The 60,948-nt window shown below is 36.9% G+C and overlaps 3 protein-coding genes across 4 annotated transcripts; 2 read left to right on the top strand and 1 right to left on the bottom strand.

The window, feature by feature from the left end:
- The first annotated feature begins 595 nt into the window (after positions 1–595).
- On the top strand, positions 596–5,871 carry LOC132065797 (PH, RCC1 and FYVE domains-containing protein 1-like). Of its 2 annotated transcripts, none has more exons than XM_059459334.1 (6): positions 596–893; positions 1,530–1,591; positions 3,172–3,258; positions 4,537–4,626; positions 5,426–5,506; positions 5,653–5,871. In XM_059459334.1, exons 2-6 carry the CDS (start codon positions 1,538–1,540, stop codon positions 5,854–5,856), a joined length of 516 nt encoding a protein of 171 aa, XP_059315317.1. In that variant the 5' UTR covers positions 596–893; positions 1,530–1,537; the 3' UTR covers positions 5,857–5,871. The 2 variants fall into 2 exon arrangements, with proteins under 2 accessions (XP_059315317.1, XP_059315316.1); XM_059459333.1 differs by having other exon boundaries at positions 603–893; positions 1,302–1,591.
- Positions 5,869–15,073, top strand: LOC132062403 (PH, RCC1 and FYVE domains-containing protein 1-like). The gene is made up of 5 exons (XM_059454977.1): positions 5,869–5,876; positions 5,918–8,117; positions 12,153–12,299; positions 13,287–13,672; positions 14,543–15,073. The coding sequence occupies exons 1-5, from the start codon at positions 5,869–5,871 to the stop codon at positions 14,673–14,675; spliced, it is 2,874 nt and encodes a 957-aa protein (XP_059310960.1). The 3' UTR covers positions 14,676–15,073.
- A 1,376-nt stretch (positions 15,074–16,449) lies between these two features.
- Positions 16,450–20,096, bottom strand: LOC132065796 (uncharacterized). The gene is made up of 3 exons (XM_059459332.1): positions 19,909–20,096; positions 18,140–18,177; positions 16,450–16,703 (listed from the first exon to the last, which is right to left on the bottom strand). The coding sequence occupies exons 1-3, from the start codon at positions 19,979–19,981 to the stop codon at positions 16,590–16,592; spliced, it is 225 nt and encodes a 74-aa protein (XP_059315315.1). The 5' UTR covers positions 19,982–20,096; the 3' UTR covers positions 16,450–16,589.
- Positions 20,097–60,948: the final 40,852 nt, after the last annotated feature.

The following is a 60,948-nucleotide window of genomic DNA, read 5'->3' as shown; positions in this document are numbered from 1 at the left end:
ATCATTTCACTTTTCCCCCTTCCTTCTGCCAGTGTTAAATCACACATGAGAGGTAAATAATTGTTAGTTTCATAATTGCCCTTTTATTTACCATGTATATTTTTCATTTGTGCTACCTTTTCTTCATTTTAGATATAGACGTACACCAGCCAAAGAATAAAATAATAAATGTTCCTGAAGAATACAAAATTAAGCTTATTTTCTAATAATTTTGCCTATTTATATTTTTCATTTGTGCTTCCTTTTCTTCATTTTAGATATAGGACGTACTATAAGTTTACTTACCATAAAAGAATAAAATAATAAATGTTCCTCTTCCCTTAAGACCTTGAGTTCAAATTTTGAGAATCAAGTTTTTTTGTTGAAAATGGATTGAAAGTTGCTTGTTTGGAGTTGCTCTACATTTTTTGATTTGGGGAGAAAATTAAACTAATGAATTTTTTTCGACTAAACTTTGAATAAGTCCAGCTAGGAAACTTGAGATACTACATGTCAAAAGCACAAAAAAAAAAAAACTTACTACGGCAAAGCAGCTGATTAAAGCATGGAGAGAAGGCGTTAAATGAACAACTGTGAAAGGAATTATTACTGATAAATCTTTCCAAAATCCTCCTCATGCTTTTTTCATCAAGATTTCCTCTTCAGAAACACTCGCCTCATCTATTTTCCCCTCCTAATATTCATGCAAAGTCCTCTTTTCCACCCTATATATATATATATAGGCAACACAAGCTACAAAACTATAAATTGCGAAATGAAAAACAATCAATGAAAAATGGGTTAAAGTCTTACAAAGTACAATATGGTCCTTTTCTCTACCACCGCCGCCCCCACACCCCAAGGAACATTATTTTTTTAACTGAAACTTTAATTTCCAAGCCAACATAAAAAAGGTCAAAAATTACTAATATTATTTTTTAATTCTGCATAGTCCACCTTAGTCCCTCCTCTCTCTTTCATCAATAGCACTTTTGTGGTGTGTTGTGTTTTGTTTCTGCAAATTTATAAAAAGTTTCAGATCAAACATTAGATTCTATTGCTTCACTTTACTCAGTTGATCTCTTCCTATACCAATCTTTATCTCAATTTTAGCTGAAAACCTCCAAAAATCATTGAAATCAGTGTATTTTTCTTTTTTGTAATTTTTTAACTATAAAGTCTCATTTTCAGTCGTTTTCCAAGTTTCAGCTATCTGGGGTGGGTTTATTTTTCTATATTTTTAAGACCCACTTTAGTTCTTGATTATTCACTTCACACCCAAAAAAAAAAAACGTTTCAACATTTTTTTTTTTTTTGAGCAGTTGCAAAAATAGCCAATTGGTGCAACTTCTGGGGCTATCAAGGATCATTTCAACCAGTAATTTTTCAGTCCATTTGGTGAATTTTAGGAATAATTTGTGTTGAGGTGATTGGAATTGTAATTTTTGTAAATGAATGGGAGGTGTTGGAGTTGAAAATGGTGTTCTTGAAAATTGGGGTTTAGAGATTTCAGGGCTAGTTTTGGTAATATTGTTTTTTGATGTGAATAGCTTATAGAATGAATTCAGATGTTAATCGTGCTGGTGGACAAGTGGAAAGGGATATTGAGCAGGTAAATTCATATAGTAGTAAATTTGCAGTTTTAATCCTTACTTGCAAATTGAAGTTTGTTGAGTATTATTATTTTTGTTCGGTACTACCCCCTCCGTCCCAATTTATGTGAAAGGTGTTTGACTGAGCACAGAGTTTAAGAATGAAAGAAAAGTTTTCTGAAACTTGTAGTCTAAAACAAGACATAGATATGACTTGCAGATTGAAGTTTGTTGAGTACCATTACTTTCACCATCCCATTTTAACTGTCGCTTTAGCTTAGAAAGTGATATAAGTAATTTTGCAGTTTTAGCCCTTACTTCTAGATTGAAGTTTGTTGAGTATTACTTCCTCCGTCTCATTTTAACTGTCGCTTTAGCTCAGAGATTATCCCAAAATAATTGTCGCTTTAGGAATTCAAGACTAAAGTTGGCAACGGTTTTCCAACTATACCCTTAACATTAAAGAAGGGAGTAGTTCTTTTTTAATACTGCTCAATCCTCAAAAAGCATCTAATAAATAGGGGTAAATTAGTAAACTTGTACTTTTAATCCTTATTTGCGGATTGAAGTTTGTTGGTATTATTGTTTTGTTCCATACTAGTATATTCTTTTTGTTACTATAAGCTGAGTCCAAATAGTTTTGGGGATTAAGGTATAGTTGATTGAATTGAATTTAGGGTGTGTTCGATACGAAGGAAAATGTTTTCCCTGAAAATAAGTGGGTTTCTTACTTATTTTCTTATGTTCGGTAAGTAAGCAAAAAATATTATCCTAAAAGGATTTGTATATGATTTAGACAAATACTATGAGAGGTGGTAAAGTTGTTGTCATGTGATCAGGAGGACCCTGCTAGTTTTGGATAGTAGCGTATATGATTTGTATTTGGTTATGATAAGCTGACCCTACTAGTTTTGGATAGTAGCGTAGTTTGATAGTATTTCGTTATTGATAAGCTCTGGAAACTTGGACAATGCCCTATTATTTTTAATATATATATGACTACTTTTTTTTTTTTTTTTTGGGACTTATGAGTATACGATAATAATTTTCCCTGTCTCCGCCTTTTTGCTTTTGTTTTGTAGTGTTAAAAGTATTTTTTGGCATTCTGTGGTGAGAATTCGTAATCAGTTTTGTCTTTATGGGGTGTAATGCCAATGAGTGATAAAAGAAAGCCTGTCTAATTGAGACAAAAATTCTGTAATGCTCATTTGATACATAGAATAGGAACGGTAATTAAGGTAATAATACTAGGATGTCAATTCAGACGAGTGATAAAAGAAAGCCTGTTTAATTGGGATAATAATTATGTAATGCTCATTTGATACATAGAATAAGGATGACACTTTAGGTAATAATACTAGGATAGCATTCTTGACAAAACAGTAAGCCCTAAAATTGCTAGAAAAGTAATTTAAAGGGTTGATTTTGGATAGCAAGAGCAATCAAGTCGAATTTTGTATTTTCAGCTTCCACCTAAGTAGAACTACTTCTGAAAATCGGGTTAGTATTGCTTGTTCCATTGTTTATTTATTAGGTTTGAAAACTGTCGACCTCTTTTAGCTTCTTTTCAGCTTATAATTACTTCTATGATTTACATCAGGCCATAACTGCTCTAAAGAAGGGTGCATACTTGCTCAAGTATGGGAGACGGGGGAAGCCGAAGTTTTGCCCCTTTCGGTTGTCAAATGTAAGTGTCAGTTCATATTTCTTTAGCCTATGGAATTTACTTTGTAATTGTATTATTACCCTGATTTTTCTATATATCGTCTAAGAATATTCTTGTAAGATTTCTCTATCATTTGTACTTATCGAAACAAAAAGACAAAAGATTTGTCTCTTATTTGTTGAGTGTAGCAATGAGGGTTGAGATACTATTTACTTTTTCCTTTTTTTTTTTTTTTTTCCAGTGAGGAATTTAATTCCTATAAAACATTAATAGGTTATACGTTTCTTGTTGTAATTTCCGTCTACAATCTCCAGATGATTTACAGTTGCTGAAGTTTGGGGAATCTTCAGCTTTATGTCTTACTGTATAGGTTACCCAAAATGTGTGTTGAAGCCTATCTATCTGAGAAACCCTTTAGGTTCTGACCGAGTTACCTAATAATCAGTTTACAAATGCTTACCATATCAGTTCCTTTGCCTTTCCTTTCCATCATTTAAATGTAGAAATACTAGATGGCACAAGGAGAATATGCATTATCAAGCATGAAAGTATGCATCAGGTGGTTCAGGCTCCTTAATCTTTCTGCTAATATGAAAGCAATATGTGATATCTGAATTGCCTTACACCAAAGAGAAGTAAAAATAGCACTCTATCCTATGCAGGATAATATTTAAAAGTCAAGTTACTAGCGAAATGCAGCGAAAGTTGGTAATCAGATTGTCTTTCCAAGTCCTACCCTTTCATGTTATCCAACAACCAAAACTTAGAAATCATTCATTTATGCTGAAATAAAATATATAATTTCCATAAACATATGCACCTAAAGTAGTGCTTTATTCAGGTATGCTGGTTTCTCACAACAGAAAGAGAACCAACCATTTTGAGAACTGTCCTTACTGTTTAACCGCAGCGTGTAGGTCAACATCATCAAATGCATTTATTCTTTGTTTCCTTCTTCCAAGTTGTCCCATAGTTAAGGTTTAACGCTTGATTTTGGCCATTTCTTTGTCTGTCATTGCTGATGACTTTGGTTGTAACATTAACTGTGTTTTCATAAGAGAGAGAGAGTCCGTGCTGCATAGATTGTTTATCTTTACCTTCTTTATTAGAAGTTGGATTTACTGTTGTATTACAATTAACCGAATTTGATTCCCTATGTTAAGTTAGTTTGAAGTCTGGACTTTACCTATCAAGAAAGTTAGCGTGAAGTCTGGACTACTTTGTGTCCTTTGAAATGTTGCGCTAATTGAGAATTAGGCAGTCTAAAAGCTTATTCTTAATTCTGGTTGCCCGTTGCAGGATGAGTCTGCTTTAATATGGTTTTCAGGTAAAGAGGAGAAACACCTGAAGCTAAGTCATGTGTCAAGAATAATATCTGGGCAGCGCACTGTAAGTTATCCCCTTGGTGAAAAGCCTATGTCTGTCTTGCAACTTTTTTCATTTGGTATCTCTATCTTACGAATGAATCCATCTGCTTATCTTTTTGAGTGGTATCGGTACAGGGGTGTGAGAACATTTCAGCATTCAGATCTCACCCGTGTTAATAGGAAAAAAAAAAAATGTGGTTCATTTCTCAGATTGGTATTGGCATCTTTTCATGGGCCTTAATACGTTTCTATTTCGGCAAATAAACCTTAGGTTTTTCTGTTATCCTGGTGCAAGAATCCTTGTTCTCTTTCCATTAGTGATCCCAAAGAAAAGAAGGTAGTAGTTCCTGTTCCTGTTTAGGCTTGTACATGACAGGCATAGCTTTAAGCGAGAGGCCCGGGGGGGGGGGGGGGGGGGGGGGGAGGACTTGAGTGGTGATATCTGATAAAGTCACTGAGAACCTATGTATTGTTCGTGAATAGTTATGATCTTGCTTTAGTTTTGTGCTAGACACGCTAGTCTCAGCAAATATTTTTATATCTTCTGTTCAATGTGGTAATGTAATAGTAATTTTTATAAACACTAAACTTAAAGATTAGATGGTGGAGAATGAATAGGACCAAGGTCCAAACACCGCTAAAGGAAGGTTGCCCACAAGCCTTAATTCATTTGATTAATTGTGCTGTATGAGTCTGCCAGTCTTCGTCTTTCTTGCCTTCTCCCCACACATACACACAGTATAACTAACAAGCATAACAAGGCAAAAATCTTGTTAGTAGGTTTTCACTGATCTGAATAATTGCTGCTGTTCTATTTCCAGCCAATTTTTCAAAGATACCCACGACCTGAGAAGGAGTATCAGTCATTTTCACTTATATACAATGATAGATCGCTGGATTTGGTAAGAGTTTCATTAGTAACAGCTGTATCTTTCCTTTAAAGAAAAAAAATTATTGTGATCTCTTGCTCTGTATTATTCCATTTTTGTCAGAAGTTGGTTCATGCACCAAACTCTTCTCACCTTTGCTTTTTGTTCTCTCTTCTTAGATATGTAAAGATAAAGATGAAGCGGAGGTTTGGTTTAGTGGTTTAAAGGCCTTAATATCTCGTGGGCACCAGAGGAAATGGAGAACAGAATCAAGGAGCGATGGAATTTCTTCCGGTGCTACTAGTCCTAGAACTTATACACGAAGAAGCTCTCCTCTGCATTCTCCTTTTAGTAGTGCTGATAGCTTGCAGAAGGTACTATAGCATCCACATGTCATGCATATGCAGATTAAATATCTCCTTTAATTTATTCATGTTGATAGAGTAAAAGTATTTTGGTTTCATTTATCTCCTCTGGGATATTGAATGATGAGATCCTATGTGTACTTCAGGATGGTGGTGATCAGCTTCGCCTTCATAGTCCATATGAAAGTCCTCCGAAAAATGGTCTAGATAAGGGATTTTCTGATGTAATTATGTATGATGTACCTCCCAAGGGTTTTTTCCCTTCAGATTCTGCTAGCGCTTCTGTTAATTCCTTGTCTTCTGGAGGTTCAGATAGTGTGCATGGTCAGATGAAGGGAATAGGGATGGATAATTTTAGAGTAAGCCTTTCAAGTGCAGTTAGCTCATCAAGTCAAGGTTCTGGTCATGATGATGGTGATGCCCTGGGAGATGTTTTTATCTGGGGGGAAGGCACTGGGGATGGTGTCCTAGGTGGTGGACCTCATCGAGTTAGCAGTTCTTTTGGTGCCAAATTAGATTCTTTGTTTCCCAAAGCTTTAGAATCTGCGGTGGTATTGGATGTTCAAAATATAGCTTGTGGTGGCCGACATGCAGCACTAGTGACAAAGCAAGGCGAGATTTTCTCTTGGGGTGAGGAATCGGGAGGTAGACTTGGGCATGGTATTGATTCTGATGTTCTGCATCCAAAGCTTATAGATTCACTCAGCCATACAAACATTGAGCTTGTTGCATGTGGTGAAAATCATACTTGTGCCGTAACACTCTCTGGAGACTTGTACACATGGGGTGACGGTGATTTTGGTCTTCTTGGGCATGGAAATGAAGTTAGTCATTGGGTCCCCAAAAGAGTAAATGGACCCTTAGAGGGCATACACGTCTCATATATCTCATGTGGGCCCTGGCATACTGCGGTGGTGACCTCTGCTGGTCAATTATTTACTTTTGGCGATGGTACTTTTGGTGTTCTTGGTCATGGAGACAGAAAATGTGTCTCTAAACCTAGGGAAGTGGAGTCTTTAAAGGGGCTCCGAACTGTACGAGCAGCTTGTGGGGTTTGGCATACTGCAGCGGTTGTTGAAGTCATGGTGGGAAGCTCAAGTTCAAGTAATTGTTCATCAGGAAAACTTTTTACTTGGGGAGATGGTGATAAAGGTAGACTTGGGCATGGTGACAGGGAGTCAAAACTTGTCCCTACCTGTGTTGCAGCTCTTGTCGAACCAAACTTTTGCCAGGTTTCATGTGGACACAGCTTGACAGTTGCATTGACGACTTCTGGTCATGTATATACAATGGGGAGTCCTGTATATGGCCAATTAGGTCATCACCAAGCTGATGGGAAGTTACCCCGTCGTGTTGAAGGCAGGTTGGCAAAGAGCTTTGTGGAGGAGATTGCTTGTGGAGCATATCATGTTGCTGTCTTGACTTCCCGAACTGAAGTTTACACATGGGGAAAGGGGGCAAATGGAAGATTGGGTCATGGGGATACTGACGACAGAAATTCTCCAACTTTAGTGGAAGCTTTAAAAGACAAGCAAGTCAAAAGTATTGCTTGTGGTACTAATTTCACTGCTGCTATTTGCCTTCATAAATGGGTGTCAGGGGTTGACCAATCCATGTGTTCAGGCTGTCGTCTTCCTTTTAACTTTAAAAGGAAACGCCACAACTGTTATAACTGTGGGCTTGTCTTTTGTCATTCATGTAGCAGCAAAAAATCAATGAGGGCATCAATGGCACCAAATCCCAATAAACCCTATCGTGTCTGTGACAACTGCTTCAGTAAATTGAAAAAAGCTATGGAAACCGATGCTTCTTCCCAGTCTTATATGAGTCGACGAGGAAGCATGAATCAGTCAGTAACTGATATGACAGACAAGGATACTAAGTTGGATACAAGGTCTCGAGCTCAGCTTGCTAGGTTTTCTTCAATGGAATCCTTCAAACAAGTAGAAAACCGTTTTTCCAAACAGAAGAAAAAACTTGAATTCAACAGCAGTCGTGTTTCACCTATTCCAAATGGTACCTCTCAGTGGGGAGCTCTCAACATTTCCAAGTCTCTTAATCCAGTATTTGGCTCCTCCAAGAAATTCTTTTCAGCTTCAGTTCCTGGATCAAGAATTGTTTCTCGAGCAACATCACCAATATCTAGACGGGCCAGTCCACCTCGTTCTACTACACCAACACCAACATTGGGTGGACTCACGTCTCCAAAGATTGTTTTGGACGATGCTAAAAGGACAAACGATGGCCTTAGCCAAGAGGTTATCAAATTAAGAGCACAGGTATGTCAATTGTCTAAGGAGCAGTCATCTACTTCTGATGCATTTTCCTCTCTTTGCTCCACATCATATGCTTTTTGCTGATGTGAATTAAAAAACAAATATTTGAGTTCTCCACGAATCTAAGTGTTTCTGGACACTTTCAGTAATGTGAAGTGTCAAACATTGGACTGGGGGCAAGAAATCCTCTAGAAATTCTAGGAACACCATATTAATAGCATCCATTGTGCTTGAGAAACTTGTCAAATAATGTTTTAGTACTTGTGGTCAAGGGTGAATGTTTATGTATAATCTTTTCATATGATGGTGAAAACTTCATCCAAGTTCATAATTATTACTTTCAAGGGATTACACGTGATAGTATGATTAAATGGAGCAGATCAGAGAATTTATTGAGGTGACATCGGAGAGTTATCTGTAATATGTCTTCTTGTACTGAGTTTTTAATAATTTTTTGAGTCTCCAGGTCACTGATGTTTTCTATAGGTACTATCTTGTGGAATGATACCCTTGTTGCTGCTTTGTACTATTGAACATGACATGCTAAAAACATAACCTAAAGGACAATCAACTGATCAAAATTGTAAGCGCCTAGAGATTAAACGAGAGTATTACTTGCAAGAGTGCATGACTGAAAGTTGGAATCCTTTACTCCTATAATGACTCTACTAGTCTGCTTCATTGTAGATTGTGGAGGATTACCTTTTAGAAGTCTTACACCTGCATAGAAATAGTATCTACATTTGAACCTGAAACTGAAGAGTTAAGTCACTGTCAAGGCTTGTGGTCTCTGTGAAAACATAGAACTAAGATTATCCGTAGGCATCGGGCATCCTTCATTTTCCAAAAAATGCCTATGAGGGCATCTCTGCAGCATCCTTGCCAACACCAGTTTTCTGGTTCTTTTATGTCAAGTGTCCACATATATTTGCGCAGATTAACTTGACCATAAGGAGTACAATTGTCATAGAAAATACGTTTTAGGACTTGTGATTGTAGTCAGTGGGGAAAAAAGGAGAAAGAAAAACGTACTTCATATCCTTGTGTTTTTTTTTTTTTTTGGAATAACCGTGGTGTCCGGGCCAGCTTGCGCGCTCCTTGACTTCATATCCTTTGTATCCTTTGTATTTGGCATGTAGCTTTATTTGGTAAATGCAAATTGTGGTGAAGATGGTTGAATTCCGTTCTTATAGCTATACACAGTTAGTATAGAGCCAATTAGTTACTAGCTTGTATGGAAATGTGTCTCTCATTCAGTTACTTATTTTAACGAAAATGTCTCTCGTCCAAATAATAACTAAACTAAAAAAGCACTTGTTATCAAAAATGAAAAAATTGAACTAAAAAAAGAAACAAAAAAGAGCGTCTCTCGTTCCTGTATGTATTAAAATGTATTAAAACAAAAAGAAGTTAAATAAAGAAAACTTTTAACCTACCTTTATCAAAAAAAAAAAAAAAAAAAAAAAAAAGTTAAATAAAGAAAACTTGTCTCTTTCCTATTCTGAAATGGAAAGAGGTGCAATATCTTGTATCAAGATCTTAAGTGATTTCTCAAATTTATCCTACTCGTCTTTATTTTCGTGCATTGCACGTTTATCCCATATGATAATTAGTACTAATTATTATAAGGATTTAGAAAAACAGGGACATGTGTATTTTAAAATGTTTCTCGTTTCTAATGTGAACTTGGCAAATTAGGAAATAAAAACTTGAAAACTTTGAAATAAATTTGCTGCTTTTATTATGTCACCATCAAGGAAATAGTGGAGTTTTTATTTATTAAAAAGTTACTGCATTATTTTTCTGTCTTTTTTACTTTTTAAGTTTGTTGAAGGATCTCTTTTCCAATGGAAGTTTAGCTTGCTTTGGAAGGAAAATGCTTGCATTAATTTTGATTTAAAATTTTACCTTATTTTTAGGTTAATTCAATTTAAGTTTCTTCATTTCACTTTATTTATTTATTTTACTTTCTCGAAGAAAGAACGGGAATCAGATCTCCACAGAGAGCATATGTGGAGTCTTTGGCTCAACATCATGTAACCACGAAACTAATTTCATTTTTTATTTTTTAATTTGGACGAAGAACAAGAAAAGGACTCCAGAAAAAAAAAGAAATTTTAGGGTCCCTAGGCCAACACCATGTAAAAATGTAGTTAATTTGGCATTAGAACTAAATTAAACCTTCAAAAACTTGTCCTAAGCATGATAAAAGGTGTGTGATGTCTAAATAATAAATTTGGCACTAGAACTAAATTAGATCTTTTTCTTTTTGAAATGGAAGAACTAAATTAGACCTTCGAAAAGCTTGTGCTAAGAATGATAATAGCTTAAAGCAACTAAAGCAAGTGCTTTAGGCCCCAAAATTTTAGGGCCCCAATTTTTCCTAATTAATTTATCTATGACTTTTTTAAAAGATTATTGTCATGATTCAAAATTTGGTACTTTATGACACAGCTAATTTCTTGTACGAAAGTTATATAATATTTGGGAGTGGTACGACGTATATATTCACTATTTTTTCTTCTAATAAGTGATGGAAAGTTTTAAAAGATAGTGTACCTAGTCTAACTCTTAAATCATTGATACAAATACCTCAGGAAAATTGTATCGGAAGTATTTAAAAAAGTCTAAGGCCTCTTAGTGAAGTTTAGCTTTAGGCCCCCAATCTTGTTGAGCCGCCCATGTGGGCGCATGATGTCTAAAGAATGAAATTTTTGTTTTACTTATTACTAAAAAAAGTCAAATAATGAATTTAAGGTAATAATGAAATTATGAATGCATTCTATGTACAAGTTTATCCAACATGGAATGCAGTACAAAGGGTAAAAAGGTCTATCAACATTTCGTGTAAAGCTTCATGTTTTATAATAGTATAGATAGATAAATACTGCCTTGACAAAAGAGACCTTGGTTTCTTTTTTGCCTTTCCGCTTTCTTCTTTATCTTTTTATGGGTTCTGGGGGAGGGTTAGAAGGGGCAAGAAGGGAATAATTGAGTCATGGACAGGTCAAGGCTTATCCCCATATTAAATGCAATTGGTTACAGTAAAAATGTAAGCCTGCTGGAAAGATGCGATTAAAGTCCATCAATGATCTATTTCTCTTCTGATTGAGTTTAGTCTCTCAGTCAAATGCCCTTTTCTGTAGAACTATGTATTTTGATGAGGTCCTCCAGTTCTGTGTACATCTTGTATGTGGAAATTTACAGTCGAATAAATATCAACCAAACAACTACGTCTCAATCCAGATCAAGTGGAATCAGCTAGTGAATCTTCTATATCCATTTTGTTCAATTCGGATCTATTACATTCCAACACCGTACAATCTGTCTTTTAGGCAAATTAGTGGTGTCTGTTCTAGCACACTTTTATCCTGACATACATATTAATTTAAATACCTACTAGTTGGTATCACTAATATGGATCCTGTATCTCCAATTTATTACGTTTAGAACTAAAAATGCTTTTGGGAGAACCTTCCTCTGAATGGTTTTTGGTCTAATTTTATCCCTTATGTCACTTTCAATCATCAAAATCAAATTATCACACCTAAAAGACCGGTACATAAGGAAGTTAACATAGGACATGACTAAACCTTCTCTGGGGACTTTCATTTCCATTGTGTTTTCAATTGTGCTACTTACCCCCTCGATTGGATAGGGTCCTTTGTAATCTTGTCCATATTCATTGTAATATCTTGCATTTCCACAACATTCATCCATGGATATGTTGGGCTTTAAGCCTCAATATTTACTCCTTTATAATTCCCTTGTCTTTCAACCATCCTATAAAATTTAATGTTCATCTTGTTAGTCATCTTTTATCCATAGAATTTTCAAAATCACTTTCCATTTCAGGTGCCTTTTTTAGTGTTGGGCTACATCTTAATTTATAATGCCATTCTCATGGAAGACTGAGTCTAGCATCTAAACTGTCTGTATTTACGCATCATGATTTTGTTGAAATTGAATCATCTGAATCAAATGAATGTACTATTAATTTCATTAAAAAAGCACTGTGTTGAACGATCTTCATCATAGGTGGAAAATCTCACGTGCAAGGCTCAACTTCAAGATATAGAACTGGAAAGAACTACTAAGCAGCTAAAGGAGGCAATAGCCATTGCTGGAGAAGAGACTGCCAAATGCAAAGCAGCAAAAGAAGTGATCAAGTCACTTACTGCTCAGGTAACCTGCTTTAAAAATTTTGGTCAAACAGTTGCTCACATTTACTATGAAATACATGTCCGTCGGAATGAGTTTCTCAGAGCAAATTGTTTCGATTTTGACTTAGTGAAATGCTCCTTGTCAAAAAACTTAGTGAAATGCCACGTCTATTACAACCATGAATGTATTCTACTAAACTTTTAAAAGTGGATTAGAAAAATAAAGCTTTAATTTACTGTAACAAATTATAACTGCTTAATTTATTATGTTTTCTTTCAAGTAGGATACATATATGTATAGGTCTAGGATTTTTATACAGTCGTCTTATATATAAATAAGTTAATTTTGGTACAATTAAGTATGTCGTTCTCATTGCTCAGAATATTTCTCTGTTTTGGTCGATATGAGAGTTTATGTTTTCTTTTGTCATTGCGTTATCAGTTGTGCTAAATAAACCTAATAATGCATATTTTTCTTTTTGTGTCTTGTGTTATAACTGTTTGTTCATCTTGGAGCATTCCAGCTAATAATTGTCAGAAAAAGGAGTTTGCTTGTCCCAAACAGAGAGGAAAAAACAGATGTCTACAATTAAATGAACATTTTCTGCAGTATATCTTAAATTTGCGAGTGTATTTTGGACCATGAAATATGTGTAGCACTTAGGCCTTAGCCCACTTTTCGCCACAATTCTTGGACTCTTCTTCCACGATGGCATCTTCTTGATTTCCCATTGAAGCCCATCAACCTTGGCTTGCAACTCCTTAGTCCTTAGCTTGAGACCTTGATGGTGGTCTTCTTAGGGCTTCTATAGCTTCATCCTTGCCCATGGAGCTATCACTGGTGGTCAGGTTATGTGCCATCGTTCGCGAGTATCCTTTAAGTGCAATATTTTTGTTGCCCTTTTTTGATGAAGATGAAGATGATTTCTTGAACTCATATTTTCTGCTGACCTGCCTTTCATTAGCTTCTGTTGCTGATAGTCTGTTTTGTTGTCTTTATCTTTCATAGCTGAAGGAAATGGCTGAGAGGTTGCCAGTAGGTGCTTCCCGGAGCATCAAATCTCCTACATCTTTATCCTCGGGTTCCAATATTACCGCCAGTGACATACCAAATGGCTGTATTGACCGAGTTCATAGTCAACTAACTTTCCAAGATGTGGAGTCAAATGTATCTAACAGTCAACTGCTTCCCAATGGATCAAGCAATGCCAGTAATCGCAATGCTGTTCAAAACAGACAAGCGTTTCCAGAACCAACGACAAGAAATGGGGCCAGAACAAAAGAAGGTGATTCTCGTAATGAGAATGAATGGGTCGAACAAGATGAACCAGGTGTATATATTACACTTACCTCCTTACCTGGAGGTGTCAAAGATCTTAAACGTGTTCGCTTCAGGTATGTTAACTGTGGCTTTAGGTCATTAAATTTGATGGAATTTTATCCTCTGCATTATTCTTGTTGAAGTAAATGATCTCCCCCTAATTATCTATTTTTGCCGGCAATTACTTGTCAATTTCTGTGAGCACATTTTAATGATTATGATTAGGCTATCTCTCTGTTATAGTGATCCATCCCTCTTTAAGAATAATTTGGGTAGGAATGTCTCCTATCCTTGGACTGGTTCCTAATTTTTCGAAAAATTATTTATAGTTTGATGCAGAAGATCTAATTTTAGTTTGTTTACAAGATCCTTCATGTATTCAGTTCTTCTGCACGAGGCTGTCAACTATATGCTTCTATGTTGGTTGTCTGTGGATCTCCCATTTCTGCTACTCGACATTATCAAAACTGTCTTAAAATTTAGATATCATAAATACAGTTGTATGGTCAGTGAGGATTTGTATAGCCAACTCCAACTAGCTTGGGACTGAGGCGGTTGTTCTTGTACAATGGATGTATTTCTGTCGAGATTTGTATACCCATGTAGGAATAAGTTTTGAGATCTTAGAGACGTTCTAGTTCCAGATGATCCCTATTTTTCCTTAAAAGACAAATCATTTAGCATTGGAGTGGTATTAGTCTGAACAGAGTAGAATGCATACAGATAACAGATTCATATTAGCCGACCCACAATGTTTTGGATTGAGGCATAGTTGATTGATTGAGATTTCATTTCTAGAATCTTGCCCAAAGAAAAACCTTTTTTTTGTGCACGTTGAAATAATCGATGGGTGATTACAATGACATTCTGTGTTTGAATGCTTTAAGTTGCATATAGTCACTTTTCCACTGGGAATCAAAAGACTGATGTGTGTTAAAATGCAGTCGAAAACGGTTTAGCGAGAAACAAGCTGAACAGTGGTGGCAAGAGAATCGTGCAAGAGTTTATGAGCAGTATAACGTGCGCATGGGGGACAAGTCAAGTGTTGGCACTGTAAGCGAGGACTTACCACATTGAAACATGCTAATAGATTTGTAAGTGATTTTTCTTTTCTTGACCTCTTCTTTTTCTTCCCTGCCGGAAATCTGCTGTATGGGGAAGATCATATTCATCACTTAGCTTGGCTTCTCAAATTTGTGGGGTGGTAGCAGGGTTTGCCATAAAAAGAACTAGGAGTAGAGGTTTGCTTTGTAAGTTTTCGTTAGCTTTTTCTTTTTCTTTTTATGGCTTGACCTGTTCTTTTACATTTATCTTTTTTTTCCATTTTCCCCCTCCATAATGGTGTTTGTGGGGAATTGAGGGTGAGAGATGTAAAGTTTTAGTAGGCTGCTTGCTCTATATTGGGAGTAGCTTCCTTGTAAATTTCCAACGTAAATGCATCTTCAGATATCAAATCCCTACCGTTTCTACATTCAGTTTCTGCTGCAAGTGACTACGGTAGTACAATTACTTAAATACTTGTTTGTCTTTCTTTCTCTCAACTAGTTGAGGCATGCAATCTTTAATTTTTCTTTTTTCCTTCATAACCGGAATGTCCTCGAGGACCAATTGGCTCACGATTCGAAGCTCAGTGGACCATAGCCCGCCTCTCTGCCCTGCTTCACTTAAATACCAAGTGTTTTATTCATAGTAGGTTCAAACTCGTAACGTGCACCTAACCTATACATCAAGCAGTTCTATGGCGATGATTATTGTTTGTCCAAAAGTAACTACTATTGAGTGGTAACTCATGTAATGTAAGGTGCTTGCAAGTGACGGGTGACTGCTTTTATTAACAAAAGCAAACAAAGGAAAAACTGAAAGTTCCAGAGAGAAAGAAGCATGCCATCAATTCTCTCGTGTTAGAGAAAATTGTGTTAGAGAAAATTGTACGCTAATATACAGGCTGCTTGTTTAACAATTTAAATATAAATTTGAGTTTGCCCTCTTGATTTTACGGTTAAGTCGACCTAAAAATGACAGGACAATTGAGGATGAACTTAGAACCCAGAAATTCGATAAATAGTCTTATTTAAGTTGATCAACGTGAAGCGGTGAACGATGTAATTCTAAGCAAAAGTTCAAAAGTCTTAACTTTAAGTTGCTCTCTAAACATACGTGGATGATCATTTAAAACGAAAACCACAGTGAAAAAAAGTTGGTCACTAATCAGGAAACAAAAACAACAACAAAAGAAAGGGGGAAAAAACGTGCCCCTCTTCTCTTTTTAACCTTAGCTGCATATGTAAGAGAAAAACGGAGAACAAAGAACAACCCTTTAACTGACGGATAAGTGGACATTATTTTGGAATTCTTTTTGTGAATCTTAAATCTACACGTTAGTGGTTACTTCTCAATTGCAAGGGTTAAAAAAAAGGTAAGGACCTGAATTTCTATAGACCTCTATTTTGAATTTTTTTTATTTTTACTAGCTTTAAAGACTTCCCTGCTTTATCCTTTCAACTATAATTTGTACATATCACTCATCGATTTCAGCTGAATAGCATAATAAAATGTAATCACATATCCAAATCCTCCGTCTGTTCATTTAACTAGTTAGAAGTTAAAACTCAAGCACTTACATGTTCCCCGCCGAAGAACAAAATATACAATTGAACGTTCCATTAAAACCTGTCTAAAGTTCAAAATCAGGCTTTCAATAAAATCATGGATTTATCATTCGAAAATGCTACAAAGTTTTTATTTCTCCTTCCCTTGGTTTTCTTTTTTTATGTTTATTGTTACATGATGGGGAAACGGAAATGAGGGTACCACCATAGCCACTGAGCCATAAACTTGCAGCTGAAAGGTAAGAGAAAAACTCAATATTGAATCACCAATTCAAACATCACCACTTTACTTAAATATATTGGAATTGCACAAGCATGTAATTCTGATGACAATAATTCAATTCCACGCTAAAAAAGTTCAACTCAGCTAGCAAAGATATGCTTAGTAAGACTTTCCACAGTGTATCAAGCTTCCAGCACCCAAGAAGAGACCAAAAATGGCTGCACTTCCCAATGTAGTTTGTCCAATGTATCTGATTTTCAGAAGGCCAGGCACCTGCAATTTCCATTTAGTTCATTTTGTAATTAGGCCGATACATTCAAGCAAACTACATTGGTAACAAGTCCAGAATTGTTAATCTATAACACTAGTGTTCGGGACTTCGGGTAAACTTGCGCGCACCTCGACATTCCATTGGGACCTGCTACCTCCCACCAGCTCAGGTAACGAGGTAACTCTATCCACCAAGGCAAGACTTATGTAGATGGAAGAAATCACTTAACTTTTTTCGCTATCCCACAATAATAGTCTATATATTACACAACAAATGAGAATGCCTGCCCATTCGTCTACTGCACCTCCCCCTCCCCTTCCCAAAAGAAAGGGAAAGTGAAAGAATAGCAAAAGCAAGCATTTATCAAGCATCACTACAATGAGGGAGTTTTTTCTTTAGACCAAGATGGATCATAAAAGGAAAGGAAAAAGTCAGTGCATAAACAGGACTCTCAATGCCCTCAATTTTTTTTATATAACTTACACATGTGAAATGTCCATCACAGGCCTCTCTCTCATTTACCAGATTTTTTTTGATCTTTCAGTAACATGTAAAATATTTCCAACTTTTCAGGAAGGAACTAACATCACAGGAAATTATCATAGACCCCAATGAGACAAAAATTACAAGTCTGTATGCTTTGCTTGTCAACATTTTCAGCCTCTAAATAGTAAACACTAGAAGAGCTATCTCCGTCATCATCTACTTAAATTAATTATTCAAACTGGCTAACGCGTTGGTAAATGGAGATGAGCTTTGGATTAAAAAGGGCAAGGCAGCTAGAACTTTGCATAAAAACTTGACAGTTTTGTTGGAAAGATTAAACAGAAGAGACCGGCTTTTTCTTGAGAAAACGTAAAACACTAGCATCAACGAAACAACTCGTCCATGTCAACATCTTGCACTGCATTGAAAGTAGGGAAGCAAGCTACAACTCTTGGATAATTCTTAATATGCGTCGCTGAGTTAATAGGCGTCATAGCAAAAAAAGTTCAAGGTAGGTTGCTCAATAAAACGGGACCTACTGTTATATAGATCATAACAGAAGCTAACTTTTTGACAGAGACGGGAATCCCAAAGGCGAACTGCCCATAAATGGACCAAAAAAAGCCATTGGTGAACTGCCCATTTTGGGGGCGGACTCTAAATATTTAGGTAACCAGTCAACCAAAATTGAATTTAAGATCCACAATCTGGAGATCTCGGAACCGTTCAGAGAGTCAAGACCTTTACACTAGATCATTCCCAGGTCAAAATGTGCTGCTAAACAATATCATGCATTGAGATCAGATAACAAAGGGCAGGCTAGCTAACCACTGCCCGCAAGATACATATAGCTATTCTCTATACTGCTATAAATTCAACAATGAAAGAACAAAGGCAACAATAGTAACTTGTTTTCAACAGATCAAGAAACTAGAGAGAGAGAGAACTTTACCTTGAACCTAACAGCCTCATAAGTCCCATATACAGCACCTACAAATAAATACATGCATCAGATGCACAGCCAATTTACTAAATACATTGAGAACATTCAATCTAGATACTAATGTCAGATCTTATTGTTTTTCGGATTGCAATCATCGTTGTCAGATAGTATTAATATCATTTCCAACTGAGACAAATGTGCTGAGAGTGAAGATATGACTAAGAGCCCGTTTGGATTGGCTTATAAGTTGCTTATAAGCTGTTTTCAGCTTTTTTGAGTGTTTGGCTGGCCAGCTTAAAGTCATTTTGTGCTTAAAATAAGCTCAAAAAAAATAATTGAGCCCATTTGACTTAGCTTATCTAAAGCAACTTATAAGCTGAAAACAGCTTATAAGCCAAAAAAAATAAGTTAGACTACCCCAACTTATTTTTTTTAGCTTATAAGCTGCAAACAGCTTATAGGCATAAGCCCATCCAAACAGCCTCTAAGTAGTTAACGAGGTATCTTTCACTGATGGCATCACTAAGTCAAGATGGATCTTCAGACATGAACCTAAAGAAGGTAAGAACAAACTCCAAGCTTTAAAAATTCAAACTTCCCTATCACAGGATTACCAATCAGCCAAAAGAAAGAGATTTAGATAATTAAAGAAAATCAAAACAGCACTGTCACATCTTCGCAACTGTATGCTGTAAAGTCAGTCAAAAGAGACTGGGCTACCTAGGAGCTTGGAATTTGGATACTACTAAAAGCAAAGGCTTAAAACATGGAATTACTTCAACATCTGTCAAAGCTGATGACCTTTGCCAGCACTAATAGAGACTTCAAAAATACTCTACTAGACTTGTACATAACCGCCGTAGAGGTAAAATAATACATTTGTTGTGTTGCTGCCATAACATTGATCCAGATCATCAAAAGAATTAGAGCTTATTTTTCAACTATTTTCATGCTTGAGTCAAAAAATTCATAAAGCATCGACCCAGTCCAACAAAAAAACCCAGTTAATTAAGAATTAGAGCTTATCTTCCCACCATTTTTCACCTGAAGCCAAAGAAAATGGAGGTTATTTATCAAAGGGGCCTCTATTACAAAGCTCACCAATAACCGAAAAGTTTTTATCTTTCCACTTGAAGAGCCTAAAAAAAGAGTTTTAGTTCATTCTTTGCCCATAAAAGAAAAGAAAAAAGAAATATCTAACAGATAACAAATTATAGACATAACCCATGAAACAAGTCTCTTAACAAGAACAATTTTTAGGAATATATTAGAACCAACAGCAAGCTTGAACAAATAAAAACAACAGAAAATAATTGGGTAGTAGGGTTTAAACAAGAAGGAAAAAGGGTCTCTACTACAAACAGTTACCAAGCTCACCAATAACTGAAAAAAAAAAAAAAAAAAGATCTTTCCACATGAAGAGCCTAACTTACAGAGTTTTCATTCATTCTTTTGCCCATAAAAGAAAAAGAAAAAGGATATATATTAAACATTCTAATAAATTGTAGACATAACCCATCAAACAGGTCTAGTATAAAAAAGAACAAATTTTTGGGTACATATAGAAAATGATTGGGTAGTAGGGTTTAAGCAAGAAGGGGTATTAGTAGGATAGCAAGAAATAGTAACTACAACAAAATAATCGAGTTACAAGACACAACAGATAGTAACAGAAATCGAAAAAACAAGAAACTACAAGATAAACAAGTAAGCTTGATTTAAAAAAAGAAAATCAAGAACCAACAGAAAAATGATTGGGTATTTAGGGTTTGTTTTACCAACAGCGCCACCAACAGCGCCGCCAACAGCAACACCAGCAGTAACTCTTGCTAGACAACTATCTCTTCCCATTTTTTGTCTTCTCAAATGGGCAATGAATAAGTCTCGTTTTGTAAGAGCAGCAACAAATGATGTTCCAATTTGGTGACTCTGCGCCACGATATATGTAAAACCTTATTGCTAGTGCCTTGGTACACAATTCTCAATTACTCACTTAATTAACTTTGCATTTATATTCATAGTTATTATACATAAATACTATACCAAATTTATTTATATAATAAAAAAATTGTTCGACTAAGTGGATTGAATAGGGGCGGATCGCACAGTGAAATGATACTGCAGAGGGGCTTTTATAGGTTAATAACCTTGGCAAGGAGGTTGTCCAACTCTGCAATAAAAAAAAAAAGCCCTAACGCCACCTCGGCTTATGCACACAAACGACCATCGGCCCTCGAATTTGAACAATTCACTGCTATTCTCTGCAACCTCGCATCATCTTTGTCGAATCCTAACTAATTAAAGCATTTTCACCATAATACCTAGTAGTCTAGTGTGATATAGTTCAAGACAAAGTGCTTAGCCTGTCATTTAGGCTAAATAGGAATACTTAAATTAAGATTTAAAACAAAATAAAAGAAAAATTACCTAATAACTGAAAGTTGTGCCAGCAGAAATGAAGATATAGTAAACTGCAAACTTTTTATTATATGGGAATAATTTTACAGAGAGAGAAGGTGGTGTCTGAAAACCTGCCCTATTACGACCCCATCTTACGGGCCGTGTGGGCACCCACCATATTAATAACTAGTAGGCGAACCCTTACCAACCAACCCAACATTCAGCCAGTTTATAAATACAAATTCTTAAGGATCACAATATTTAAAAATAAATGCTCATACAGACTCTGTTAATTTTACAGTAAAACTGAAAACTCCCCGAGATCTAGTCTAAACAGATTCAAGAGCTCCTATCACACAAGAATAGACAAAAATAAATGACCCGGTACCGCCCGGAATGAGATGAGCCGACCGAGAGGATGCTCCGGAAATCCGCACAAAGAAACTTCAACTTTTACTTGCAACATACCTACACCCAAAAAAGATGTAGCAAGAGTAGTATCAGTACACCACACGTACTGGTAAGCATCATAGGTCGACTAAGATTAGTTCACGCAACACAATATAAAGTCAATAAGATAAGCAGATAAGTCAACGACCCTCTAGACTCCCAACACAGATTATCATACCGTCACGAACTTACCTTTCTGCTCCCAGTTATTTACTTCTCTTATCCCCATAGAAATACCGGTTGTCTAACTAGTCACTGAAGTCCCAATCCACATTCCTTTAAGCCAATTATGTAAGTCTCATCTCCTCATTTACACTAACATCTAATTCCTAACTTTTAGCCGTAGAGCTTTTCTATCCAGTTCACTTACTAAGATATGATGCACCCATGGAACAAGCTTACCACTTAGAAATTCGTTCTTACACTTACCTTCACAATAATCACCACTCCACACAACCTCAACAAAATCATAAGAGATGCACAATGCAATATAACAGACTGACAAAGACACAAACATAGAGACATAGCAGTATGAAATGTAATGCAATGCAAATGCGATGCAAGGGCCCAATCACGCAAAGTTACATACTAACCGATGTCATTGCTCGCAGTCATGACCCGCAGGGGACCCATGGTGTCTATGTACCACATGTTCCGGATACTCATCGAACCCGAGCCATAAATCCTCAGCTCCAGAAAGAACCTCGGACGCGGATCTACATCATATATTACATTACTGCCAATGATTGGCTGTCAAATAGTACCTCATTCAACCCAACTCGCCACACGACGGATAACACAACTCGGCGCGTACTCGGACTTTCGCTCCATGTATTACCTCGCAGCTACACGCAATGTACGCAATGATGCCAATGAATGAAAACACTGTCATGAATCATGCCCTTGATGGGCGTAGCACTATTATGTCTTCCTTCAGTCCTCCCTATACAATCTTTTTTGTTAACAAGAATAACAATCATATGAATATTTCAATATACTTGGAAATGAAGACGGAATCAAATATACCTAGGAAATACATATTCTGAAACAAAAAAAATACCCCTTTTAAGCATGACAGATAATCATTTTCAATCCCGTAACCCATAACCCTCAACGATAGTAGCACTCAACACTCAATTTAGATACTCGTTGTTACCCAGTTACTATTTACACATAACTTTCATTAAATTGCGAATATATCCATCCAAACTCCGTGTCCGAAGACCTAATTATACAATCTCCTGTCAACTCTAAATGTATTTACGATTCACTAATCAAAGTCTAACTCAAGTAAACCATAACCTACCTCGATGACGAACAACTATTTGAATTTTCATGAATTACTCACCCTCCTAGCCCTTATCCGAATCCATGAGAGATGATAGTTGTGGGGAAGGATGTGGAGAATATTGGAAAAAGCCTCTTCTCTTAGTGCCAAGGGTTATTCTTCTTGTGGAAACCTAATAGCAGCCTTGGAGGGTCTTTTATTAAAAAGGATGGTGAAATATAAACTGAGTATCAAAAATGCATCTACTGGCCCGCCACGTTCGCTTCGACGGATGTAGTCTCGCTATAGGGGGGACCACTGCGGCGGTCCCTTGGCCGCTATAGCGGTCCATTTTCTGCCCCGGGCCCACGACTTTTAACTCTTTCCGAAACTGATTTTTCCCACTATTAATACTTAAAACTCCCCATGTGGCTTACTATTTAAGACCATAGTCCTATTTAAGAGATGCACAATGCAATATAACAGACTGACAAAGACACAAACATAAGGACATAGCAGTATGAAATGTAATGCAATGCAAATTCGATACAAGGGCCCAATCACGTTGTACATACATGCTAACTGATGTCATTGCTCAGTAGTCATGACCTGCAGGGGACCCATGGTGTCTATGTACCACATGTTCCGGATACTCATCGAACCCGAGCCATAAATCCTCAGCTCCAGAAAGAACCTCGGACGCGGATCTACATCATATATTACATTACTGCCAATGATTGGCTGTCAAATAGTACCTCATTCAACCCAACTCGGCCACACGACCGGATAACACAACTGGCACGTGCTAGGACTTTCTCGCTCCATGTATTACCTCGTAGCCACGTACAATGTGTACAATGATGCCAATGAATGAAAACACTGTCATGAATCATGCCCTTGATGGGCGTAGCACTATTATGTCTTCCTTTAGTCCTCCCAATACAATCCTTTTTGTTAACAAGAATAACAATCATATGAATATTTCAATATACTTGGAAATAAAGACGGAATCAAATATACCTAGGAAATACATATTCTGAAACAACAAAATACCCCTTTTGTTATCGTTACGAAAAAGGAAAAAAATTCAACAAAGTTGGATAAAAGCAGCCCGCTATAGCGGTACCGTTACAGCGGTAAATCCACCTCCACAGCGGTCATCGACTAGTTTTTAAAAATATGGGGTGAATTCAGTTCACCCCTCCCACTTCCCATTCATTCCCCATAACTGAAAAACCCCTCCCCTCCCACGAAATTTCTCCCTCTATTCAACTACCTAGTCCTCTCATCTCCCTCCCCAGTCCCTTTTTAACTACTCTACCCCCTCCATTTCCTTAAACACTACTCATATTCTAAGGAAAAGAGAAGAATATCTCTGCACCCCAAGGTCCATTTTTGTGGCAAAGCTTGTAGATCTCTTGCTATTTTAGGGTATGTACTCTCTTTCATTGTCCTACAACTTGGTTATGGCCTTCTACTTTGAAATTTCCATGCTTAACTTGCTAGATTAGAGAAAATTTCAGTTTTCTTGAACAAGGGTTTTGATTTTTTAGGGGTGGGAAGTTTCTTGGGTGATGGAGGGTTATTTCATCATTCATATTGCTCTAGCATCACTTTATACTAAAAATCTGCTTAAAATGAGGTAGTTCATGTTGGGGTGGGGATGTTTTGTAGTGGTGCAATTTTTTGATGTTTTTGCTTAAACTTTTGGTGCCCATTGTAGTTGGAATAGGGTGTTATAGGTTGTAAAAGTCATGCATGCTATCATAATACTTGATCCTTGACAAAAATGGGGAAACTATGGTGAAAATTTAGGCTTTCTAAAAATTGGGTTTGGGAGGGTTTCGTTCCGGGGAAGACGGGTCCGCTACGGCGGACCTCCCATCGCTACGGCGATCCGCCGGCGATGGTGTGTCGGGCCGGGCGGCTCCGTCGGTTGGGAGGTTCCCGGCTGTGTGAGGCTCTCTCGCTCACTACGAGCAACGCCGTGGCGGAGCTTTGTCCATTGTACGACCGCTTTGGACGCTATAGCGGCTTCGTCGCGATGGTAATCCCAGCGCGGTGGGCTGCTGAGAATTTAAAATTTTTGGTTTTTCAACTACTTCATGCATGCCCTATCACTGTTAAATCTTAGTACCACATTATTCTAACTCGGTCTTCCCTTTTCAGGCTAACTCTCTCATTCTGCTGTAGCGAATCCACAAGAACAACAACAACCGGAACAACAACAACAACAAGAACAACAACCACCAGCTCCGCCCGCATACATTAGCTTTGCCTCCTATGCTTGCAAGAGGCGTTACATGGAATAGCAGACTAAGGGCCTGCTCCACGAGCGGGCCTTCCTCATGGACCGCCGGGTAGAGGAACTGACCCTAGAGTTCTATCGGCTTCTACATCGCATAGGTTGGGGTCCACTAGTTGAGGAACTGTAACGGCCCGTTTCGTCGTTATTGGATCTCAATGCTATGCCCCTACAGTTGATTGGATTGACCCGAAAAGGACCATTGACACTATCGGAGGTGTTTAGATTTGAGGTCGGGTGACCTTTTGTTGAAAAAGTGGTTGCCTAACCCTGAAAAAAAGAGTTGACTCAAGGACCACTTTTGGGTAACGGACTTTTGAAAATCGCTATTGAAAGAGGTCCGAATGAGGAAGGAAGAACTTGTGTGCATATTTGGTTACGCCAATGCACTCGGGTGCATTTTCCGAGGCTTGGGTTGGAAAGTTAGTTTTGAGGTATCGGGGATTTTCTTGGTCGAGAAGACACTCCGATGTCAATTACTCGGCTTGCGGTCGTAGCATTTTTATGATATCGTGCATATTTGGTTTGTGTTCGAGAGATTTGGGATGGTTTATGGATAATTCCAAGTTTGGAAGACACTAGAAAAATTATGCCGTAATGCTAGGGTGCCTTGCGACGGCAGGCAACCGCTATGTTGAGTGTGATGTCCCTTTGGATCCATTGAAGGTCAACGGGAAGAATACTGCTATTTTTAAGTTTTAAAATTTCGCCCAACCTTAAGTCATTATTTCGAGTTATATCTCTAAGCTTGGGAGCGTATTTTGAAGGGTTTTCACTAGTTCTTCACAAAGGTAACATCACTTGACCTTAGAATCATCTATTCACTTCATTAACCATTAATCTATGCTAAGATTCTTCCTAAGAGTATGAAGGCTAAGTGGGTTTTGGGGTTTTCTTCTAAAATGAACTTGTGGTTTAATAAATCTTGATTTGTTGGTTGGGTTAGATCTATTAAGCATGGATTTGATGACGAAAATTTATTATTGAAAGATTCTAACCTAGTAATAACTAGAATCAAAGAGTGTTTTCATGGGTTTTGGGAGAAAAGTGTTAAAAACGAAATTGATGAATAGATGGAGTTTAATGATGAAATTGTTGATGTTTATATATATATATGTTTCCATGCTTAGTAATCAATAACCCATGATTATTTCATAGAAATTCTTGAATTAAAAATTAAAAGAAAGAGTTCTTAGACCCAAATTGGGAGTTTTTCATATAAAATGGTTTTGAGGATTAGTTGAACATTCCTTTGATTTTAATGATGGGTTTGGGTTAATTGGGTGTTGAAATTGGTATTTTTGGAGCATAAAATTCCCGTTTGCCCTTAAGTCCCGTTTTCCTCAATTAAAGAGCGGACTTGACCCGAATAGAATATAACCATATGTGTTGTTCTTCTCGTATTCTTACATAGGATCTGAGTATTTGATTAGAGTTTGATTGTGTGAAGACTCACCGTGAGGGCAACATGAATATGGAGGTTGTGGTGTGTTTGTTGTGGTGTGGGAAGATTGAATTAGTTTTTGTAGTGAGACTTCGACTAGCGAAGTGTATATTTAGATTAATATTGTCGGAGATTTCATGTAAACCTTGCATGTATAAGTTTGAGCCGGATGTTGCCTTAGGGTTTGGTATTGCTTGTGACTTGTTTATTTTGGTTATTGTCGTTATAGATTCCATAATGTAAAACTTGGATTTGGTGGTTGGTATAAATTGTGGATTGTTATGGATCAAACGGAAGGATTAGTGTAACATTGATATTGATACTAGTACTTAGTATACGCCAATATGTTGATTAGAAAATTTTGGGATATTTTGACATATTGTCATGAAAATTGGATATTCATTATGATGTTTCTAGTGTGGATCATTTGTGATAAGATTGGATGCGCTATGTTTGGCACATCTTGAAATCTTAAGATTGTTCATTATGTTGCATTGTCCCATATTCATGACTCATATTCATGGAATATTGATTATTGAGTCACTGCTGCAGGCTTTGTGACACGGGATGACAAGTCATTCTAAATGCTCTAATTAAGATTTGGTGAATGTGACCAATTTGTAGATTTTGACCGATACTATATCATAGAATTTGGAGTAGCGATCATAGAAATGAAAAGGTATGTAACATTGATGAACTTCCTATCTTTGGCATGATTAGTAAAATAGGCTTGAATACGCGCTTTGTGGTTTGATTCCATTCTAGAAATCCGATGATGAAATTTCCAGGCGAATTGAATTAAGTTTGGTGTGTTTTATTGATAATTGTTTAAATTATCTCTAACTTGCCCATTATTGGAACCAAGTGATCCTTAGACCTCTCATAAGTGACTCGGAGCGACCGCTTAAGACATATTAATACGAGTCATCTTTGGGCTGTGTACGGAGTGATCGATATTCTTCGAGACCCTATTGGTATTGAGTCTATTTGACTTGTTTCCCGCACTAAAATTTAAGGGAAACTTTTATTATAATTCCGATTATTAAACAATAGTCCTTTAACCAATCTAGTGATTCCAAGGCATGATTCTTCTCCCCCGATAGCTATTGTTTTCCAAAGTGCCCGTATTTTCCATCGTACAAAGGTTTATGGCAAAGTATTCATACATATCAATGACGATTATACATGTTCTATTATGACATGGATGATGTCAAGTTATAAATGTTTACATGATGAATGTGACCATGATGATTCTATGATTGAAGGACTTGTTTGATATACATGAATAGTTGGAACAATTTCGAGATTAGTTCTATAACATAAGGTCTATATTTAAAAGATTCCGTATACGAAAAGCATGACTTACCTTATGTTTACTTGTTTTCTTTTACAATATTGTCTTTATATATGTCAATAGTCTTAAGGTGAGGCAAGCGCCCATACCTACTAGTAATTGTTTTGTACCGACCTACGCTTGCGATGGATTATTTTTCTTAGGTATTCCCGCATGCTTATTTAACCTCGCGATGTATATGAGGCCGTATATGTCCATGGGGTGGGGGGAAGATGACATGGGAAATGGAAAGGATGTTCTTTTCCTTACTTACTTGTCATACTCTTATTTCGAGACAATTGTATTATGAGACTTTTTCATCTTCGTACTTGTAGTATTTAGTTAGTGCTCTTATATGACCGACGCATATCAAAATTTATGATATTTGATTTAATATATATTCGATGAAAGGCTATGATACACTATTTTTTTCCGCTATATATATATATATATATATGCTATGATATAACACGATATGACATAAATTCTACTCTAGGTCTATGATAAGAAATGCCCGCGCGACTTTCTAAAAAAGGGTCGTAAAGAACCAAGGGAATGTTAAGCTGACCAAAAGGGAATTCTATGCCATGCCCTCTTATCTCATCGCATGTTCTACGATCCCGAGATTATTAGAGAGGTCAACATAAAGGTTGGTGCTGAGGCTATTAATGATGTTCGTGGGTTGCCCAACCCTTCACAAGCTGAGCTTAGGGCCAAAGACCACGGGGGAACGGGCCGTGGTTGGTGAGGATTCTAATGAAAGAGTCCAAAAAGAGGAAGGTTATTTGGGGTGTCACTCGTTCTGCCATTAAGAGCCGTCACTTTACTCCAGAAGCTCGGAGGTAGTTGAACCTCGTTGCCCAACGGGTTCGCCCTTCGAGCAATACTACTGATGCCACTTACCCCCAGGCCTTTGTGGTTGCTTGCATTTTGGATGGTGTGCCCGTGAATGTAGGGATGCAGGTAATCGAGGAGTGGCGGAGTTTTATGGCCAAAGTTGGCCCGAGTTTGATGTTTGCCTCACTGATTACCCACCTATGCCGTAATGCTGGGGTGCCCTTGGAGCCTAGGGACCGCTATGTTGAGTGTGATGTCCCTTTTGACCCATTGAAGGTCGGGTGTGACAAGCACAAGTGTGAGGGGCAAAAGAAGGAGGGTTGACTCGGATGACGAGGAGAACAACGATGGCCATACGGGCGGCGATGGGACTGGTCATTCACAGACCCCGGGTACCTTGGAATGCATGGAGGCAGATATGGCTGCGGTGAAAGCGGCCATGATGGGGTTCACACGGCCTTCCATCGAGGCCGGGTCGTCTAGTGGTGCTGCTGGAGCGGGCTATTTCACTCCTAATCAGATGAAGAGCTATATCGATGCCTAGACTAGGATAAGGTATACTGTGGATGCCTTGCAGGGCACCGATAGATCTTTGGCCTAGGTCCATGTGGATCTCTGGGAGGACTTGGACCGGGAGAAAAAGAAAAGTCGGGCTAGGGACAAGCCGTTCGTGAGAATGTGGAAAGGAGTCAAAAGCCCTAGTCCCGAAGGCGAAGCATCCGAAGGTGACCATCAGAGATCCCCCCCCCCCAATTCTTCTTCCTTAGCGCGTCTCGACTCGGCAGTGAGGACTCTAGCGACTTGGAGGATAGTGGTGACGAGGCGACTAGCTGAAGAGCTGCTTAGAGATTCCCCTCCCCCCTTATATCAGCTTTGGTTATCCCTTGCCCTGGCAGGGCTTGATGTTTAGACAATTTCTAGTTTTAGGTTTGTTTTGGAATGTTTGGATGATTTTCTTTTTGTGGTTTTAGTGCGGGTACCCCGGTTTAAGGGCACTCGTGAGACAATTGCCCTAGTCGAGCGGATGTTGTTATGTAGGTATTTGCTTTGGAAATGGCTTCTTCTTGACTTTGCTGATGAATTGCACAGGTTAGGAAAACAGGGAGTAGTGAGGGGGTTACTGGTTCGTGGTACCGCTGCAGTGGCTACTTGATCACTGCGGTGGTTCCGCTATGATCGCTGTGGCGGTTCCACTATGGCGAAGACAGCCTCGTTATAGCGGGACTTTGCAGAAGCTTGGGTCCGCTATAGCGGATCGACTCTCGCTATAGCGAGCTACATCGTAGCTCCCTATACCCGGATGTGCTACGCGCCGCGAACAATTTTTCCCACCGCCGGGTCGCGTAGGGGCTCGCTCATTTTCTTGGCACGTACCAACACGGTTTTCACCAAACGGGTACGAATGCACTATTAACCTTCTAATCTTCCTAAAATAAGCACACAATCTGTAGCACTTTATACTAGCACGGGATTTTCGTTTGTTTACACAATTAACACGCACCTACTCATATAAGGTCTTCCTTTAGTCAATATAGAGGGACACCAATTGGAATCGACGGATACACATTTGCCCATCGAGACACCAATTGGAATCAACCAGATACCAATTGGATTCAACTAGGAGACGAAGTATTGGGGTAGCATGATAGAATGAATAAAGGAAAACTTCTAGATGTCCAATAGCCCTTTGCGGATGGATCCGGACATCATCGTACCATTCCAAAAGACTCTACTGGACATTTTCTCTTGTACTTGTGAGACCGGTAACCTAGGCTCTGATACCAACTGTCACGACCCTATCTTACGAGCCGTACGGGCACCTACCATATTAATAACTAGTAGGCGAACCCTTACCAACCAACCCAACATTCAGCCAGTTTATAAATACAAATTCTTAAGGATTATAATATTTAAAAATAAATGCTCATACGGACTCTGTTAATTTTATACAAGAAAACTGAAAACTCCCCGAGATCTAGTCTAAACAGATACAAGAGCTCATATCACACAAGAATAGACAAAAATAAATGACCCAACCTCTGCCTGGAATGAAATGAGCGAGACTGTAGGAGGATGCCTGGTAATCCACACGAAGAAACTTCAACTTAAACCTGCAACATACCTACACCCAAAAAGAATGTAGCAAGAGTAGTATCAGTACACCACACGTACTGGTAAGCATCACAAGTCGACTAAGATTAGTTCACGCAACACAATATAAAGTCAATAAGATAAGAAAATAAGCAAACTACGCTCAAGACTTTCAACATTGATTATTATATCGTCACGAACTTACCTTTCCACTCCCAGTTATTCACTTCTCTTATCCCCATAGAAATACCAGTTATCTAACTAGTCATTGAAGTCCCATTCCACATTCCCTTAAGCCAATTAATTAAGTCTCATCTCCTCATTTACACTAACATCTAATTCCTAACTTTTAGCCGTAGAGCTTTTCTATCCAGTTCACTTACTAAGATATGATGCACCCATGGAACAAGCTTACCACTTAGAAATTCGTTCTTACACTTACCTTCACAATAATCACCACCTCACACAACCTCAACAAAATCATAAGAGATGCATAATGCAATATAACAGACTGACATCACACAAACATAAGGACATAGCAAAGATGAAATGTAATGCAATGCAAATGCGATGCAAGGGCCCAATCACGTAGTACATACATGCACTCTGATGCCATTGCTCAGTAGTCATGACCTGCAGGGGACCCATAGTATCCATATACCACATGTTCCGAATACTCATCAAACCCGAGCCATAAATCCTCAGCTCCGGAAAGAACCTCGGATGCGGATCCACATCATATATTACATTACTGCCAATGATTGGCTGTCAAATAGTACCTCATTCAACCCAACTCGGCCACACGACCGGATAACACAACTGGCACGTACTCAGACTTTCTGCTCCATGTATTACCTCATAGCCACATGCAATGTATGCAATGATACCAATGAATGAAAATGCTATCATTAATCATGCCCTTGATGGGCGTAGCACTTCCCTTGATGGGCGTAGCACTATTATGTCTTCCTTCAGTCCTCCCAATACAATCCTTTTTGTTAACAAGAACAACAATCATATGAATATTTCAATATACTTGGAAATAAAGATGGAATCAAATATACCTAGGAAATACACATTCTGAAACAACAAAATACCCCTTTTAACCATGACAGATAATCATTTTCAATCCCGTAACCCATAACCCTCAACGATAGTAGCACTCAACACTCAATTTAGATACTCGTTGTTACCCTAGTTACTATTTACACATAACGTTCGTTAAATTTCGAATATATCCATCTAAACTCCGTGTCCGAAGACCTAATCATACAATCTCCTGTCTACTCTAAATGTATTTACGATTCACTAATCAAAGTCTAACTCAAGTAAACCATAACTTACCTCGATGACGAATAACTATTTGAATTTCCATGAATTACTCACCCTCCTAGCCCTTATCTGAATCCATGAGAGATGATAGTTGTGGGGAAGGATATGGAGAATGTTGGAAAAAGCCTCTTCTCTTGGTGCCAAGGGTTATTCTTCTTGTGAAAACCTAATAGCAGCCTTGGAGGGTCTTTTATTAAAAAGGATGATGAAATATGAACTGAGTATCAAAAATGTGTCTACTGGCCCGCCACGTTCGCTGCGATGGATGTAGTCTCGCTAGAGGGGGACCACTGAGGCAGTCCCTTGGCCGCTATAGCGGTCCATTTTCTGCACCGGGCCCACGACTTTTAACTTTTTCCGAAACTGATTTTTCCCACTATTAATCCTTAAAACTCCCCATGGGGCTTACTATTTAAGACCATAGACCTAGATTGGGCATGGGTTCGCAAAGTATTAAATAACGACCGGGCGGGTCGTTACATGCCTTCTTCCTAATATTCTAATCCTTTTATAACGAATAAATACAATAAACCGGCAAGACCAAAATTATAAAAATGGCTGACAAGATAAAAAAGCAAAAGTCAATACCTTTTGAAAAACGTGGCTAACTAAAGAAAAGAAAAGTATAATAATTGATACAAAACAAAAACTTTTTATTAAATTTTATGCATTTATAAAAGCAAAATTCTTCATTCACTTTATCGTGGGGTCTATGCATCACTTCATCTTCGCCTTTCCTCTGTCTTTTGCGGAGGTGGAAGATTCTTCCGGCTTGCTCTTGAATATTTCAAAATATTCATTAATACCTTTTGTATTATCAAAGCTCTGAGATTTTCCTGCTAAACAGGTTTGGTCTTTAACATCATTATTTGTGGTATTACCAATTGATGCCATATATATGTCTGAAGGCACCTTTATGTCTAAATTTTGCATTAAATCTTTCTTAACTTCTTCCATAAGAAGCTATCATCTCTGCTTTGGATCTAATACCTTTTTTCATCTGGATTCTTCTGGCTATGTGCTTGAAGGGACTATGAATTTTTTTCTGTTGTCTGAAATCGATTGAATCTCTATAACTGGCTATAGTAGCCGCAATCTGATCAACCAATTCTTGGCCACGGATATTACCATCAGCTTTTCAGAATTTTATATAAAACGTTCTATGGAGAAAATGAAGGTTTTGCGGGGTATAACCCACTTCCACAGACCATTTCATGATCCATGAAATTGAAAGTTCTATGAAGAAATACATATTAGCCATTCCGTCAAAAAATGTATTGTTAGTTTCCAAGTCTATTAACTTGGGAGAGACTTCAACCCATTGTGTATATAAACTCTTAAAGGATTCGGGTAATATTTTGACCGATGGACTATAATTAATCCACCATTGACAAAACCAATTTGGTATGCCCTGTTTATAAACATTGGCACATATCTTTATAAACCAAGAATGTTTCTTATTAGCATTCTCATATAAAAGTGCTTTATGAAAGCTTTCAACATAATCCCAATAATTAAATTTAACTAGGACCTTTTGCTCAGTATGGATATAATCCCTTTCCTTGAGTGTGCTCAATCCCCATTAAGCTGGAGAAAAAATCTTTTTTATTATAATTTTTGAAAAGTTATAAACTTTTCTGCTATTAGCAGGATCAAAATGTTGAAATTCTCCCATTCCTGTGGAAGAGAGAATCATCTCATAAAGCATTCTATACTTATGAGTAGAAGTAGCGTATGACGTTGTGTCAAAATACCTCTGCATTGTTTGTCAAGGTTCATCCTTCCATTGAAGGTCGTCATTTTCAAGGAGAAGTATTACCTCTCTACTTTTCATATGAATCTGTGTCCTAGTGATCATCCTCAGTAAGGGCACTAGAATATGAAGGGGGAGTATTACCATCCTTCTTTTTGGATTTTATGAAATCCAGGAATTATTGATACATAGGGTCTTCTTTATTAATATTAATATTGGAAGATCCTGCAATATTGTCGGCTATAAGCCTTTGGTTACCCATTTGGGCAAGAATAGTTCCTCTGTCTGTTCCTTTGGTTGTTCCTCTTCCTCCCCGTCCACTATAAGAGTTGGGGTTATACTGAGGCCTCATCCTACAGATAATGTAAATTAGAGTTATGAACTCAAATATTCTCTTGTAAGAAAATCAAGGAGACTATTATCTGACCCCTTTTTATATTGAATTTCAAAATCAAATGATGCCAATAAAGCTTGCCATCTTGCAAACATTTATTTAGAAACATCATGTTTACAATCTTTATTAAACATAAATTTAGCTGCTTGGCAGTCAGTTTTTATTAAAAACTATTGATTATATAAATCACCTTGAAATTTCAGCACACATTTAACTAATGCAAGGATTTCCTTAGCAACAGTTGCACATTTTTTCTGGCTATTATTCCACTTGCCAGAGTAAAATTGGACCAGATATTCCTGTTTTTCCTCCGGGAAATATTGTTTTAATATTCCTCCAGAGCCAATAACAGAGGCAACTGTTTCAATAATTTTTTGCCAATTAGGATTTGATAAAGTAAGGCAAGGAAGGTTATTAACTTTTTCCCTGATTTTCCAAACTGCCTAGGTACGACCATCAGTCCATGCTTTCAGAATATTTTTCAATCTATCATAGAAAATAGATGTATCTTTTGCTAAATCTTTACAAACTAGTGAAATATAATTCAAGCTTCCAAGAAATCTTTGAAGCTGAGTTTTATCAGTAATAATATCAGGAAAGTTTGAAGCAAATTCAATACTTCTATGGATAGGAATATTTTTTTCTTTTTCAATATTGTGACCCAAAAATCCAACTTTTGTTTGAAAAGGAGACATTTTTGGTTTGGATATAACCAACCCATTTTGAATACTGACTTTCTTGAATATTTCAAGATGTTTAAAATGCATTTCTATAGTTTTTGAAAATACTACGATATCATCAATATCGACAATGATAAAATTGCTATAAATCATTCATAATATTTTGAAATTCTAAAGGGACGTTTTTTAATCCAAATGGCATAACATTCCATTCGAATTTCCCTATAGGGACATTGAAAGCAGTTTTGTATTTATCTGCTTCGGCAATTTGAATTTGCCAATATCCTGATTTTAAATTAAATTTTGAAATATAATAGCATTATCGAGTCTATCCAATAATTTTTTTTTGTTTGGAATAGGATATCTAATCCATTTCAAAACTCTATTAAGGGGTTTATAATTTATAACCAATCTAGGAACTCCTAGTTCCTGTTCAGCATGTTTATTAAAATAAAAAGCAGTGCACGACCACGGAGACTTAGAAGACCTTATGAGACCTCTTTGTAAAAGGGAAGAAATTTCCTTTTTACATAATTCTAAATATTCAGAATTCATTTGGCATGGTCTTGCCTTTGTAGGAATATTTCCTTCATTGAAATTATCTTCATATGGAAGAGTAACCACATGCTTCTTCCTATTCCAAAAAGCATTGGGATGTTCACTACAAGTTTGTAATGAAAACTGGTTTTTTATAAAAATCAATTTTTTGTTGTAATTTAGGATTTTGTAAAATTTCCTCAACATTCATACTATAAATTTCTTGTTTGAGAAAATTAACTTGTTGATGTTTAGTCATCAACTTGTCTTTGATTTCATTTAAAATTCTTGAAAACGGTTCAGTTATAAACTGAAATTTAACCTCTCTTCCTTCAAATGTTCCTATAATACCTTTCTTATCCCATCTTAGTATGGGAAATATTTTTTGAAAAAATGGCGTTCCTAATATTATTTGGTTTGAAATATTTTTTACCGGTACAAAAATTTACGTATACAAACCTTTTCTTGGAAAATATTAGCTTTTGGTAATTTAAAAGCAATTTCCATTTTCTGCCCATTAGCAGATCTAAGACTATGAGTAGGAGAGAAGACCTCACAACTAGTGCAGCCAAGAATGCCCTCTAGAGAAACCCTAACCCTAGTAAAACCCCAATATTTTCCATCCTTTTTTTCGACCACCATGGCCACTGGGTAGCCTCCACCGGAGGTTGTCCAGTCATCAACAACCCATGTAGCTTTTACAACCACAAACCTACGCAAAGAACCTTAAAACCTATACAACCAGTTCAAAACTTTCCACCATTACCACAAAAGAAAATCACGTACTTACATGGAGAACCAAGATTCTTGTGGGATGAAGAAGAAATAGAACAGATGATAAAACAAGAAAATCTCCAATATACCATTTTTGGAAAGTTTTCATATGGTTGGCCTGATACTAAAGAGGCTGTAAACTTATACCAAAGCAAAGTGTGAATTGAAGGGGAGAGTGTCCTATAGGTCTGCTACGCAATAGGTATGTGTTGCTTCGTCCAACCCTAGTTGAAGACTATATGAATCTACTATCAAAGCCTGCCTTTTATATCAATTATCAAAATTGGTGGTATCCGATGAGAACCCTTAAGTGAGATCCTTTGTTTGATCCTGATGCTGAAACAAGCATTGCTATTGCATGGATATCTTTCCCTTATTTGCCTCTAAACTTCTTTGTCAAAGAAGCTATTTTAACTTTATCTTCAGCAGTAGGGAAGACATTGAGAGTGGATATGGCAACAAGAATCAAACCAGGCCTAGTTGTGCAAGAGTTAAAGTAGAAGTGGACTTATTGAAAGATTTACCTCAAAGGGTAAATGTTGGGATGAGGAAGAAGATCACTGGTGAGATTATTGATAAGTGGATTGAGATTAATTATGATCACCTGCCAAAATATTGTAAAACATGTAAGTTACAAGGACATAATGAAGTTGAGTGTTTCAAGCTTCATCCTTGTTACACCTCGAAAAAATTTTCCGTTCATGCACAGTGAATAGACTAACGAAGGGTACGACGTATATGATGTTTCGATAAGTAAGAAATAATATGTAACGATCCTAATTGAGATTTCAAAGATATTCGAGGTAAGAGAAGAAAGTTTCCCAAGAAAAACAAGGTATACGCTATGTATTGGGAAGGATGTACGAGTGACGAGTTAGTGATGACTTAATGATGTCTTGGAGAAGAGTTATAACATCCCTTGGATTGCTAATGAGGTGTTAAACAAGTGTTAGGAAGGTTCCATAAGGATTGGAGATCAAACGAGTGGACGATAATGAATTCCAGAAAGTTGGGCAACATACGGTCCAACATACGGACCATATAAAACATACTGGCCGTATGTTAGGCCGTATGTTCTGCCCAAAATGGGGACCTTCATTGGACTAAATATAAGGTCAGACATACGGTCCATATAAAAGATACGGACCGTATGTTGGTCCGTATGTTCATGTCGGGACAGATTTTAAAATTTGATATAAGGACCCAATCTCATTTCATTCATTTCATTCTTTCTCTCCACACTTCAAGAACTCTTAGAAAGCTTCCACACTTCTTCCACAAGAACTCAAGAGAGATTTGTGATCAACTTCATCAAACCAAGGAAATCAAGTGTAAGAAACTCATTAGAGTTCATCCAAGTCAAGAAATTCCATTGGAAGGGAACTAGGGTTTTGGCTCAAGTGAGGTCTTTCCACTCAAGGCTCATTCCCACACTATCTAAGGTAAGTTTTATGATCATTTCATGTTGTTTAAGATATTGAGAGGTTGAAAGACTTAGATTATGAAAGGAGATAGAAAATGGGTTACAAAGATAAGAATAATGAGATTTTGAGTAGTAGCTTGGGATGAGTCATGATTCTTGATATATTGTGATTATGATTATGTTATAAATGATATTAAGGACATGGGATAAGCGTTATATGTGAGAAAACGTACTAGTGTACTACGACCATGATTATGGATGAATTGAAGTGAAATTGTGAAATGTGGGTAATGTAGATGAATGAAGATTGTTGGTTATAATGTTGTGAAGGTTATTATAGACGTTTAGGAGTTGATATATGATATGAGGAAAGTTGTATAAACAAAGGAAATGCTGCCCAATTTTCTCTATCTTTAGTAAGAACGTTCATATAATCGATTAGCTAATGTTAATATGAATTCTCTGGAAGGTAGAACGTGAGCATTGAAGGAGAACGATTAAGCGATAAAATAGCTAAACGAAAAGGTATGTAAGGCTAGTCCCTTCTTTCTAAGGCATCACTCCCATGGCATGATTTTTCCTTACTCTCCATGACCCTCTTATATTCCAAAAGTTATGAGTTTATGTTCAGGAAGAGCCATATGAGATAAAGATAAGAGATACGTTATGAGAATGATAATGATGATTATGATAATGATGATGCTTATTGTATACACTCACCTTATATGTTAATTCCTTCAAGCCGAGGCAAGTAATGCTTATGAATGCTCCATAATGAATCCTGAGGTTCACGACCTTATGTCACCCCGATAAAGTATAGTTGTCTTTGAGTTCCTATGCATGCCTTATGATAAGAGTATGACAAGATTATGATAAGCCTATGAGATATACATGATGATGATATTACACCGCGCCTATATGGCCGGCATACACCGCTAAAGTGCAACAGTATACACCATGTCTAGATGGGTACGGGCGACACCACTAATGGGCGGCATGAGATGGTTACCCCGGACGCGGGAGGCCTGAACGCGGGCTAATGATGATCACACCGGTCCTATATAGTCGGGCAGCTTATATATATATATATATGCATACATGATATGATGATGATTATGAAGTAAGTCAGCATGCATTATTTCTATCATAATTGACAGTCAATTACAGATTGCTCCTTACTTGATGTCTCTTTATTTCATTAATGTATTATTATTGTCTATGCCTTACATAATCAGTAATAATGTTCATACTGACGTCCTTTCCTTTGATGTCAGGTTCATACCCGTAGACAGAGGAGACTATATGCATCCATGTGAGTTGTTTCCGCAGATTTACAGAGCCCTCCATTATTCCGAGGTGCCGTTGAGACAAGATTATCACAGTACATATATTTTGGGCACGACAGGGTCCTGTCCCGTCCACATATTTAGTACTCTAGTAGAGGCTCCTAGATACGTATGTGTGGATAGTATGGTTTCACGGTTCCTCATTGTATATATATTATTTTGATAGCTGAAGGGCTTATGTATATAAAGGTAAATATGTTCAAAGTAGAAATGGTTTCCCTACGATTATGAGCATGAGAATAATGAGAGAACGCAGAATGAGTATGATGAGTAATAGAACGAATGGCCCTAGTTGGGTCGTGACAATCCTGAATTGTATCCAGTAGATGAGGAAGCAGAGATGAAGGATGATAGTAATAAGAAATGAAGTACTAACAAGAAAAAAGAGACTGATAATATTGATGGTTCTATGGAGAAGAATGATCACAAACTGGGATAACATACTGGAGAGGTCTCAAAAGAGGTGGAGGAGAAGAATAACACAAAAGAGGACAAAAATCATAAGGAACAGCTCCCAAGAAGAAAAAGATATAAAGGAGGGTATAACAAACCAGTTCAGGGATGGAAAGCAATAGCAGATAATAGAGATAATGGGGTGAAGGCTAACAATGATGGGAATAAATTAGGTGTTACTACTAACAATATGTTTGGTGCTTTGGGTGCTAATGATGGTGAGGAACATGATGATCTTAACACTGAGGAGATTGTTAAGACAACAACATCAAAAGGGAAAGAGACAGCAAAGCCATGGGTAGAGGCATCTTTTGGGAAGCAAATTCAAAAAATTCAAGAAGGAGGTAAGCATAGTTTGGGCAAGGTTTGTCCTGATAATAAAGTGACAGGACAAGAGACATTACTTGATGGTGAAGTGAAGGCCACTGATACTCAAGAGGTTGGTCCAGAAAAACAAGTGGATGGTTTAGAATTATAGAAATGGCAGGATCCTTTGGTGGAAAAACTGGTAATGAAGAAGATGTGGAAAGCTGCACAGAACACTCTAGTTCTGTGTCCATAAATATGATTTCTGATAAGCCTTTGGCAGTGGAGGAAGCATCTTTTGATCAGCTTGAAGTGGAGAGTAAAGGAGATGATGTTGATAAAGGAGAGGATCCTAATACTTTAGATCCAGGAAATTCTACACTGCAAGTGTTGCATACTGAAAAGGTAGAATCTGATGAGGCAGACAATGATGAGAAAAGAGCCACAATGGAGGATGAGTCATTGGATCCTAATATAGAGCAGATTTCAAGAGATGGAGATTTATCTCCTAGGCAGACTAGTAGCTTAAAAAGTGGTAAGAGGACAAAGCAAAATTTTGCGCCACTTCAAGTTACTACAAGGAGTAATAAAAACAAGCCTCTCAGTTCTTAATGATAGACAAACTATTATTTTAGAATATTGGATCAGTAAATACTCAGAATTATTTTCAGAGGTTGACCGATTTACATAGGAGGCATCACTATGCAGTTATAGCAATTATGGAACCTTTCCAAGAGCCTGAGATGGTTGAGGAATACAGGAGAAGGTTAGGTATACAAAATGCAATGGTTAATGTGTCACAGAAGATCTGGTTATTCTGGACTGAGGAATGGCAAGCACAAGTTATAGTTGATTCAGTACAACATGTTACTCTTAAGCTATTTCATATAAATATGCAATATGAAGCATATGTTACTGTTGTGTATGCTAAATGCAGTGGTGCAGAGAGGCAGGAATTATGGGACTCAATTGGATAGGTGGCTCTTAATGTTCATGTGCCCCGGATAGTCAGTGACTTTAATGTTATTCTCAAACCTGAGGAAAAGTTGGGAGGCCTTCCAGTTCATCACTCAAAAACTGCTGAATTTGCTCATTTTGTTAATAATTGTGGCTTTTTGGAGCTAAAATTCTCTGGGAGCAGATACACTTGGTGGAATGGCAGAATAGAGGAGGATTGCATATTCAAGAGACTTGATAGAGTTCTGGGCAATCAGGAGTTCATGGACTTATTCCCATCAGCTGAAGTTGTTCATCAGATTAGACATGGTTCTGATCATGCTCCTCTCCATGTAGTGTGTGATTCTCAGACTGAAGTGGTAGGTAAGCCTTTTAAATTCCTGCATTTTTGGACTTCTCATCCAAATTTCATGGAAGTGGTGGAAAACAACTGGTGTTTGGATTTTGCAGCTAATCCTTTCATTGAGTTGCAGGCTAAAATGAAAAAGGTGAAGCAGGCCTTGGCAGTATGGAATAGGGAAACATATGGATGGCAATGTATTCCAACAGATTTCCACAATGGAGGATGTGATCAAAGTGAAGGAGTTGCAGTTTGAATTGAATCCCTCAAGTCTGAATAGAGAAGCTTTGCGCAAAGCTCAGACTAATCTTAATAGATATTTATGCTTGGAGGAGGAATACTAGAAACAAAAATCTGGAATGAGGTGGTTCAAGGATGGAGACCGAAATACCAAGTTTTTTCATAATTGTGTAAAAGGAAGAAGGAGGAAGTTGGCAGTTCAGACTATATAGAATAGTCAAGTTACACACAAATGCTGATATTGGACAGGAAGCTGTTTCTTTCTATCAACACCAGTTTAGACAAGAAGCAACATTAGGTGATTATGATATGCTTAAGAAGATTCCTAAGTTGATCACTAATGCACAAAATGAGGACCTGACTGCTTTACCTAGTGATGAAGAAGTCAAGAATGCAGTTTTTGGATTAAATGGGGATAGTACTGGTGGTCCAGATAGTTTTTAAGGCCATTTCTTTCAAACATGTTGGAGTATCATAGGTAGGATGTAACTAATATGGTAAGGTCCTTCTTCTATGGTCTAGAACTGCCAAGATGCATCACTCACACAACTCTTGTGTTGATTTCAAAAAAGGAGAATATAAACACCTTTGTTAATCTTAGACCTATCAGTCTAAGCAGTTTTGCTAATACAATCATCTCTAGAGTTTTGCATGAAAGAATTGTTCCATTGTTGCCTGCTATAATATTAACCACTCATATTGGTTTTGTTAAAGGTAGGAGCATTGTGGAGAATGTACTATTGGCCCAAGAGATCATCAGGGATATTAATAAGAGAAACAAACTACACAATGTGGTGGTAAAGCTTGACATGGCAAAAGCTTATGATAGAGTTTCATGGATATACTTAACTAAAGTGCTTAGACACAGTTTGGTTTCTTTGAAATTATCATAGATATGGTTTGGAGATTGCTATCAAACAACTGGTACTCAGTATTGATTAATGGGCAATCTCATGGCTTTTTTAAGTCATCAAGAGGTTTGAAGCAATGTGATCCACTCTCTCCAACACTGTTCATAATAGCTGCTGAGGTTTTGGCCAAAAATTTGAATGACTTGCGTGATGATCCAGCATTCAAGTGCTATGGTATGCCAAAGTGGAGTCCTTAGATAAATCATCTATCATATGCAGATGACACAATCTTAATTTGCTCAGCAGATCCTGTGTCTTTGAGAAAGATGATGAAGGTGCTAAGAAACTTTGAGAAAGTGTCAGGTCAGCTGGTAAACAATGAGAAGAGCTCTTTCTACTTGCATGAGAAGGTCCCAGCAGGTGTTGTTGGTAGAGTAAAAAGGAAGACTGGATAAGGAAAGGAACTTTTCCATTTACATACTTGGGATGTCCAGTCTTCTATGGAAGAAGAAAGATAGTGTATTATGAAGGTTTAATCAAAAAGGTGATGAATAGAGTAATGTCTTGGCAAAAGAGGCTACTGTCATTTGGTGGAAGATATATTTTGATTGTTCATGTTCTGCAGACTATGCCAGTTTATCTGTTATCTGCTATGAACCCATTAAAAAGGGTGATTGAGCAGCTGCACAAGAATTTTGCCAAATTCTTTTAGAGTAATACTACAGGAGTTAAAGGAAAACACTGGGTTGCATGGGAGAAGATGTGTTTACCAAAGGGGGAGGGAGGTCTTGCAATTCAGATCTCTACATGATATCTCAAAAGCTCTTTTTGCAAAACTCTGGTGGAACTTTAGAACATCAGTGTCATTATGAGGTGTTTTCATGGCTAACAAGTACTGCAAAAAACTTCATCCTGTTATTGCACAAGCCAGGGATGCATCTCATGCATGGAAGAAAATGGTAACTGTAATGGAAGACATTGAGCACAATATATGGTGGCAAATCAAGGCAGGTACATCTACTTTCTGGTTTGATAACTGGACAAGACAAGGGGCATTGTTTTTTGTGGATAATGAGCACAACTTGGAAGATGAGTCTGAAGTTAAGGAATATATTTTGAATGGTGAATGGGATCGGCAGAAATTAACCTCAGTTTTGTCAAGTGAAATAGTGGAATACATTGGGAAAATATCGCCCCGCTTTGGAGGCTGATAAAGATAAGGCCTGGTAGATGGGGGAAAATAGTGGTCAATTCTCTGTTAAGAGTGCATAGGAAGAGGTAAGGCAAAAACAAGAAACTAGATCAGTGTATAAATTCATATGGTTGAAGGACATGCCAATAAAGATCATTTCTTCTTGTGGATACTGTGGAAAGGGAGAATTGCTACTGATGATAATCTTAAAAGGATGCATATAAGTCTTGTATCAAGATGCTGGTGTTGTGAGGATCATAAGCAAGAGACCATGTCTCATTTATTTCTAACATCTCCAACAGCTTTTAATCTTTGGAAACAGTTTACTTCTTGTGTAGGTTTAAATATAGAAGGGCTGTACCTGCAGCAAGTCATTACACTTTGGTGGATAGCTCCTGCATCACACAAGTTGCATACCATCTTTCAAGCCATTCCTGCTATCCTAGTATGGGAAATATGGAAAAGGAGAAATTCTATTAAGCATGGCAGAAATACTACATACAACAGAATGGTGTATCAAGTTCAGCAGACCATATACCAGCTGGTTCAAGTGAAATATCCATGGATGAGGAGGCTTCCACCAGACTGGCCTTCTATAGTGGAGATGCTCACACAATATAAGCCAAGGCTTCATGTTCATAAGGTGGTATGGGAATTGCCACAAAGATGGCTTCAAATGCAATACTGATGGAGCTTCTCAAGGGAATCCAAGACTTAGTGCATATGCATTTTGCATCAGAGATGATAGAGGGGATCTTGTGTATGCACAGGCCAAGAAACTAGGCATAACTAACAACATGGAAGCTCAGACAACAACAATACAGGAGGCTATTCATTATTGTTACTCTAACAATTTGCAGCATGTTCAGGTTGAAACTGATTCACTGGCATTGAAGAACATTATTTAGGATGTATGAAAAATACCTTGGCAGCTAGTGGAGAGGGTAGAGTTGATGCATCACAGAATGAGGCACCTGAACATGGACATCAAGTATGTTTTCAGAGAAGGCAATCAATTAGCAGATTTCTTGGCAAACATTGCTCTTCAACATGATAAGTTGCTGGAGTTTCATAGCTTTCAGGAGCTACCAGCCATGGGAAGGAAGATTATAAACATGGACAAGTCACAAATTCCATCATTGAGGATCAAAACAAGGAAGATTCAGCATACTTAGAAGGATATATAGCTATAGGAGTTATTTGCTTTATCATAGTGTAAAAACCATCTTGTGTGAGTTACTCATCAAGATGGTTCAAGTTTTATTTTCTATTTTCTGATGTTGAAGACTCTTTTGATTAATGAAAAACTAAAAGGCATGCCTTCTGGAAATTTAATTAAAAAAAAAAAAAGACTATGAGTAGTTTTATGAAAATATTTGGAGGGAATTAATCCTTCCTGAATGCGGCTTTAAATCGGCTACCGTTTATCAATCGAGCAAGAGATTCCTTTTTTTTAAAATTATAATCAATTAAAAGAGTAATTTTTATAAAAAACTTTTGAGAAGTAATTATCTCAAGTGTTTGGAGAAATTCTTTATTCTCCTTATTACTTGTACCTTCCATGTAGTATCCTCGATGGCTTAGGTTTCTATGAATTGTTTCCCTTTATCTTCAATTCTAGAAATTCTTTCATCTAGAATAATATTATGCTTTTTGAGATTTGAAATCTCCTTTTTGAGATTATAAATCTCTTTTACCAAATCCTAGGCTGTAGTCGGAGTACTATAATAGTTCTCATTTGTCCAAGAAGCCTTTTAACTTCAGACATGGTAAATGGACCTGATGTTTTCTGGATTTGTTTTTCGCCTTGAATTTTAGGCGCTTCCTGAATTTGAATAATGATTTGAGATCTGATCTCCAGATCTTTAATCATTTTTAAATAAGTCACCCAGGTTATTACCATCTAAGACATTGATATTCAAATCCTTGAACTGAGAGAAGACATTATAAAATTTATCTTCTTCCTTGTTGCCTTTACTAGTATAAGGCTGTCCTATTTGACAAGAAGCACATTCCTCATCAGAATCTGAAGAAATATAACTTTCATTGTCAAGAACTCTGAGATCTTCATTTGAAGAAGAATCCTCCGATATGTCTGAATCAAACCTGAATCTTCTAGTTCTAAATTCAATAATAATTTGGACAATGTATCTTTTAATTCTTCATCAATGTTAAGGCTTTTAATTTTTTTCTTAACTTTGCAATCTTTATAATAATGACCTATTCTACCAAATTTCCAACAAGATTTAGGATTTTTGGATTTAATAAAATCCTTCCTCTTCTTGAATTCCTTTTTCCTTTTTGCTTTCTTTTCCAAGCGTTTCTCTTTCCATGGTTGGAAGTCTTTCTTCTTCTTTTTATGCCTATGAGGCGCTTTGGTTTGTGGAATATCCATACCAAATTGTCCGCAAAATTCTCCAAATTGTTGTCTTTCATTTAGACGATGTCTCTTAATCTGTTGATTTAATTTAATCTCATTGCATAAGGATAAACTTTCTTGAATACAAGTACCTATTAACTTGCCATAAGTGTACTCATCATAATTGATGCTGGCTTCTCCTTTTCTAAGAGCTTTCCTAACTCTTTTTGCAAAAAGGCTAGGTAGTCCGTCTATAAATTTGGACTCCCAATGAGTGTTATTGTAGTCAGGTAAGTCCATGACCCTACTAAGGAATACGTCCTTATACCATCTAAATCAGGTAAGGGTTTTACACCTCAAATTTTTAAGCATGGTCCTAATATTTTCACTATTATAAGATCATCTTCCCGAGAAATACTCTATTACACTAATAACCAAAGAATTGACAACATTCTGAACTGGAATAATTCCGTCTACTCTCTGTTCCTGCTTGATAGCATTTAAAATCATATCACGATGGTCTTGAGTTAAATAATTATCGCACCATCCTTTAAATTACCCAAGAAACCAGCAATAATCATTTCAAAGAATAGACCTATCATTATTCTTATTAGCCTTGCAAATTGTGCTGTACACCAGCATTCTATGTACAAGGGTATATATTTGTCCTTCGGTATAACCATCAATATTCCATTCATAAATCTCTTTTCCACTATAACTGTTAGTAATAATATGCTCATGTTCTTCGAGCAGTACATCCTGAGGAGTAGGACGAGGATAGTAAAACCTCCTTTGAGAAGGCTTACGGGCATAAGCTTCCGATAATTTGTTAATTTCTCCCGACACCTTCAGCTTATAACCATGATCAGAAAGGCAAAAATCACTTCCTTTTGCTATTAATGGACTAATTTGCAAACCTCTAAATTTATCATCAAGCAATTGCTCCAACTCTAAAAAAAGCTTTTAATTTAAAGTCTTTTATTTCATGAGGAGGCTGCATGCTAGGAGTGACAATGGTTTCCTGCTTTCCTTTAAAGCTAGAAGAATGATGTAATTTTCCGATTTCGGAAAATAATTTGTTTTCCCAATATGTTCATGTATATACTGGCATAATTCTGTTGCTTCAGCATAATATTAATATGCTTAGCAGTGACTTGTAAAATGTCATTTTCAAATAATTTTGAAAAATCTGCAAAATGAAGAACCTTATCGTCCCTCTCAAGTTGAAAATACTGTTGTGGAGGAAAAATAGTATCTATAATTTCCCATTAGTCAATCGATATTCTCTTTCTAAAACAAAAATATAATTTCCGGCATATTTAGCTATAAACCATGGAACTAAAGATATAATCTTGTTAACTTGTGAAAGATCTTTATAAAATTCTTCTTGAAAAAATGTTTTTTCTTCGGTGTCAAAATTTTCAAAAAACCATTTTCTAAATGGTTTCCATCTGGGTTTGAAAAATTCTTCACAGATCTTTTTTCTTGCGGGTGATCCCCGACTAAAATTTATTTTTTGGTCTTGATCCATTAAATACCATCTGGAAAATTCATTTTTGACTCGGTTAATTTCGAGTCTTGAATACCACTGGTAATATCATCCTTGTCAACTCTAATGCTACTAATTCTATTTGTACAAATTTTGATATGTGCAAATGATATTTACGGAAGGAAGATTGCAAAAAAAAAAGTCTGTAAAAATGAAATTATTAGCTTATAGAGAAGACCAAGACTCACAAGATGTAACTGGAGTGACAGATCGGAGGAAAAAGAATGAGAAAGAAATCTGGATTAGAGAAAGTCTTTTTTAGATTACAAAGAAGAAGTCTAAATAATAACCTCCAGAACTACGTGGTATGTTAAATTAAACACTTACTCCTGTTTTTTGGAAGTATAAAGGGTCAGACACATTCATCATGATGCCACCACATGTCACGACCCAATTTGACATAAGTCGTGCGGGCACTTACCTTTTCCACCTCAGTAAGTGAACCCTCGAACCAACGATAAATAAAGGCATGAATAAATTATCCAAGCAAACAGAAAGAATAAATACCTAAGTCTCATATAAATATATATAGCAGTATAGTGGGAAGAAGGAAAATGTCCCCAGGGTCTAGTCTAAGTCATACAAGAGCATCTAATGAAAATATACACGTTTGGAATAATAATACACAAATCCGTCTATGTCTCAGAATAGCAAAACAAGACATAAAGTAGGAAGAGTCTTCAAGGCAGCGAACGTTCGTGCTTACCCTGGAAACTCGCAACAATGCTGAACGAGACGATTAGCCACGAGAGATGGAAGTAGACCCAACCTGATACTCTGCATTCATAAAGGAATGCAAAGAAGTGCAGGTCAGTACAAAACAACGTTACTGGTGGGCATCATCGGCCGACTAAGCATAGCTAACATAATTCAGACAATAAAGCTGATAGGAAAATAAACCAACAAGTATAAATCAACATAATCGAAGTCAAGTATACGTCATCGCCTAGGTGAAGCATCTAATCCCAATTGAACCAAGTCTCAATATATCAACCGAATCCAACATCACAAGTACATCATCAAATCATCTCAAAGTAAGCCATGAATGCAATGCAATGCACTAATGTATGGATGCAATAAAATACCATGCAAATGTTGTGTACACATGTATGCCGGACGAAAATATCAACATCTCGGTAGCACAACCCAAAGTGACTCGCGAAGTCTAAGTGCCACCCGTCCCGGATCTTTGTCCAACAGACAGACGGGACCCCGGATCTTTGGTCCATGAGGGGTTCTCACTGGCACCACCTTGGGGGACCCGCGGAGTCCATGCACTCACTCAATCCACGATTCCGGAACGAACATCGGATATCGGACTATCACGTCACTCAAGTAAAAATCGAGCCTAGCTCATCATAGTGTTTCATCAAGTATTATCAGTATCTCAACAGTATATCATGAAGAATGAGAGTGCGTGCAATGCATGTATCATCATCACTAATCATACTAAATATCACAAGTACCAACAATGGGTACGCCTATAATATATCTGAATCACAAGTGCCAACAGTGGGTACGCCTACAATATATCCGAATCACAAGTACCAACAGTGGGTACGCCAACAATATATCAGAGTCACAAGTACCAACAGTGGGTACGCCAACAATATCATAATCAAGATGGAACAACAGATTCCAATATCTATTATCAACACGTGGTATCAAGCCAACACAATAGAACAATCAAATCACAACACAATGGGCTAGTCGCAAACACATAACAGGGCCCAACCTAAGACAATATCCATTCCAACTTCACACACGGAGATTTACATGTTGTCTCCGATAATATCATCTAAATATATGCTTCGCTACATAAAGTCTCACCAAAGGTAAGCAATAACCTACCTGGATAGCCGAATCGCAAACACCAACAACTCACTCCTTTGCCTTGCCTTTCCGCTGAGCCTCAAAACCAAAGTAGTCTAGGCATAATTGAAATCTAGATTAGAAATCTTGAAGAATGATATTAATATTGCTACCATTCAATTTAGGTCAAATCTAACCCTAGAAATTGGGGAAACGGGGCCCACAAGGTCAAAACGGGAAATTCGGAAGCAAAATATCAAATTAAGCACTAGGTAATCATAACCCAACCACTAATTGTTGATTTAACTCAACGATAGACCTAATTTCTGATTTCAAGTAAAATCCCCAAATTTGGGCATAAACCCTAACTCTTTGATTCAAGAATTCAACTCTAATAATGGAAGATAAGTGATTAACAAACTTAGATTCATCAAAATCTAGCATAAACCTCATCAATTTCATCATTAATAAGCCTAGATAGAACATTCATCAAAACGCACTTTCATCATCCATTACTAAGGAATTTCTAAGGAAGAAGGAATCTATGATGATTAGGAACAAGGAATTAGTAAAGGGATTAGTAAAACTTACCACCAAGAGCTTTCTCCAATAGCCTTCTAAAACAGTCCCCAAGAGCTCACTTTTCAAAATGATATTAAATGATAAACTAAGGGCTTATTTAATGCACACTTAATGAAATAACAGCCCCGTTACCGCCACGACCGTAACGGGGCCGTTTGCGGCGCCGCAACAGCGCCCATCAGACCGCCCCAGCGGTCTGGGCCAAGACACACTTGGTCGCCCCAGCGGCCAACACGCCGCAACAGCGGTGCTGCTAGGACGGCACTGGCGCTGCCAATACGGGCACCAAGAACGAGAATCCAACAGAGGTCTCAAACGAAATTCCGACCCACTCCCGAGGCCATCTGCTCATAAAACACATATACAGACCCACACAAAAATACGCTACGAACGCGCTTGTGGCCTCGGAATTTCCAATAGAGGTCTCGTTGACCTAGTCAACCCCGGATACCTCACTTTCACTTTCCCAACCCAAGTCCCAAAATGCATCCGAGTGCATAGGGAACCGAACCATATATACACACAAGATCTAAAAGACTATCCGAACCTCTCGAAATCGACGAGTTTCGAAAAAAGGCACATTTACCCAAAAGTCAACTTCGGGTCAACTCTTTTTCGCTTAAAGGTCATATTTCACAAAAAGTCGCTCAAATCAAGTCTAAACACCTCGAGAAGCGTGTCAACGGTCCCCTCGGGTCAAAAGTGAGCTAACCAAGCTCAGAAAAGGGACGGAAATGCCGAAAAGACTATAACGACCAAACAGATCGTTACACGACATTAGATTGAATTAACGATGAAAGTGATATGATGACTCACTCTTATTATATAGTATGTAACAAAAGATAAACTAGAAAGTAAAAAGTATTTAATATAAAAAATATTTACTTCTAACTTGAATTATGAACCAATTAGAGATAAAAGAAGAAGAATTCTGCATGAACATTTATGCATGAAATTCGATAAAGTACAAAAAGAATTGATAGCATCTAGGCCATTTAAACAAGAATAAAATTTTAAAGAAAATAGGACTCTACGCATAGGCTGTAGCACCTTCTAGAATTAGGTTTGATTTGACTTTTCAATATTATGGAAGAGCTTAAAGCTAGGGCAATTTCGACATGTGTGCTTATCGGGCTTTAAAATTTCAAGCAAGGGTATTTTCATCATTCCAGGTAGCTGTGTACGTGTGTAAAATCCCTCAATATAGGTTACACGTGACTTTACTTCATCCTCCCAAAGATAAACATTCTTCAGAGTTTTGTATATATATATATATATACTTTGTAAAGGTATGCTCTCTTCAGTTCATCGTTTCAGTATTCTCCATCGCTTTAAGGATTTTCCGGTTAGTGTTGTTCCTCATGTTTACCCAAATCTTCTTCAATATTTCATCCTATATTGTTCTGTCACGACCCAATTCGTGAATCGTGATGGCACCTACACTGTCCCCCCCCCCCCCCCCCCCCGTAGGCGAACCATTTCGAAATCATTTTAGTCATTTATAAGAATTATGCGGAAATAAACAATGATTTAGCTAACAGATTCAAATTATATAAATGATAAGTGTGGAAGTAATAATAACCCCAAAATTTGGCCTGGAGTAGTACAAGAGCTACTATTACATAGATACAAGTCTGATAGGAAGTAAAAATCTCACATATCAATATTGTCTCAGAAATACAAAGTAGACAGTTAAATACAAAGAAGAGTCTCTGGGTTGCGGATCTAGCCCAAAAGCTCACCTTGGAATCTCGGTCAAGTAGACTCGGATCACTCTCGAGGACGGGAACTGGAACTAGAACTAGTAACAGACTCTACACTCAAAGAAGAGTACAACAAGAGTAGCATCAGTACAAACAACAAGTACTGGTAGGTATCATAGGCCGATAACAATTAGTTCACCCATATGAAGAAAGAAATCAACAAGTAGCAAATAAGCAATCAAGTATAATCACAAATCAGATGATCATAATAATCAAGGACTTCCGCCCACATATACGTCATACAGAAACTCACTTTGCAAGTCATAAGCCTAGGTGAAGCTTCAAAACCACAAGTCTGTCGAATCTCAATAATCTCAAATTAATAATCACAAATCCAAGTTCTGAACCTAGGCAAAGTCACTAATCTACAATCTGGTCCAGTCCGTAATCAGATCTATGCCACAACAATGGTTACAAACAAACCATACCAAATCAGAAATAAAGAGCCATATGATGATGCAGGATAAAATGTAATGATGTGCAATGTAATGCAAAGCACTAGTCAAATACCTAAAACCTGTACACACATGCTAAAGGCATTGATCGCACAATAGTCATGATCCTTAATTACATAGGTTTCTAATCACATTAGACCGTTCAATTTCATCAAATTAACCAAAACCACCAATTTTGGTAAAACCCTAAGTTTCATGAATTGATTCTTGAAATTAGGAGCGATTCAATCCTAAAATGTGTTAATCTGCAATTCTAGATGATATAGATAGTAATTTAAGCAACAATAACCAATTTATAAAAATGGTTTCATAATTAATACCCTAGGTCTCATAACCCATCATTCCAAGGCCATAATCTCCCATGGAATCTTAAAGATGCAGGTAAATAAGCAAGATTCTAGGTTAGAACATACCCCAATAGATGATTTCTCCAAAATCCGCTGCTAATCACCTCTACTAGCTCTTAGAATAAGGTTTTTGGGTGCTTTGGACAAATGATTCGGACTTAGGGTATTAAAATAAGGAACTGATCCCATCGATTCGCCAGAGCGGTCATATGGATTGCCATGGCGGTCCCGTCCCAGCGATCAGGCCATCCGCCATGGCGAAACTCCACTTAAACACCAACCCTCGCTATAGCGAGCAAGACTCCACCGTGGTGGGCCCGCTATGGCGGTACTGGGCTCGCCATGGCGAGAACACCAAAGAACCAGATTTTTTGGTTTTTCACAATTCCATCCCAAAATCGCGACATCAATCGGAGGCCTCCCGGACACAAACTAGATATGCACACACAGTTAAAAATATGCTACGAACTCACCCGTGGCCTCGGAATTCCCAACGGAAGTCTAATTCACCAAGTCAACTCCCAAACGGATAAAATCAAGTTTCCAACCAAGTACCCAAAATGCGACCAAATGCCTCGGGAACCAAGCCATCCACCCTACTAAGTCATAATCGACCATCCGGATCTCTCGAAATCGACGGATTTCCAAAAAAGGTCCGTTTACCCAAAAGTCAATTGTTGGCCAAACGCTTTTCACTTTAAGGCTCTATTTCACATAAGTCATCATAAAACTCGCCCGACTACCTCGGGAACCATACCACCAATCTCAGCCGGTCAAAATTGTACTAACAGGGCTCAGGAAAGGGTCAACGAGGATAAATTGGTCAAAACTGTAATAACGACTAAACGGGTTCGTTACATCAGATACCAATTAAACAATCGTTCATCCTCGAACGAAGGAAAGGAGTACAAAAGCTGACGGTAACCAAGGAACCTATACTATAACCACTCGGAAGCCTCTACGGCAAGAAGTACACCAAAAACACTACCCGTTCACCTTATCAGTCTAACTTCCTTAATTTAGCTCAAAGATCCAATTTTCCATATTTTCCATACTTGAATTTCTTTCTCAACTGATCCCCGAATATAAGAACTGTTTCTGCTGGAATTCTTTGATTCGATATAACCATATCTCTGAACGTGACCAATAAGTCCCACAACATCTCTCAAAATAACACGAACCTTTAGATATAGACACAATCATAGCCCACTCTGAACCAAGAAATACTCTGATTCCGCTAACCTTTCTTTCACCCTTCTAAAGTTGTTCTTCGCCCCACGATTTCTTAGAAACACACGAATGCAAACCCGAAACCATGACTTACTCTAGCCAGAAAAGAATACTTGCTTTATCGGAGAAACTTAAGCAATTCCATCAAACTAATCTTTCTCATAGCTGACTTCGCTAGTTCCAAATCTTCTTAAATCTTCAAATCACCATACTGGAAGCACACCCACTGAATACCTCGTTGAGCCAAGTCCGTAGGAAACCATCTGATCACTCTAAACATCTTTTGCAACCATAATACCTCCTCGAATCATTACTAAGCCCGACGTGAACCATTATAACTATCCGAATAATTGACCCTGGTAAAATATCATCAAGTCTACTCGCAAACCCCGATAAAGCTCGATAAACCTGTCATACCTCAAATTTGAATTGTGACCCATCGAATCCATGAAGGTGATTTGCTAGGAAACCCATAAGTCCTTCTAGAAAATATATACATAGTCCATCAAGCTTAATTCGAACAATTTTGACCCTGAACGAATGCACAACCCTTGAACCACCAATAGTCACTCGAACTGACTCCAAATTTTGCGAAACCAATCACAGTCCTATCAGCTATCTGGGGCGACTAATTCTAGTCCTTTAATATTCTGAAAATGCTCACTCAAGCTATCCGATTAGTAATACACACAACATAACACACTACCACGAATACGATCTCATCTCGAAAATACAACTCTAACCTTCACATTATAGGGATTTCCAGAATTCCTCTCCTTTAAACCACACTAACTTATTCACTGAAGAGTGTGACAAAATTATCCAACTGTGTACCACCCAATCCACTTCCATAAGCCTTAACATGCCAGTTACCTGAAATTTGCTTCTCACTAGCCGCTGATCACGAAACCTCACGAAACTTTGTCATATCACTTAGTCCATTTCTGTAGACTCCCTTCTTTAAGCATACTCACTATCACACCTCGTCTGAAAAATGTAAGACAACATCTCCACAACCTATATGCGACCCAAGTAATCCCTAAGATGTACCTTATTTTTACCTATTCTTGATCAATTATACTTTTTTGTGACTCGTCAATTCCCAATTCTAATCAAATCACAATCATTGTCACCGTCTAACCATTTCTCGAACCCACTCAATAGAATACTGCATAATCATAAGTCTTGCACACTAGCCGAGTCAATCCTGGAGATAGTAGCATGTCACACACTTTATACCCTAGAGTTCCCTTAACTCACTCAACTCTAAAACTGAAGACTTTCTAAATCCAACATATCACTACACAGTCCTACTACTGCTCTGACGTACATCCACCAAGGTGCCTTTGTTTAAATTTCCTTAACTCAAATTCTGAAATGTTCTCTACAACTCGAATTAATTCAAACCTCATCACTGATTTACCACTTCAATGCCTTTAAACGCTACTCGCCCACTAAGAATCATCTGTTGCCTTGCTTGTCAAACCGGAACACCTCTAACCATTCACGTGATTATCCCTTTCATTCAATCAACTCAACCGAGTGGTAATACCAGTAGTAGTAGGAACTAGCTGAACTTACATAATAGGTACAAGGCTCTTAACCGTAATTCAATATTATATGCAACACCCGATAGTTCCTTGAGTACTAAAACTTCGCACTTGACCAACACTAAAGTCGTTCTTATTAGTCAACCACCGGCTTCCATTGGCCCACAGCATAACCCAAACTTATCAACTCGATACTGAACCCTTATGTCTATTGTCACGCCCCAACTAGGGGAACGTGCAGGCATCTACCATTTCCCACCTCGGTAGGCGAATCCGTCCCTTAATCAACAACCAATATTAATATAGTAAAATCAACACCCAATAATAATATAATAGATCAAGCATAAATAGGAAATACTACAAGTACGGAAATACATCAATCCCAAAATCAGGTCTGAATGGTACAAGAGCTACCAATAATACAAGTCTGGAATAGTCAACATGTCTCTAAATAGAAATATTGTCTCGAAACTAGAGAAGACAAGTAAGTAGAAGAACCTCTGGGCTGCAGAATCCATCAAGCAATCTCACTGTAGAAACTCTGATAGGAAGCCTCGGGATCAGCCTCGAGGGATAGACGACTCTCCAACAGCGTACTCTGCACTTATAGAAAGAGTACATCAAGGTAGTATCAGCACAAGGCATCATGGGCCGACAACATCTAGAAAATCATATATCAAAGAAAGAGATTGAAAAAGTAGGCATGCTCACAATCAGATAAAAGTCAACACAGTCCAAATATCGAATCCAATACCAATCACCAAGTCTAGTATATCACCTCAAGTCCACTATAAGTCTGAAACACTAACTCAAGAACCACTATCAAGTACACGTATCATCAAAGATCAACCAACAAGTCCAATACAATGCCGTAAGTAACTATGAGATAAATGTAATGCAAATGCAATGATACACACACGCTTCTAGTTTCTATAATAAACGAATGTTTTAAATTAAGAGCAAATGAAATAATATAAAAAAAGACATATGGACAAGAGATGTAGAAAGGAGAGAGAACTTTTCTTCTATCAAGTTGTATTCAAGTGTGTATTATAATACATAAGGTAGAACACGTTTTATAGGATGAAAAGCATCCATGAGTTACAAATGTTAAGCCTAATATTAATTAGGTACATATATAAGAAAACCACTTATTGAATGGACATCCACGAAATGTAGTGGATTTATAACACTCCCTCTTGGATGTTCATAGATGGTGTCCCTCGTTAAAACCTTACTAGGAAAAACCTAGTAGGAAATTTTTTTTATTGAAGGAAAAAGTTTACACACATTTTGTAACACGCTTTGAGTGCTGCCTCATTAAAAACTTTACGAGGATAACCCAATTGCGACAAAACCTTGGTTAAGGGAAAAATAGTGTAGCGAGTATTTTGCTCCCCCTGATAAGAACATCATTTGATATCTCGAAGACGACACATTTCAATCTTATGGATCAAAATTCTTAAAAGTTGATGTTGACAATGTCTTTAGTGAACAGATCTGCCAAATTATCACTTGAATATATTTGTTGAACATCCATCTCACTATTATGTTGAAGAGCATGCGTGAAAAAGAACTGTAGTGAAATGTACTTTGTTCTATCTCGTTGATATATCATACTTTTAATTGAGCTATGCAAGTAATATTATCTTCATAAAATATTGTAGGAATCTTCATTCTCAAAGAAAGACCACATAATTACAAAATGCATTGAGTCCTTAATTTCAACCATACATATTCTCAACTAACTTCGTAAATGATTATTGTTTGTGCAGTGATTTGAAGATGTAGCAGCTATAGTCTTCTATCTTTAACGCCATGATATCTGTTTTGGGTCAGCAAATTCCTGCACGGCAATTGATTTGCAATATTTTGCAAATAATTGATCTTTTGAACCTCTTGTTCACACTGATTTGTGTGAGGACCCGAATGAGACAGTGACGATGCATTCCAATCTATGTCCTTTTCCTATTGCTTATTTTTTCCCCCGAATATTGAGAAAATTTCTTTCAGGACTCATCTTTGCGCATTTATGTGGAGCAATTGAAACATATATCGTGCAATCAAAAATTTTAAGACAGAAAATATTTGACTCCTGACCAAAAGCTGATTGTGATGAGGCTTTATGATTACTTGTTAGTCTTATCGCAGAAGCACAACTGCGTGCAAAATGCCATATCCACACACTGAAAGGTGAAGTTTGATCTTCATAAGTAACGGTCTAGTGATCCACTATAGACGCTTGATGAATGATTCTCTAGACCATTTGCATTATCGAGATGAGTTATTTTAATTGCATAATCTGAAATTGTGCTCTTAATGTTATTTATATTGCGAGTTGATAACAAGCACACATGTGATCACCTGGTTGATGCATATATCAAAACCGTATAACACTTGAATGGTCCACATGGAGAGTGAATGAGCCCACACATATCACCATGTATACATTTTAGCAATGCAAGGGATTCAATCCCATCTTTTGTTGCTGATGATCTAATACTCAATTTCCTTTGGAACATGCAACCGCAACACAGTGTAAGGGTTTATTTTCTGCATTTAGTTTCCCATTAAATTCTAAATATTTACTTTTTCATTAAACTTTGAATATTTAACCCGTTAAACTTTCAAATACATTATTATATTATATTTTCTATAATAAATGAAAATATAAATTATTATATAACCTTAATAGAACCGGAGCACCAAGAAATCATATAAAAGGAAGTTTGATAAAAATCACTGGTATCAAATCGTGAATAACAATCAAGCATGATGGTAGTGAATGAATATTTTTAAATAAAATTCTAAAATGAATAGACAAATAACAGTAACCGACGAGAATATAAAGATTTAATCCCGCATCTAACATCATTAGAATAAGAGTTCATCTATGATTTCAAAAAAGTATATACTTTAGGATAAAAATGAAATGAGAAATATTTGGTTCCTTATAATAGAACTAAAAAGAGATATAAGAAATCTTCATCATTAACAGATGACTTATATTAGGATTAAGAGAACAACTTCCTAAAGAAGTTGTAGATATAATCATTAGAAAGACAGCTAGGAATATGATATGAGATATAAGAGACTAGCTCTAGATAGACTAGAAATAGTAGTAGATTTTCTATCCGAAAATAGACTATCATATCAAGGAAGTAATGTTGGAGAATTTCATCGTATGAAAGCAATGTTCCAACTAACTCTTGAAGAATTCAATTATCGGCTTACAATATATATATATATATATATATATATATATATATATATATATATATATACGAGTTTGAAAAAGATTCAAAACAAGCTAGTAATATGGCACAATCCAAAAAAGTTAATAAGCCAAATTCGAGACAGACATTCGAATAAGAGTCTAAAGATGACAACAAGAATAATCATCCTACTGAAAAGAGTGATTGTTATTATTCAGAATCTTTAAAAAGATCAAGTCCTTCGGATATCAAAAAGTCTGCCGAAAAAGAGAAAAAAATTAATAGATTAAAAGGATTTCAAGAAGAATATAAGGCTATTTTAGAAATCATTTATCACGGAACTTTGAAAAATTAGTTTCAATAGAAATCATGAAATCGGAGCATTCGCAAAGATTATTCAAATATAGATTCATTGGCATAATTTTTTTAAGAAGATTTTAGTTGCAATTAAATTATTCCCAAATCTTATAAAGAATGTAGCTAGGCATTTATTAGGAGATGTAAACCACAAAGTATTATATTTATAAATAATCTGCACCAGATTATCATAATGGGCAAATCTCTAAAAAATCATATTCACTCGCCTTTTTACACACATGCTTCATCTGACAAAAATGGTGTGTATTAGCTAACTTTGAAAAGATTTGAATGTGTAAATGGTTGTCGTGACGGATGAGTGTGTCGCCGAGATTTTGCTCTCAAGATCCAGCGTAAACTATGTATTTATGATCAAATCCTTTATTATTCTTTTTGAATCAAATTTTCGTAGCTCGCTCATGGCCATACAGTCGACTTTGTTTCATTTCAATCTAGTATACTTGTAAATTGTAACACATAGGATGAAGTAGCAAAACTTATACTATAATAAATTATAATATGAATATAGAACAGAAAGCTATATATAAAGTTGAAAATAACTATTGTTTTTGAAAAAAATAACTACTCCTATTTGAGAAGAAATAGGGAAAGAAGCAGAACATCTCTTTCTTAAATATCGAAGAAGTACACGCATACGTAATAATTTCGATTTATTGGCATGACTGATCGCACTTTTATGATTAAATAAATATACGATATTTTTAAAATTTTAATAATATTTTAATGACTGAATGTCTGCTCACTCTATTGAATACTAAAAGATATGCAATCATCAAACACTAACCTAGCTTTATGTGCCACATTCATAATTTATTTATATGTATAATTTGAAACATTATATGTAAGAGCTATATTTTCTATATCTTTTTGAGTCAAGTTTTCTTCAAGAAAGGAGCGGTCTTGACACTTAGACCGCATGTGAAGGAATAAAGATCCTTCTGATCTCACCCATGTTAATAAAAATAATCACCTAAGCTAATTAATTTTTCAGCGCTTTTGGAAGAACTGCAGCTCTATATGCCACAAGCAGCAAATCTTGAACCTTTTGGTCGCCTTCTGCACTCATAATTGCAGCTTGAGGTACAACTCCATATGCCACAAAAAGGAAAAAGGAATATCTGTGAAAAGCAAAAGAAAAACATAAGTAAACCGAGATTAGCAAATCGCTATCTCAAATACTTTTTCTTTTTTCCAATATATTAGATAGAATTTATATTACGTACATCAATCCAAGTTTGAAGTTGAAATTTTTTTAAACAGTGATATGATAAATTCAAAACAGAGAATCTAAAAGTATTTTCTCAAGGTCATAACCATTAGAACTTTGAAATCATGTAAAAGATTAATTGCTTACAAAGGCATGATAAATTTCAACTAAACAATAAAATCCTCCTGATGCAAGGATCCACTCCATGAACACATTGGCCCTTGCCAGTCCAATCTCAAAATATGAAGGGATCAATGACAGTTTGAGATATTTGGCTAAAAAACAAAAAGGCAATCAACTGATTATTTCGAAATGAAATATCTATATATATACACAATAGAAGCTGAATCTCACAACTTGAGAATATCCTAAGCAATTCTATTCGAAAGTATTATTTCTTCTCAATGAAAAAAACTATAGATTCTAGTCTAACTAACGTTTGTCTTGTCGTAATTTAATAAGACGAATCTTCAAGATTTATTATTACCAAGAATCTAAGAAGACGGATAAAGACAATTTCTTTTTGCTATATTCAAGGTAACCTCATAGTTCAATAAGTGGGAATAGATTGTAGATCAACTTCACGACAAATCCACTTCTAAGATCAAGAATCATCAAAGATTTCAAAGGAGACGAAGAAGCTTGAAATTAAAGCCAGAAAACGTGGAACAGACAGAGAAGAAAATGAAGAGGAATTGACCTGGCAGATTTTGAAGGAAAAAGAAAAAACATAGAAAGTCTGGCAGTAACTTTGCATGTGACAACTTAGAAGTTAAAAGTACTGAAAAATTTAATGTGTAACCAGCTGTTAAAAAGGATCTACGTAAATTAGCTCATCAAAAGACAATAAACGGAAGAACTAACTTAATATTACAACAACTACATATAACAACATCTAGAATGAAAAAGATGAGCTGGACTTTCTACTATTAATCTTAGCAGATTTACCCAAGTGGAACATCAAAAAAAGAACAACTGAGTGTTTAACCATACATATAACTAATGTGGTCTATGAAGAACGAAAGTCACGCTGCATCTAGAGTAATATCGTCATCAACATGAAGTTGTAGCCAACTTAAAAAATTACTGGTCAATTCTTTCAATGGAAAATCCATATTAAATGTAAACAAGCCAAACCATAAGTAGGTGCGAAATGTGATAAAACTGAATTGTACATTTAGGAATTTTTGTTCTCCTCAATAAGTCGATATGTCCATGTTCGTATGGAAAATTGCTTTATTTTATCAAAAGTTTTAGAGATATAACTTATCAAAACTTACATGTCCTTTTCATTGTTTAAACCAGTGTTTTAAAAGGCGAGGGCGTAAGGCGGGGCGTTTTACGTGCGCTCGGTGGCTGCGTGCCCCGAGGCACGGGCGTAAGCCTATGGGGTTTTAATTTTTAGTATTTTATAAAACGATATAATTATAATAAATACTTTTAAATAGGTGAAATAGCGTAAAAATTGAAGAAAACTATAAATATATATATATATATATATATATATATATATATATATATATATATATATATATATATATATATCCACCCCCACAAAAAAACTAATTAGAACAATCTATTATACGCTACAAGTGACTGCTCGTTAATTTTTTGAGATAGTAGAAGGCAAGATAAATAATTGGAAAAGAATATATATTAGGCATTC

This window comes from Lycium ferocissimum, chromosome 7, assembly GCF_029784015.1.
Source record: "Lycium ferocissimum isolate CSIRO_LF1 chromosome 7, AGI_CSIRO_Lferr_CH_V1, whole genome shotgun sequence".
In the NCBI taxonomy this organism is placed as follows: domain Eukaryota; kingdom Viridiplantae; phylum Streptophyta; class Magnoliopsida; order Solanales; family Solanaceae; genus Lycium; species Lycium ferocissimum.
The sequence above is the reverse complement of the archived record's forward strand: the minus strand, read 5'-3'. Positions and strand labels throughout refer to the sequence as shown.

Coding starts and splice junctions, on each gene's coding strand:
- LOC132065796 (XM_059459332.1), bottom strand. CDS start 19,981: ATGGGAAGAGATAGTTGTCTAGCAAGAGTTACTGCTGGTGTTGCTGTT. Junction 18,178..19,908: donor CGCTGTTGGTGGCGCTGTTG/GTAAAACAAACC, acceptor ATTTATTTGTAG/GTGCTGTATATGGGACTTAT. Junction 16,704..18,139: donor ATGAGGCTGTTAGGTTCAAG/GTAAAGTTCTCT, acceptor TGGAAATTGCAG/GTGCCTGGCCTTCTGAAAAT.
- LOC132062403 (XM_059454977.1), top strand. Junction 8,118..12,152: donor TTATCAAATTAAGAGCACAG/GTATGTCAATTG, acceptor TCTTCATCATAG/GTGGAAAATCTCACGTGCAA. Junction 13,673..14,542: donor CTTAAACGTGTTCGCTTCAG/GTATGTTAACTG, acceptor GTTAAAATGCAG/TCGAAAACGGTTTAGCGAGA.
- LOC132065797 (XM_059459334.1), top strand. CDS start 1,538: ATGAATTCAGATGTTAATCGTGCTGGTGGACAAGTGGAAAGGGATATT. Junction 3,259..4,536: donor GCCCCTTTCGGTTGTCAAAT/GTAAGTGTCAGT, acceptor TGCCCGTTGCAG/GATGAGTCTGCTTTAATATG. Junction 5,507..5,652: donor ATGATAGATCGCTGGATTTG/GTAAGAGTTTCA, acceptor CTCTCTTCTTAG/ATATGTAAAGATAAAGATGA.